General features: G+C 40.4%; 3 protein-coding genes and 1 long non-coding RNA gene across 8 annotated transcripts; 2 read left to right on the forward strand and 2 right to left on the reverse strand.

Annotated features, from left to right (window-relative positions):
* Positions 1-1,178: 1,178 nt before the first annotated feature.
* On the forward strand, positions 1,179-15,763 carry pitx1 (paired-like homeodomain 1). 2 transcript variants are annotated; one of them, XM_026911927.3, is made up of 5 exons: positions 1,179-1,320; positions 2,282-2,334; positions 11,231-11,371; positions 12,752-12,954; positions 14,689-15,763. In XM_026911927.3, the coding sequence occupies exons 2-5, from the start codon at positions 2,289-2,291 to the stop codon at positions 15,172-15,174; spliced, it is 876 nt and encodes a 291-aa protein (XP_026767728.1). In that variant the 5' UTR covers positions 1,179-1,320; positions 2,282-2,288; the 3' UTR covers positions 15,175-15,763. The 2 variants fall into 2 exon arrangements, with proteins under 2 accessions (XP_026767728.1, XP_026767729.1); XM_026911928.3 differs by lacking the exons at positions 1,179-1,320; positions 2,282-2,334 and adding an exon at positions 3,295-3,380.
* A 4,055-nt stretch (positions 15,764-19,818) lies between these two features.
* LOC113525428 (pterin-4-alpha-carbinolamine dehydratase 2) lies at positions 19,819-27,852 on the reverse strand. 2 transcript variants are annotated; one of them, XM_034311467.2, is made up of 4 exons: positions 27,603-27,848; positions 24,643-24,774; positions 20,684-20,764; positions 19,819-20,077 (listed from the first exon to the last, which is right to left on the reverse strand). In XM_034311467.2, exons 1-4 carry the CDS (start codon positions 27,828-27,830, stop codon positions 19,982-19,984), a joined length of 537 nt encoding a protein of 178 aa, XP_034167358.2. In that variant the 5' UTR covers positions 27,831-27,848; the 3' UTR covers positions 19,819-19,981. The 2 variants fall into 2 exon arrangements, with proteins under 2 accessions (XP_034167358.2, XP_053096108.1); XM_053240133.1 differs by lacking the exon at positions 24,643-24,774 and having other exon boundaries at positions 27,603-27,852.
* Positions 27,853-29,137: 1,285 nt separating this feature from the next.
* Positions 29,138-34,127, reverse strand: txndc15 (thioredoxin domain containing 15). The gene is made up of 5 exons (XM_026911931.3): positions 33,495-34,127; positions 31,997-32,430; positions 30,525-30,688; positions 30,298-30,428; positions 29,138-29,471 (listed from the first exon to the last, which is right to left on the reverse strand). The coding sequence occupies exons 1-5, from the start codon at positions 33,583-33,585 to the stop codon at positions 29,275-29,277; spliced, it is 1,017 nt and encodes a 338-aa protein (XP_026767732.1). The 5' UTR covers positions 33,586-34,127; the 3' UTR covers positions 29,138-29,274.
* An 18,157-nt stretch (positions 34,128-52,284) lies between these two features.
* LOC128320452 (uncharacterized) lies at positions 52,285-57,452 on the forward strand. 3 transcript variants are annotated; one of them, XR_008303970.1, is made up of 16 exons: positions 52,285-52,354; positions 52,531-52,584; positions 52,766-52,828; positions 52,911-52,973; positions 53,202-53,261; positions 53,331-53,424; positions 53,542-53,683; positions 53,786-53,952; positions 54,061-54,151; positions 54,395-54,789; positions 54,877-55,333; positions 55,429-55,500; positions 55,579-55,742; positions 55,980-56,416; positions 56,847-57,144; positions 57,303-57,452. It is a non-coding gene; the product is annotated as an uncharacterized LOC128320452 (long non-coding RNA). The 3 variants fall into 3 exon arrangements; XR_008303968.1 differs by having other exon boundaries at positions 53,542-53,662; XR_008303971.1 differs by having other exon boundaries at positions 53,542-53,662; positions 55,639-55,742.
* The last annotated feature ends 13,905 nt before the right edge of the window (positions 57,453-71,357 follow it).

Here is a 71,357-nt window from a genome sequence, read left to right on the forward strand (position 1 = left end):
TGTCTCTCTCTCTCTCTCACTCTCTCACTCTCTCACTCTCTGTCTCTCACTCTCTCTCTCTCTGTCTCTCTCTCTCTCTCTCTCTCTCTCTCTCACTCTCTCTCTCTGTCTCTCTCTCTCTCTCTCTCTCTCACACACACACACACACACACACACACAAAAACACACATAGCAGTGCATGCGCACACACACACACACACACACACACACACACACACGTACATATACATATATAGGTTCACCTACCCACAAAGACACACACACACACAGAGGTTCACACACAGGTACACACAGATATATATATATATACATATATATATATATATATATATATATATATATATATATATATATACACACTCACACACACTCACACACACACAGCGGCACAGTGTTCCACAGTGATGATCATTAATTCTGTTCTTCTTTCAGATTTAATTCAGTAAAATAAAATAAAACTGTATGAAGTGTGAGGCTTTAGTCAAAATCCTACAATAAACTCATAAAGTGTTTTTATGGGGAGGATTTCACACACACACACACACACACACACACACACACAAAGTTCACTATTAAACTAAACATAAACTCCACTGTGACTGTCCAGGATAAAGGGAGAACTGATGAAACTAATTAAATTATTAAATCAAAGAAAATGAAGGAAAATCTAAAGCCAGTAAAGACAACAGCTCAATACTGCAGCTTGTACAGCGAGTCCCGAGACACGCAGGGGAAATGAACACTTTTTAGCAAAATGACTTTAAAGTCTTTCATAATTAGTTTATTTACTTCGTAATACTTTTCGTACTTAGAACACAGTGAAATCAGTCTCATGGCTGGATCGTGAAGCTGCCACACCACTGTGCTGGAGATGCAGGTACATGTATAACACCAGATGTGTTAGCCACTTCATCCTGAGTGGGAGAGAGACTCCGTGTGTTTACCAAGAAATAGCAATCATGTAGAGGATGAAGTTACAGTTTGCTAAAAAAAAGTGTTAATTTCTCCTCTATATGGAGACTTTTGGGACACCCTATATTATTATTATTATTATTATTGTTATTGTTATTGTTATTAATATGTGTATCAGTTGGTCGCGTGAGGGGAGGGGGTGAAAGGGTCGCCTGAGTGACGTCAGATCAGCAGAAAAAGGTTGCTCTCGCACTCAGCGCGGCTTTTCAAACCGATCACGCGCTCGCGCACACCTGGCTGGAGCTGTGATTTACCTGCACATGGACACACTCTGATACCGCGGAAACTTCACACACACACGCACACACACACACACTACAGCATTACACTGCTCTGCGGGACTGACAGGTGAGAGACGGGGTTTTAATGGAAACGTCACGCGCTGCTTTAATCAAGAACGTGCATTAATTATTAATGTGAAACTCATAAGCGATTATAGTGACGTCACTGCTGCATCTGAGTCTGTGAATTTCGTGTGCTATTGTTTTTAATGCTGTTAATATTGCATCTAGTGTGTGTGTGTGTGTGTGTGTGTGTGTGTGTGTGTGTGTGTATGTGTGACTGTGAATTAGCATATATATTTATACAAATCCTAAGTTCATATACAAATTACTAATTCAGTTTATTCGTGCAGAATGTTCCGCTGCTGTTCTGCAGTTTCAAACATTTCAGCAACCTACAGGAGCGCGCACACGGTGTGTGTGTGTGTGTGTGTGTGTGTGTGTGTGTCTGAGTGGTTTTTAGACCGGAGATTTATTAAGGGTATAAAACTCGAGGTCAGTGTAGATAAGAGAGGTCAGCAGACACGCAGTCTTTATGGACAACATTTCAGAGTGTTTTGATGTTTAAACCTTCTGTTCTGTCACTTTCTGCAAAATATATATTTGTGTGTGAGAGAGAGAGTGTGTGTGTGTGAGAGTGTGTGTGTGTGTGTATGAAGTGTGCATGGTAGGGAAAAGAGCTTTAATCCTTGTTCACACATACAGATTATTTCTGGAACACTTTAGGGAGAAAGGTTCCTGCATGGGTACCTTGGATGAGTTTGGGTTCTAGAGTTTAAAAGCTCTTTACTAGCAGAGAAACTCTGTGTTTGAGTTCTGTATAGAACATTACAGGTTCTCCCAGAGAGACAAGAGGGAAACCTACCTTTCTGTAAATGAAAAAACTCAGGCTCTGTGATTGACACTAACAGTTGTGTGACTGTAATTCTGTAATAATTATTATGTAATAGTTTTGTAAATTTTTTTAAATAAAATTATTCTATAATCATTCTGTAATTGTAAAAAGGACTTTTTTTTTTACTTTCCAGATTAGGAATGGAATTAAACTTGTCCAAAAATGTGATGTCATGTGAAGATGCAGGTACTGAACACCTCAGTTTCTCTCTCTCTCTCTCTCTCTCTCTCTGTGTCACACACACACACACACACACACACACACACGCACACGCACACACACACACACACACACACTGCTGATCAATTGCAAGAGTACTCTTTAACTCTACAGACAAGATACAGACCATAAATGCACAATCCACACACAGAACACATTATTATTGTTATTGTTGTATTGTTACTGAGCCGTTGTATTTACTGGCTTTTTGTTTTTACTGGATTTTCATTTTATTTTTATGTTTTTTGGTAAAAATGTAACTGCACGTGCATGAGAGTGATCTGCAGTTTACATGACAAACGATGATATTAGTATTTATATTACGTGTGATTAAGTATAAATCAATCAATCAATCAATAAATAAACCGTTCATACTGTTTAAAATCTTTGAAACTTTTTAAATAAAGTTTTATGTCAATTTTACGTCATCGACAAAAGCTTCGAGAAAACTTTGCGCTTTTAATTAAAGCAAACAGATAAATTATATTAAATATTCATATAATCATTAAATAAAATATGTAAAAGGTTTTTAGTGAGAAATAATAAATAACATGCAGTGTCTATAAACTCAGCTGATTCTACACTGAACCGGTCTGAAGGCCTGAAAGAAAAAAAAAGGAAAGAGTTTAATTTATGTTTCTTATAAGGCTTGTGTAGAATAACATAAAAAAAGAATCACTAATACGTGAAAAGAGACTTTATTTACTTCAGTTTTTTCCCATTTACAGTCTCTGTCTAATTTAAAAAAATATGTATTCAGACAGAGTGAATTTCCACCACAAACCAAAAGTGTTTAATATCTCACTACTCTGCTTCCATGTTAATTAATACAAAGTTAATTAATTATGTTAGTCGGTGACACTATTAATTATTTATTCTGCATTAATGCATTAAGAAGCACGTGATCACCTGTAGCGCGCGCGTGGACTGAGAGCAGGTGAGACAGATCAGGAGCTAAAATAACCACCGAGTTAAAATCACTTCCGGTCACAGGAACACGCCATTTGACATGTGTAAGCTCTTTTACAATTAACACAGGCTTCTCTTTCTGCTTCTGCTCCGATTAGAATTTAAATATACTTTAATATAATTTCTTTACAGCGTATTAGTTGCGTTTCATCCGTTCTGCTTTCACAAAAATAAAATAAACTGTGAAATATTAAAATAATTTAAAATTGTGAAGCACTTTGGTTTAACAGTCTGATAAATAAAATACAGCGTCAGGTTTAACCATTTAATTTCATACTTTCTCTGATCAGCTCCAGAGAAGAAAAGGATTTTCAAAACATATTATGAAATTCATGGCTTTATACTGAACACTGGAAAGTTCCCTTTACAACTGTAACATTTTTATTCAAACTTTCAGACCTGATTTATATTTCTACTATTTAATTCTATTTTAATTCATGAAGGCTAACCCTAAAAATATCCTGTAATGTAAGACTCATTTCAGCTTTACTAAACATGCCCAAAAAACACATTTTTGAAAATTAAACACCAGCAAGAATTTTTTAATCTGCATATTTTGCTGTTATATTTACAACTCCTCCTTTATTCTCTGTTAATATGTAAAAAGTTCTTATGAGGACGTGAATTTTACGTTTAAACTTTTACTCTGCCTTATTATTATTATTATTATTGATGTTATTTATTAATTTCTTCATTTTAAGGGATTATTTTATAGCATATTTGGTCAAAAGCATGTGCTTATTTACATGTTAAGTGTTTGTATTTATGTGTTTGAACATTGTTTAGAATTTTATTGTACTTTATTTGATGCCAGGCCAGGTGCTCTGAGGAATATTCAGGTTTATATTCTTATTTTACTGAATGTAAACAGGTGACAATCAAATACCGAAATTAGACTAAACTGTAGACGAGTTAAAGTGAATTAAACATTTTTAAACAAGCAGAAAAAGGAGTCACACTCAAGCCGAATAATACATATTTTTACATAATAGAAAGTATCGGAGTCATCTGAGCGCGGAGAGAGAGCGCGTGACCTCTGACCTCCCGGAATTAAAACGGAATCAGGGCGAGAGATGCGGAAGTGAAGAGCGGGATGGAGTGTGAGGTTTTAATGGAGGATGATGAGGAATACTTTAGAGCCCTGAAAAGGCAGCTCTCACCGACTCTCTGTCACTAAACCTCATCAAATGGCCTCAAATCCTTAAAGTCTGGCGCCTGTAAAATCACACACACACACACACACACACACACACACACACACACACACGCTATCTGATAATCTCATTCTGTTTATCACCGAATTAACCCGATCCGGTCATTTTCGCATTTACGGGCCTTTTAGCTGCAGTTTCATAATCCGGTTTAAAAATTATAATTATCCTACAATTAATATCGCGTTCATTCGGTAATATAAAAGCTTTTATAAACCCTTTTCAGTGCTGAATATTAAAGTTGCTAACATCATTAATTACAGTGTGTAATAATAAGAGTACGGGATTAGAGAATTAAAGCAGAATTTTTATTGTTGACGTTGCTTTACAGAGGTAGTGACGTCACAAAAACGTTAGAAATGTCTCATTACACGTAGCTATAATTCTGTCCGCTGGTCCGCGTGCGCGTGAGAACACTGCGATATTGTTTTAACCTTCACACTCTCGTCTTTCAGCATCTCACACTTCAAACATCATTGGCTTTAATATTATCAGTAACAATATGTTATTAATAATACATACGACACACATATGATATTAAATAAAAATACCTAATAATAATAACTGTGTGTAAAAGGAAATAAAATTAAAAAAGAATAAAATAAACGCATTAGGCACAAATCAGTTTAAAACCTGCAGAGAACTGTTTGGCTTTAAACATCTTCAGACACTCTAAAGAGCTGTACCTATCCTCTTAATAATACATTTCCTCAAATTATTACATTTCCTCAAACGTTTAAAAATTTCTCATAATATTCAGTTTATATTTGCATTCACTTTGCAGTGATGTTCATGTAGTTACTGGATCAGAACTTTAGGGTTTGGAAATGAAAAGGAGAATAAAAGATTAAACCTCAACACATTTCCTCTTTTACAGGCTGCTGGTGTGTTTTTAAGATTGAACTCTGTGATGGATTACAGCCTGAACCGTGGATTTAATTATCTATAGTTATATAATGATTTATAAACTCAGTATAAAATATTTTACAGATTAACGCTCATACTGACACTGTTCAGGAGAATATATTACACTAAAATGCGATAAAGACCTTCAGGTTAAACACGAAGCTTTTAATTTGTAATAATAAAAAAATCAATAATTCAATTTAGCAATAGCTTTTATTAGCCTGCATGTTGTACTGATTTCTGTTTTGTCCTTGTCCTTGTGCACTATGTTCTGAAACCCGGCCATCACACCGGCATCACTCTGCATTAGACTCATGAACAATGCGACAACATTTCTCATATTAAAATGCGGATTCGCGGTGTTTACAGTGTGTAAGATTAACACAGCCCTAACCCAGAAACAGCACTGTTAAACACACACTTGTTATGGTAGAGCTGTAGATAATCTTGAATAACTGTGTCCAGTTAAGGGAGACAGAACCGCGACCTGTCTGTCTCTCTCCCACAACAATACGCTATAAATAGTCCGTTTTATTTGTGTGCGCGTGCACGGTTAGACGCCTGCGCGATCCCGTCTATTAAAAAAAGATTTAAATGAAACCCGGAATATTTCCATATTTTAATATTGAATCCATATAATACTGAATCCGAATTCCTCAAAACTCTAAACTCAGACAGTGTTTTTTACCCACTGGGTTTATGGCGTAATAAAGTGTGTGTGTGTTTCCTTTTCCACTGACAGACCCTGTGTAACTATGTTAATGTTTAATATCTAGAAAGAACTCTAAAAACTGTAATATGTAGAACTCTGTTGTGAGTAGTGTACACTCTGTTGTGAGTAGTGTACACTCTGTTGTGAGTAGTGTACAGTCTGTTGTGAGTAGTGTGCACTCTGTTGTGAGTAGCGTACAGTCTGTTGTGAGTAGTGTACAGTCTGTTGTGAGTAGTGTGCACTCTGTTGTGAGTAGTGTACACTGTTGTGAGTAGCGTACAGTCTGTTGTGAGTAGTGTACACTGTTGTGAGTAGCGTACAGTCTGTTGTGAGTAGTGTGCACTCTGTTGTGAGTAGTGTGCACTCTGTTGTGAGTAGTGTACAGTCTGTTGTGAGTAGTGTGCACTCTGTTGTGAGTAGTGTGCACTCTGTTGTGAGTAGTGTGCACTCTTTTGTGAGTAGTGTACAGTCTGTTGTGAGTAGTGTGCACTCTGTTGTGAGTAGTGTACAGTCTGTTGTGAGTAGTGTGCACTCTGTTGTGAGTAGCGTACACTCTGTTGTGAGTAGTGTACAGTCTGTTGTGAGTAGTGTGCACTCTGTTGTGAGTAGTGTACACTCTGTTGTGAGTAGCGTACAGTCTGTTGTGAGTAGTGTACACTGTTGTGAGTAGTGTACAGTCTGTTGTGAGTAGTGTGCACTCTGTTGTGAGTAGTGTGCACTCTGTTGTGAGTAGTGTGCACTCTGTTGTGAGTAGTGTACAGTCTGTTGTGAGTAGTGTACACTGTTGTGAGTAGTGTACAGTCTGTTGTGAGTAGTGTACAGTCTGTTGTGAGTAGTGTGCACTCTGTTGTGAGTAGTGTGCACTCTGTTGTGAGTAGTGTACAGTCTGTTGTGAGTAGTGTGCACTCTGTTGTGAGTAGTGTGCACTCTGTTGTGAGTAGTGTGCACTCTTTTGTGAGTAGTGTACAGTCTGTTGTGAGTAGTGTGCACTCTGTTGTGAGTAGTGTACAGTCTGTTGTGAGTAGTGTGCACTCTGTTGTGAGTAGCGTACACTCTGTTGTGAGTAGTGTACAGTCTGTTGTGAGTAGTGTGCACTCTGTTGTGAGTAGTGTACACTCTGTTGTGAGTAGTGTACAGTCTGTTGTGAGTAGCGTACAGTCTGTTGTGAGTAGTGTGCACTCTTTTGTGAGTAGTGTACAGTCTGTTGTGAGTAGTGTACAGTCTGTTGTGAGTAGCGTACAGTCTGTTGTGAGTAGTGTACACTCTGTTGTGAGTAGCGTACAGTCTGTTGTGAGTAGTGTGCACTCTTTTGTGAGTAGTGTACAGTCTGTTGTGAGTAGTGTGCACTCTGTTGTGAGTAGTGTACAGTCTGTTGTGAGTAGTGTACACTCTGTTGTGAGTAGTGTACAGTCTGTTGTGAGTAGTGTGCACTCTGTTGTGAGTAGTGTACAGTCTGTTGTGAGTAGTGTACAGTCTGTTGTGAGTAGTGTGAACTCTGTTGTGAGTAGTGTACACTGTTGTGAGTAGTGTACACTCTGTTGTGAGTAGTGTGAACTCTGTTGTGAGTAGTGTTCAGTCTGTTGTGAGTAGTGTGAACTCTGTTGTGAGTAGTGTACAGTCTGTTGTGAGTAGTGTACACTCTGTTGTGAGTAGTGTGCACTCTGTTGTGAGTAGTGTGCACTCTGTTGTGAGTAGTGTACACTCTGTTGTGAGTAGTGTGCACTCTGTTGTGAGTAGTGTACACTCTGTTGTGAGTAGTGTGCAATCTATTGTGAGTAGTGTACACTCTGTTGTGAGTAGTGTACAGTCTGTTGTGAGTAGTGTACAGTCTGTTGTGAGTAGTGTGTACTCTGTTGTGAGTAGTGTGCACTCTGTTGTGAGTAGTGTACAGTCTGTTGTGAGTAGTGTACAGTCTGTTGTGAGTAGTGTGAACTCTGTTGTGAGTAGTGTGCACTCTGTTGTGAGTAGTGTGCACACTGTTGTGAGTAGTGTGCACTCTGTTGTGAGTAGTGTGCACACTGTTGTGAGTAGCGTACAGTCTGTTGTGAGTAGTGTACACTCTGTTGTGAGTAGTGTGCACTCTGTTGTGAGTAGTGTACAGTCTGTTGTGAGTAGTGTGAACTCTGTTGTGAGTAGTGTACACTCTGTTGTGAGTAGTGTGCAGTCTGTTGTGAGTAGCGTACACTGTTGTGAGTAGCGTACAGTCTGTTGTGAGTAGCGTGTACACTGTTGTGAGTAGTGTACAGTCTGTTGTGAGTAGTGTACACTCTGTTGTGAGTAGTGTGCACTCTGTTGTGAGTAGCGTGCACTCTGTTGTGAGTAGTGTACAGTCTGTTGTGAGTAGTGTACAGTCTGTTGTGAGTAGCGTGAACTCTGTTGTGAGTAGTGTGAACTCTGTTGTGAGTAGTGTGCACACTGTTGTGAGTAGTGTACACTCTGTTGTGAGTAGTGTGCAGTCTATTGTGAGTAGTGTGCAGTCTGTTGTGAGTAGTGTACACTCTGTTGTGAGTAGTGTGCACTCTGTTGTGAGTAGTGTACAGTCTGTTGTGAGTAGTGTGAACTCTGTTGTGAGTAGTGTGAACTCTGTTGTGAGTAGTGTGCACACTGTTGTGAGTAGTGTGAACTCTGTTGTGAGTAGTGTGCACACTGTTGTGAGTAGTGTGAACTCTGTTGTGAGTAGTGTGCAGTCTGTTGTGAGTAGTGTGCACTCTGTTGTGAGTAGTGTACAGTCTGTTGTGAGTAGTGTGAACTCTGTTGTGAGTAGTGTACAGTCTGTTGTGAGTAGTGTGCACTCTTGTGAGTAGTGTGAACTCTGTTGTGAGTAGTGTACAGTCTGTTGTGAGTAGTGTGCAGTCTATTGTGAGTAGTGTACACTCTGTTGTGAGTAGTGTACACTCTGTTGTGAGTAGTGTACAGTCTGTTGTGAGTAGTGTGAACTCTGTTGTGAGTAGTGTACACTCTGTTGTGAGTAGTGTACACTCTGTTGTGAGTAGTGTGAACTCTGTTGTGAGTAGTGTACACTCTGTTGTGAGTAGTGTACACTCTGCTGTGAGTAGCGTACAGTCTGTTGTGAGTAGTGTACACTCTGTTGTGAGTAGCGTACAGTCTGTTGTGAGTAGCGTACAGTCTGTTGTGAGTAGTGTGAACTCTGTTGTGAGTAGTGTGAACTCTGTTGTGAGTAGTGTACACTCTGTTGTGAGTAGTGTGCACTCTGTTGTGAGTAGTGTGAACTCTGTTGTGAGTAGTGTACAGTCTGTTGTGAGTAGTGTGAACTCTGTTGTGAGTAGTGTGAACTCTGTTGTGAGTAGTGTACACTCTGTTGTGAGTAGTGTGCACTCTGTTGTGAGTAGTGTGAACTCTGTTGTGAGTAGTGTACAGTCTGTTGTGAGTAGTGTGCACTCTGTTGTGAGTAGTGTGAACTCTGTTGTGAGTAGTGTACACTCTGTTGTGAGTAGTGTGCACTCTGTTGTGAGTAGTGTGAACTCTGTTGTGAGTAGTGTACACTCTGTTGTGAGTAGTGTGCACTCTGTTGTGAGTAGTGTGCAGTCTGTTGTGAGTAGTGTACAGTCTGTTGTGAGTAGTGTGCACTCTGTTGTGAGTAGTGTACACTGTTGTGAGTAGTGTGAACTCTGTTGTGAGTAGTGTACACTCTGTTGTGAGTAGTGTACAGTCTGTTGTGAGTAGTGTACACTCTGTTGTGAGTAGTGTGCACTCTGTTGTGAGTAGTGTACAGTCTGTTGTGAGTAGTGTGAACTCTGTTGTGAGTAGTGTACACTCTGTTGTGAGTAGTGTACAGTCTGTTGTGAGTAGTGTACACTCTGTTGTGAGTAGTGTGCACTCTGTTGTGAGTAGTGTACAGTCTGTTGTGAGTAGTGTGAACTCTGTTGTGAGTAGTGTACACTCTGTTGTGAGTAGTGTACAGTCTGTTGTGAGTAGTGTACACTCTGTTGTGAGTAGTGTGCACTCTGTTGTGAGTAGTGTACAGTCTGTTGTGAGTAGTGTGAACTCTGTTGTGAGTAGTGTACACTCTGTTGTGAGTAGTGTGCACTCTGTTGTGAGTAGTGTGAACTCTGTTGTGAGTAGTGTACAGTCTGTTGTGAGTAGTGTGCACTCTGTTGTGAGTAGTGTGAACTCTGTTGTGAGTAGTGTACACTCTGTTGTGAGTAGTGTGCACTCTGTTGTGAGTAGTGTGAACTCTGTTGTGAGTAGTGTACACTCTGTTGTGAGTAGTGTGCACTCTGTTGTGAGTAGTGTGCAGTCTGTTGTGAGTAGTGTACAGTCTGTTGTGAGTAGTGTGCACTCTGTTGTGAGTAGTGTACACTGTTGTGAGTAGTGTACAGTCTGTTGTGAGTAGTGTGAACTCTGTTGTGAGTAGTGTACACTCTGTTGTGAGTAGTGTACAGTCTGTTGTGAGTAGTGTACACTCTGTTGTGAGTAGTGTGCACTCTGTTGTGAGTAGTGTACAGTCTGTTGTGAGTAGTGTACACTCTGTTGTGAGTAGTGTACACTCTGTTGTGAGTAGTGTACAGTCTGTTGTGATAACTTAGCAACAAATAAGATTTTCTCTGAATTTGTCCTGTACAGTATTGAATGTTGACCCTCAGTGTGCACCCCCACCACCACCACCAACCCAGTGTCCCAAAACCTACACCTGTATGTGTGTGTGTGTGTGTGTGTGTGTGTGTGTGCCTCGCGGGCAGCTGTTTATTCAATTCAGATTAGCACTGTGTGTGTATGTGTCTATGTGTGTGTGTGTGTGTGTGTGTGTATGTGTCTATGTGTGTGTGTGTGTGTGTATATGTGTGTGTATGTGTGTGTGTGTGTGTGTATGGGAGGGTGGGACCGGGGAGGAGAGTACGGTGGAAAGCGAAACTCGCGCAAGCTGAAGCCGCAGTGTTAGCCTTTACCTCGGGAATACCAGACCTGCTGTTTCTCTCTCTCTCTCTCTCTCTCTCTCTCTCTCTGGTTTTCTGTTTGTCTCTCTGTCTGTCTCTCTGTCCGGGAATATGGCGGCAGCTGACTGAGACACGCACTGCTCTAACACACACACTGTCTTTTTCTGAAGGTGGGATGAATTTAGATCGAATTGCCACCGACGCCGCGAGACTCCCGCCAGCGCGCGACATGGCCTCCGCTTTCCACGCTCACGTCGCGCGCGACACGCTGGAGCACACGAGCAGCGAGTCCTCGGACACGGAGACTGCAGGTAGAGGAATTAATCACGGCAGCACGAGCGCTATTGCGAGTCGCGTGCACTGTGGCGGTATCATTATTAGATTTTAATGATTAGTAAAGTATTGAATTTCACATTTAGAATGTAGAGACTTGTGAATAAACAGCTTCTAATAAAAATAACAAATGACTGGAATCTTAAAGTATAAAGTAAAAAGGCCTGCAGTCAGCGGCCAGATGTTCGGCTTCTCTTATTTCTTCTTATTACTAATTATTTTTAGTTTTAAATTCAGAATATGTTTTAGTTTTAGGTTTTTATCGTCGGTTCATGTTTAGTTTTAGTTAATTTTATGTTTATTGTTATGTTTAATGGTAACTTTAATAGGCTTGATGTTTAGATGCACGCGGAGCAGCACACTGACCCTGAACTGCGTCCTGAACCGTACCGACGCTTTCGGTGGAGCGGAACTCGGAGAACCTCTTTAGTGGAACTTAGAGAACCTTTAAAACTCATTCCATTTCACAGCCTGACCTTTAGGGCCACCATTTTACTTCGAGGAACAAAAATAGAATTGCACAGAAGCTTTAAGTCTGACTGAGTAACTTTAGATTGTGTTGCCGAAATTCTGTGTTCAGTGTTCAATCCGCTAAAATGTGCAGAAATAGACAGCAGGCTCACATTTACATTTATTTATGCATTATTTTTACTGGAACTCGCACAACGCAGCAGTGTTCAGTTTAACACGAATCCTGCAGGCCACTGAAAACCGTCGGCCTGCTCGCTCCAGATTGATGTTTAATGAGCCTCAGATTTAGATGAAGATTGAAGATTAGATTATCTTTAGGCTCTGATTCAGCCGCCTGCAGACTGTAGAAATCTGTAGAAATTTCACCTGCAAAAAAATCTACTTCGAATTATAAAGCGTGTTTTTTTTGGCCCTTTTAATTGTCTGAAGGCTTGCATGAGAACTTTTTTTTTTATTTTAATTAAACATTAGTCAGAATTTCTATCGTAATATTCTCTTGGACAAAAGTATAACTGTAAATACATTTTAAATCTGATTCTGACCGAATGATGCAATCACGTATACAAAAAAAAAAAAAAAAAGAAAAGAAAACATTAATAAACTGTGAATACCAATTGTAAATTAAAATAAGTAATTGCTTATGATTTTTTCAGTCTGCCAAACAAATTAAATGTCGATTTATAAATACACATTTATATGTATATATAATTATCGTCATTGTAAATGAGAACTGGTTCTCAGTTGACTTACCTGGTTAAATAAAGGTTATTATTAATTATATTCACAGTTGTAGTTATAAATACATTAATTGTAAACATTAAATAAGGCGTTAATTACTGTTTAAGAGCTAAAAATAAATGTAAATGAATTCTGAATTAATTCTGCAGAGAAGGAGCGGATTGTAGAGCAGCGCGCTGAGGACGGAAACCCGGACGATCCGAAGAAGAAGAAGCAGCGGCGGCAGCGGACGCACTTCACGAGCCAGCAGCTGCAGGAGCTCGAGGCCACGTTTCAGCGGAACCGGTACCCGGACATGAGCACGCGCGAGGAGATCGCCGTGTGGACCAACCTGACAGAGGCGCGAGTCCGGGTGAGAGAAGCGTTTACAAACAATATAATAAATATAAATAAAAAATAAAATTAGCAAATATAACTTTAAAACGCGCACATTTACGTGTCCAATTATAGCGATTAAATGTCTGAACTTTACGCTTCAATCTTTCGACAAATTAAAATAAATAAATAAATAAAATTAGTTCTTGTGCCGAAAAAAACGAAAATATTTAGTTTAGAGTTTATATGTTTCGAATAATCTGCTATATATTTAATGCATAAAAAGTACCACCACTATTTAATTTAGTATTATTGAATTTAATACTGCTCAGATTCACTATAATACCGGATTTAACATAATAATAAAATTCCAGTAAAGCAAACAAGAGATTAAATTTCATTCTGAATTAGACACAAATATTAAATATCAGAAGTATAAGAAATAAGCTGCGATTGTTCAGTAAAAACATTAAAAAAAGCCATCTTTAACTCAGTAAAAATAAAGACAAAAATAATAAGACCTAAACTGAGACAAGAAGCTTAATAGTGAATGAAACTAAAATAAGACTACAATTAGAAGTAAAATAAACGTAGGTGGATATTTGATCAAAGACATTTTTGCACGCTTACAGAAATTCTGTTTTTGTTTCAGAATTTTAAAAACTTTATCTTTTTTTTTTTTTTTACATTTTTTTTTAATTTTTAAAATATTTGCAGCCACTGGAAATTCACTTTGACTTCTGCATTAATTTTTTACTAAATAAGTATCCCATAGCTCTGAACTCTTAACCTTCACTTTAGTGTAATAACATCACATAATTATTCATTATTATTCATAGATTTTTGTTTCAATATATTTGAATTTAATGCATAAATAAATCTAGGTCTACATAACATTCCAAAAATATTTTTTCCGCACTGTGAGGCTTCATCTGTCTCTGAGTTTACTACTGAACTTGAATCGAAATTTTCCCGCCTACTGGAGTTTATTTTAGAAAAAAATAAGCTACAATATCACTAATCTCCTTTTTTAAAAAAAAATTGTTTATATAGTACACACATTTATTTCTAACATGTAAAGTGAATTTTTAATCGAATCCATATATTTATACACGTGCATGTCTTTCATTTACTGTAAAATAATTATCTAAATCTAAGCTTAGTGTTGTTGTATAGTTAGATATATGTTCATTAATTTGGGTGAAAAAGCATGCAATCTCTTTCTTTTCTGTGGAATGTAATGTCAAATTTATAAATAATTAAATATCTAATTCTCCGGTTTTATAATATTATTATTATAATTCCAACAATTCCGCTTTAATTCTGTTTTTACATCAAAATCCCCACATTTTAAATTCATCTATTTAACAGGAATAATAACTTTGCTCTTTTTTACTGCTGTTTTATGTTTATATGCCTGATCAGTGTTTTATTTCTGTTATATTATTGTTGTATGATTGTTTTAGTCCCCGAACTGTTGCATGTTTGTGTTATAATGTAAAATTAAGCCGATGAAGACAATCCATTTTTTTACACTCATGGAGAAGACAATACTGTAGCCTAAATGTTTATTATAATTTCCCGGAGCGGAAGTGACGGAGCTGCTGTATAAATATACGTGATTTTGGTTTATTATTTGGTGACAGAATCTTGTTTTCATGAATGTTATATTACTATTTATGGTATAAATGTATTCTCCTTCTTCTTCTTCTTATTATTATTATTGAATTAATTATTTAATATAATTTTTATTTATTTATTTTTGGCTCAGGTGTGGTTTAAGAACCGGCGGGCGAAGTGGCGGAAGCGCGAGCGGAATCAGCAGATGGACTTGTGTAAAAACGGCTATCTGCCGCAGTTCGGGGGCCTCGTGCAGCCCTATGAGGACATGTACCCCGCCTACGGCTACAACAACTGGACCAACAAGGGGCTCGCGCCCAAAAACTTCCCGTTCTTTAACTCCATGAGCCCACTGACGTCACAGCCCGTGCTCTCGTCCCCGAGTTCCATTTCCTCCATGAGCATGAGCATGAGCATGGCCTCGAGCATGAACAGCATCAGCAACCTGAACGGCCTCGGCGGCTCCTCTATCAATTCTGCCATGAGTTCCTCCGCGTGCCCGTACGGAGCCCCGCCCCCCGCGCCGTACGGGGTCTACCGGGACACGTGCAGCTCCGGCCTCGCGACCCTCAGACTCAAACCCAAGCAGCATCCCGGTTTCGGATACGGAGGATCCGCGTGCCAGTACAACAGCTAACGGATTAACGGAGACGTAAAGAATAGAAAAGGGAAAAAATCGCCCGCGCGACCAAAACTGGATCCGCTGTAACTGATGATTTTTTTGTTTGTATTATTCGGTTGGATTTTGCAACTCGCCTGTTTACCTGAACTTGCACAATGACTTAATCAAATCCACGCGCTTGGATTTCAAAGTGAAGATGCTACATTGCAACTCTGTAAATAGTTTAATGTATTTGAACAAAAACAAAAAGAACTTTTTCGTGTTTAATAAAAAATCCTGCCGTTTCCGGGCCATTTAATCAGACTGCTTTAGTGGAGTGTATATAAACTCTAATCTCTTTCTCTCTCCGTTATGTAGCTTCGCCTGCTTTTTAAAGCTCAGTCTGTTTTTATTTGATTTTATTTTTTAATTTTTGTGCCATCGTTGTTTATTTGACTGAACCGATATAAACCGCATGTTTGTGAATGAAAAAAAAAAAACCTAAATGTTTTGTACAGAAATGTAAAGAAGAAATGTAGGTTAAACAACTCTGTATTCAGATGTGGATTGGAATTTGTCCTCACGTGTTTATGGAAAATAAAACAGAAATAATGGTTAAAATGAATTTTAAACTAATTGTCGCTATGAAATATGCTCTTTAGCTAAAGATTTAAAAATAATTCCGTAATAATTAAACCCTATAAGTAGTGATCTTAAACAGTGTTTTTCACTCATAGCACATTCACAACACAATTTCTACACAACGTCGCACAACCTCCGCGGGTTAATGATAAACTACTCATACCAAAATAACCACATGAATTAAAATGTGTGTGTGTACAGAATTTAGATTTCCATTTTATACAATAACCCGAAACATCACTGACTGGATTTCCGACACAGCTGTGTATGAATCATACGAGACATAAAAAAAACTTAGAAGTTACTGAGATTTTCAGATTTCAGTTTCCCGAATTTACAGATTTTCAGATTTCTCTGTAACTGTATTGATGCATTAGATTTTTATTTTGAGATCTGGTTTATCCTAAATTCATTACAAATCATTAATCATCTGTTTTTTTGTTTGTTTGTTTAAATGTCATAATATAAAACTCAGTGTTTACTGAAATAATGAATATTACTTAACATAAAAACGGAGAGGTTTTAATGGTGGACTATAAATCCGTAGTTTAATTTGTTCTTGTGATTCATTAAAAGAGCGCGCGAGCTGCAGCTCCTTCACTTTATCACCTTATCGCGGTTTTATTCACTTCATATCAGCATTAATGACTCAGGAGATGGTGTAAAGCTAATAACGCCTCGTACTAAACTGTTTATTTAACCTGAACTACAATAACCTGCGTGTCCTCCCGAAACGGAAAATCTATTTACAATATTTCCTTACATACAAATTTCTCCTGAAATAAATGTGTGCAATAATACAATATAATATCATTAATATAGTTTCAATTTAAAATTCACCTGCATGTCTCTATCAACAGTACATGTAAATATATTTTAAAAATTATATATATATATATATATATATATATTCCATTTTTTAATATGAAATTGACTTTAGGTCGCAAAAGCTTCATTCAGATTTAAAACAAATTTAGATTAAACTGATTTGGTTAAAACACAGAAGACAATTAAATCCCCGCTTTACTGATGCACTCAATTCTGAGCTTCAGAACATCAGCGGCTCTTTGTTTTCCCCCGTTTTCATCCCGGGTTACTGAGTGAAACAGGGTCACGTGTTAAAATCCTTACAACCCTTGTTTCTGTAGGAAATCATACACCAGCGCACAAAATAACACACACACACACACACACACACACACACACACACACACACACGCACGGCAGACTGAAATAAGCACACTGTAAATGGAGCTGTAAAAATAACAGCGGTTCCACACACACGGTGTGTGTGTGTGTGTGTGTGTGTGTGTGTGTGTAGCTGTAGGAGGTGAATCCAGCGCATATTAATATATTTATAAAATTGTGTGTGTTTGCATTCTGATCCTAAGTTAAATTTCAATATGAATATATTCACTGTGAGCAGCTGAATGACTGAGTGTGTAAATGAGTTTTAGGATAAATATGGAGCCAATGCAACAGCTAGCAATGCTAACACTGATGTTAATAAGGCATGATGGCCATTGATTCATTCTGATGGAAACCAATTCATCAGCCAATCAGCTTTTAGTATTGTATCTCGTGCAGGAGGATAGAAAAACAACTGGAGTGATGGCTGATGAAAATAAATTTGCATTTAGCACATCTCCATTATTTTCATACAACAGTCACAACAGACAAAAACTGTGTACTATATAAGAGAAATACCTATAACGACATACATAATTATCTCTGCTTTTAATTATAATTACATAAATGTCTAAAATAATTAGAACTATATACATAACATGGCTGTGAGTTATATACAACATATACAAGTCCCAAATTCTCAGTTACTAAATTGCTATACTGTAAATTATCATTAAAGTGGAACTCAAAATAATGCCTCTGTAACATCAGGCAGGAAAACTATTAATATTTCATATTAAAATAATTATACATAAAGAATAGTAATAATGACTCTGTAGTGACTACCAACACAATTCTCTCTCTCTCTCTCTCTCTCTCACACACACACACACACACACCACTCACATGAACATAAACATAAAAGTGAACAGTGAAAATCTCTTATTGCTTCCTCCAAGTACTCAGTCTGATTCTGTAAATTAGTTTATTTAGTTCATTTAATTTGTTTCTTTAATCAAATTTGTTTATTTTACTCAGGATGTTACCTGAAGCTGAACATGTGGCATTTGTAACAGAGTACAGCACTTTCAGCTGGTTCACTGCATTTAGTTATTGATTATTATTAAACTCTATAACACTAATATATTTTGTACTTGAACTTGACCTAAATTTATAGATATACTTGAATGATTAGAGCAGAAAGTGTAGCAGTGTATCAGTGAGTCCCTACACACAGTGAGTCTGTAAGGGCCCTCAGTGTCGACGAATCACTATAGTACACACCGACGCTGCCGTCTGTCAGAATTTAGCCGTGTGTGTGGATCATATGCTGCTACTTTGCTGCTAGCATTTTTTCTTTTCTTTTCTGGTGACTCTTCTGTGTGCACTGTCTCAAAACACAAAATCTATTAAAATGAATACTGCTAAAATACTTCTAATAAACACAGCCTTTCTCTCTCTCAATATTTTCCACCTGATTCTGGATCAGCTGTTTCATCTTAGCATTAAGGCCTCTTAGCATTAGCACTGACATCACTTGCTTTCTCTCAAGTCAAGAAGAGTCCTGGATCGATTGCTGTTTGTCATTAGATTAAAAAAGTCCATAAATGAAAGCAGAGACAAATGGTACTTTAATCAGAACACACTGTTCACATTTGGTCTTTTTCCAATTATGTCTAAGATGAAAATAAGCATGTGCTGTCAGACAGAATATTCTCTCACGACAGCGAGCGTTTATATTTATGCGCGTTTCATTTTCCGCTGTGATGAGCTCATTGTGGCTGAGTTTGCCTTTAAGGTTTCTGCCACAATTTAGACATTTAAGACATAAATAATTAGATTGGTGCTCACATTACACACACACAAACACACACACACCCATTCTCCCCAACACACACACACACACAGACAGAAGTTCTTATAAACTGTCATTATCATCAACACCATCATCAACACTGTTGTTCCTGAGCTACACCACAGCAACCTGATCCAGCTGAACATACCCTCCGTCACCTGTCAGACAGGAAGGAAACGTTATGTGAAGTTCTCAGAGCCCATGACCGTCAGCACAGGAGTACCACAGGGCTGTGTTCTCTCACCACTCCTGTACTCTCTCTACACCAATGCCTGCACCACCACAGACAGATCCATCAATATACTCAGGTTTGCAGACGACACGACTGTAGTGATGAGGTTACCTGTAGTAGTGAAATCTTACAGCATCGTGTGTCTATGACAACACTGAGCTAAACATCCCTCTGCCTGCCAAGCTGCGACAATCTACACCTCAGCTGTGTCCGAGGTTGAGTCTTTCAGGTTCCTGGAGACCACCATCACCACCTCACTGAAATGGGCCAACATCATAACCACCAAGAAATCACAGCAGTTCAGGAAGCTCAGCATTTCTCATCCCGTCCTGAAAAGGTTCTACTGAGCCATTATAGAGAGTGTGCTCACCTCCTCCATCACAGTGTGCTTCTCCTCTGCCTCTTCCATCTGCAGGACCAGACTGCAGCGCGCGGTCCACTCGGCTGAGAAGGTCATCGGCTGTGAACTCACCAAAATCAAGAGGAGATCGATGAAAATCGAGGCTGACCGCAAACATCCTGTCCACCAGCTCTCTGTCAAACTGCCATCGCAGAGGCGCTACGGGTCCATCACCTTCCGAACCACACGACGCCGGCACAGCTTCTCTCCAGACGCTATCCGGTTACTAAACCACTCCGGACCATAGCAGCTCACACCCAACTACCTCACACACAGATAAGTCCCACATCATCACACTATCTGCCATCTTGTTGCATTGTTGCACTGTCTGTTACCTCATGTCCTGTTCACTGGCTAATTGTGGCGTTATTGCATTATTTTTATGCTGTTCAGCCTCGTGTAATAATGTAATAACGACAATAATGCTGATATTCACGTTCTTTATTTAAAATTTGTTTACAGTAACAGGAGGATTTTTTAAGCCTCTATGTTTACAGCAGATCCCAGATCAGTCCAGCACTTAGTCAGAGTCTAAGCTCAGCCCAAAACACACACTCATCTAAAGACATGACACCGTTTTACAGCACTACATCGTCAGAGCGACTTTATCAATGAATTTGGCAAGACGGATGTCTTTCTTCGACAGGCCTCCGCAGTCGTGTGTCGTTAACGTGACCTGGACCTGAAAAACAACAAGAGATTCAACTGTGAGGGAAAACACACACACATACACATACACACACATACACACACACATACACACACACATACACACACATACACACACATACACACACACAAAGACACACACATACACACACACATACACACACACATACACACACACATACACACACACATACACACACACATACACACACACAGTGGAAAGTAGTAGAGTGAGAGCCCGGAGCCTTTCATAAAGAGAGGATTAATGGTGGAATTCCTCACAGTGCAGCAGAAGCACTGTCGCTAACACAGAGGCTTCAGCTGGATTTCAGGCCTGTTTGTCCAAAACCACAGCTACTTTCTTCACACACGAAAAAAAAACAAAAAAAACAGATTTCACCATAAAACACAGGATCTTCTCAGTTTCTCATTGTTCTGGTGTGAAATGTGAGCTAGCAGCGCTAGCATGAGCCGTTTCAGTGCGGACATATTGAAAGCTTGGCAGCGGTGCGTGGGGCCTCTCGGCTCAGCTCAACGCGGCGCTCATGTTAAACACTGACTGAGGCTTTATAAACGCCTGCCGCGGGGTGACAGAGCGGCGTTCAGTGGAAGTTATTACCTTATTATAAACATTGAACCACTCCGGATGATGGTTCATCTTCTCCGCCTGTAGAGCCACTCGAGACATGAATCCAAACGCCTGCAAAAGACAAACAGTGCACACGTCCCAGTGAATTATTACTGTGAGAGCATTACTACTTTTAGTACATTATTACAGTACATTATTACTCTAGGCACATTATTACTCTGGGCACACTGTTACTCTATTCACATTATTACCTTGAGAACATTATTACTCTTAGTACATTATTATTTTTAGGACATTACTACACTGAACACATTATTACTCTCAGTACATCATTACTCTATTTACATTAATACTATCCCCTTTATTACTCTATTCATTATTAATATATTTCCTTTATTACTTTTTCCAAACCTCTTTAATACTGCATTCATATTATTACTGTTTCCCATTATTACACAGCTTTACTCGAATCCCATCCTCTTTAATACCCCATAATTACACTGTTCACATCATTACACTCTGATCTGAATTTTATCTTTACTCCCACCCTGATCAAGCCACTATATCGTCACAAGCACCAATTCAGGCAGACATTTTCAGTGACACTGCTATCACACTTTACAGCACATCTAATTTACCATGACACGATGGCCTGTAGCATGCTAAATTTTGTACTATTCAGGAACAGCCCTAAGTGGGTGGAGGTATGATCCAAATACCAACTTCGTTTATCCAAAAATACTATTTGATTGTAGGTCTCATGGTTCAGGAAATATTGGCCAAATCATAAAACACTGGACTACAGTGGCCCCTATATGATCAGGCTCATTTTGCTTGTGTGTATGATTTACACTCAGGGCTGTAACATTCTTTAACACAGATTAATATTAGTAAAAAATCCTACCAAAAATCCTGTGATTCCAGCTTGAAGCCCTAAACCTAGTACAGATAATACAGAACAAAGTGCACTTAACTGATAGTGCACATACAGCAGGTGATGTAGTGGGCGAGACACACGCGCACACACACACACACACACACACACACACACACCAGTCAGAGGTCATTCTGAGTGATTATGTGAATTCTAATTACCTCAGAGAGGCCGGGATCCTCGGTGTGCAGTGTTCACTGCGCCGGCTATTTCAGAGCAATTTCCCTCTGCAATCTCAATTAAGCCCCTAAATGCTTCCGCAGATAATTAGACCACTGAAAGGCCATTGTACACCGCATGCCGCCGTGGCCGCACTGACACACAAACGCACAGCCACTCGTGGCAGGAAATTGCTTCAAGTCTTTAGTGTGTTGTAACCAATTTTCCAACACATGATGTAACACGATCGGTGGCTCGGCGATCAGGTTGGGTATCAGAGTACAAACCGCCTTGCAATCAGTTTAACGTAATTGTCAGATTCCTGCAACGTGAGCCGTGGGCGCGACGGCCTGCTCTTTCTCAGCTCTCATTAGGAACATTGGGCCATTATTAAATCACTGCAGCGGCTGATTGTTGTCCAAAATGTTTCCTTCATTCATTCACATCAAATCTGGAGGATAAAGTGTGAAATGAACTGGTGCAGTGGAGCGTGACTTTAACCCTGTAATGCATGGAGCTTCAATTTAACTCAACTTAATAACTTCTTACATTTAGTTTAACTTTAAAATCCCTGGCTGTTTCACAGGAACTCGAACTGAAGTGAACTCAAAACACTCAGACATTCCAAATGACAAAATGCTACGATCTGTCTCCATGTTCTTACTAAAAAAAATCTGCTACTTCACGGCTCTGTAATAAACCAAAAAAATTATTATTAGAAAACTCTCATTATATTCATTAATGTTTTTAAGTTTTGGCCAAACACTTACTTACTCGCATGCGCTCTCTCTCTCTCTCTCTCTCTCACACACACACACACACACACACACACACACACACACACACACGCACGGTGGATGGACAGAGCACTAAGACCGTTTCCTCCGACACCGAGTCTGAGAGGTCAAGGAGCTTTTGGTTACGCGGCTCTTTGTTTCCTCTCGCTGTGTGTCATTATGTGCACTCCCCCTGCACACTCTGTCTGTCACACAGCCGCTAATTTAATGTGACACACTGCAGGGCCTCCAATAATCAGGACCACTGGCAACTGGACCGAGCCATTACAATCCCCCCCACTTCCCCACAAACTTGCCACTCTGAGGGGCATTTAGGAAGATTACAGAATGACTGTCATGAAGCGCAAGCTGGAACACAACCACACTCACACACACCCACCCAATCCACCCCAAAACACCCCCCAACTCCCCCACCCCAACACACACACACACACACACACACACACACACAAGCTAAGAGTGTGAAGTCCATCAAGGATGTAATTTATCTTGTACCCTCTTTAACATATATATCAATAAATTCGCTATTATCCTTCAACATTCTTCAACCCCAGAAGTACCAATACAGAAAAGAAATAAAACTTAACAAATTTATTATATACAGTCAACTTCTGCTCTGGTTCTGCTCTGTTCCATAGCACACACCCTGCAACAGAACATTGTCCTTATAAAGGAAAACTTTACAGATTTGACATTAATGTTAATAAAATCAAAATCATGATCTTCTAGAAAAAAAAAGTCAGATTACACAAATCAAAATTCCACTTTGGAAAACTTTGGGGTGCTCAGACTAAAACCACTACATCTACATCTGTTAATGAATGCATCTGGAATGAGGCCATGATTACATTAGTGAACAAAGCAAGAAAATTAATTTATACTATTTAAAAAAATCACACTACACATTTAAATACTAATTAAAATTTGTATTTTCCATGGTATAATATACCCATCATTTTATATAGTAGTGAGTTGTGGAATGCCATAATCCAGCAAAATCATTTTGGGCACAAACTTCATAGAAAAGTGTCACCTGAATTTCTGCAAAGATGCAAAGAAACACGCTGAAGCTCCACTCCCACTTACAACCAGCTGATTCACAGATCTACCATCACCAAGCTTACATCAATAACTGCTCACAAGCAGAAACACACCTCCTCAAACATTAACACTTACAGCCTCAAATGCACAAGTTCAACTGACCACAGAGGCCAATTAGTATAAATAAACAACTGGACAAATGAAATCTCTTCTATTAATAAACTAAAATGTTATTAAAAACACAACACAACCTAACAGATTAACTGTCTCAAATAAAAACCCCAAAAACATGACACACTTTAACATTATACACACCCCAAGAGAAAGAATCTGTAATCACTACAGCATGGAGCAGAGAGAAACTCAACAACAGACAGAGAGACAGACAGAGAAATGGACTGAGAGACAGATAGACAGAGACCTACAGAGAGACAGCGACAAACAGAGACAGACAGAAAGAGATGAGGAACACATGGATAACTGGATAGTTTGCGGTTTTCGGCGACAGATGAAACGTTTTAACCAATTCGATTGTTTGTGAAAGAAATGATTCTGATGGAAACCTCAGCTGCAGCTGAACTAGGCTCTGCTCCCTGTCACACTGATGAGGACTGACACACACACACACACACACACACACAGAAGGGGGTGCAGGTTTTTTTTTTTTTTTAGTTAATCCATACACACAGCAGTAGGAGGAAGTGTAGTAACAAAGATTGAGCTCAAAACTCATATCTGGATTAGCAATACAGGTAAGTGACTCCACCCACTTTGGAACTCAACAGTGACTCTGCCTGCTCTTTTAGTAGCCTTGTTTCCAGAAGTTTCCCTTATAATCTCAATACATTCTTCAAAAAAATGAAACTTTTAAAGAAAAAAAATGTATTAATGAGGCAGTATGTTAATGAGATGGTGGTAATGACAGTGTTAACAAGACAGTGTTAGACACAGTGTGTTAATGAAATGTGCTAAAGACACAGTGTTAATGACACAGTGTGTTGATGAAATGTGCTAAAGACACAGTGTTAATGACACAGTGTGTTGATGAAATCCTGAACCTGATTAAAGGTTTTGAAGTGCAGCTCTTTATACAGTGCATCTCGCTCCTCCAGCTCCACCCATCCCGTCGCCTTCAACTCCATCAGCGCATGCTCCCTTTCTGCTGCACTCAGCCAGTGTGAATCTGTGGCCTACACACACACACACACACACACACACACACACACACACACACATTCAGTCAATTAAAACCCCTGAGACAGAAGTCTAACAGCCTTTTCAACTGATGTACATGTCAGTGTTTTGGCGCCATCTCTTGGTCAAACACAGAAACTACAGGACAATATTACAGCAAATCAAGTATGAAAGGAATTTCACCTGATGCCATTGATTCTAATAAATTCTAAAATTCTAAAATTAAAATTTAAAAAAAAAAAAAAAAAAAAAAAAAAAAATATATATATATATATATATATATATATATATATATATATATATACATACTTAGATTGATGTATAGTCTATAACTATTAATAAAGCTCATATTTAATACTGACAATATAAAATACCGTCAGTGACATCCACCAGATGGCGCTCCAAAGCTTCAAATAGTTTTATTCAGGAAAACGCTTCAAAACCTCACTGACTGATAACTTGCATGGTCACCCAGGAAGTTTTTAAAATATAGTTGTCATCATTCAAAAGCATTACACAAATACAGCAATGAAAGACACATTGATTCTTTAAAAAAAAAAGTCACCTCAGTCACCTCTCTCCAGCTACAGACATCAATGCTAGCCTGCTCCACATCTCTGATCATAACCTGGTATCCTTCACCATCACTCTCCCTGTCTTGCCTGCTGTTGATACCTCCCTGTTCTCTGTTCTCTAAACCCAGGAAGATTTCATACCCTGTTCCTTGGCTGTTGGATGTGTTGCACAGCAGTCGGAGATCATTTAGAGCAGCAGAAGGAACGTGGAGGAAATTACAACTCGATACTGATCTCATGTCATACTGCTCTCTCTTTTCCAAGTTCTCATCTGATATGACAGCTGCTAAGACCTACTTCTACAAGGGAAAGCCCGAAGCTTCTGCACAAGATCCTTGTAAGCTCCACAACAGCTTGTCTTCACTTTGTATTTCGTAATGGGGCATGGCAATGGTTTGCTTCCTACATGGAGGGTCAGTCGTATCAGGCGACATGGAGGGGATCCATCAAGCATCAAAGCTCTTCTCTGTTCTGGCACCTAGGTTGTGGAATGAACTTCCCCTAGATGTTCGAACTGCGGAGTCACAGGCTTTATTCACACTATGACTACAGATCTACTTCTTCATGAAGTACTTACATTAGCACTTTATTTAAAAAAAAAAGAAATACTTGTCTTGTGTGTTTTTTTTCATATCATACTAACCTCCCCAGCAGGGTATTTATACTGATAGTACTCATAGTCTCTGACTTAGTGAACCAGTACAAGGATGTATTTTTTGAGGGAGACTTCAAAACACTTTGGTACGTTGCTCTGGATAAGGGAATCTGCCAAATGCCATAAATGTAAATTGCATGGTTCACACTCTTGCCTGCATATATTTTGTACACCTGGAGGATTAAAAACGATATTCATCAGATGACACATCAGAGCCAAAACATCCCTGTTTGTCAGGTTTCTAAATCAAACTGTAAAATGTTTCACGATTTCATGCACAGCAATGTTAACCACACTGATGAGCTCTGTCATCAGGATTATTGTCATTAGCTGTGTCTAAAAGAATCTGACAATGCACTTAAAAATATTTACTAATCTAAAGCATCCATAAGACTGGTACAAGACCGTTTAGTAAGTTTGAAGACTACTTGAGAGGTTTTTAAAATTCAAACACTAAACGTAATAAGAAAACTGGTTAGTGTTAGTATTCAATAACTGCCTACAATTGTACATAAGGATGTAGTTTGTCACACAACTCTAGTTCGTTTAGTCAGTTACAGTGTCACATGGTGCTATCCTGCCTCCATTGGTTGCGTTGGTATTGCATGGCACAGATGCGTAGTGTTAATTTCTGAGGATGTGCAAAAGTGATGCTCCTAATGACCGCAGGATACATGCTGCAACCTTCTTGCATACACGTAGTTAAAAGCATGCATAAGCCAGCTTTTAGGAGACCAAGGGTCTTAACTAAGGGAAAGCGAGAGTGGGAAGTTTTTAAAGCGTATTAGAACTGACTCTTGGGCCACATTTCACCTGAAGGTTGCAAAACAGCCTGAGTTTCACCCCATAAAGTGGTTATGACATAATGAAGCTTTCTTCCCGACCGTTTGGAAAAGAGTTCCCTACTGGAAGCTTTTCAACACAGTGAACGCTAGTGCCATCTGCTGGTGAAAAAAGGATGAAGTACAGTAATGTAATGCATACTAGTGGAGGCTGCAGTGGGTTTTGGGGTTATGTAGCAACAGATAAATAATAATAATAAAAAAACCTATATGATGCTTATGTTACAGATTATTTCATGAGAAATTTGACAAACACATTGTATATTTAACCCAACAATAATCCAACAACAGGGTTTCACTGGTCTTGCTGATTTTGCCTGGGAGATTTTTTAATACAATTAGCATACAGAGACATCCTTATGAGATTTTTTAAATGAAATTCAGAATGCACACAGATTTTCTCTTTAACGCTAATTCACAGCAACGAGCCCCGAAACGCGCGCGCGAGAGTTTGGGTTTCTATCGAATCAGGCTTCAGAACAGTCACGTGGTTATGTTCAACGTCATTGGCCACGTGTTTATGGCAGACTGACTCAAGCAACAATAGTGTTTCGAAGCAGTGTGTATTTCTTGACAGCGTTTGTGCTAACGGTAACAGCAGGACCGCAAAGTCCGTTAAATATCAGACCTCCGATCGCTTTAAACCCGTGCTGAGGGAATTTCGCTTTAACTCCGGGTTACAGGTGATTTTTGCTTCGGTTTGTTAGATAATAACACTAATAATCACTCACAGAGGAAACAAGAAGTCTTACCATTTTAGCTGCGGACAGAAGAAAGTGTCTGCGTTTGGATAAAACACTCCGACTTTCAGTGCAGAACCTCATAAACATTAACCAGCTCATAGCACACACACACACACACACACACACACACACACACACACAGGCTGTCTGCTGTTCTGCCTGCGCAAAAAATATAAACACAAGACTGTTAATAGTTTCCACAAAACCTCTCAAGTTATGACTGAAAATCACAGTCATATAAATAAAGTGATAAAACAGTACTCAGTACCCGGATGTTCCCGGGGTGGGCGTGGCTCCGGAGGCTGCCGCAAGGGTTTCTGGGCCCTCTGGCTCATTCGGACTCCAGGCCCCAGGGCCCAATTATCTTACCTTCTTGCCACATGATCTTCTTCACTCGAGGCATGAGTGGTTACAGTGTTTGTTTCTGACACAGAAGGGAGAGTTTATAGGTAAAGGAATAGCTTATACAAGAACAAGGAAATGTATAATTATTATTATTATTATTATTATTCACCGAGTGAATTATAAGTCACACACCAGCACACACAAACAGCGACAGGATCACTGAACTCGAGAAAAATCAGTTCTATTCGTGAAGGAATCATTCAGACTAGTTTTACCAATGGGTTTCTCCAATTCATTGAAACGAACCAACTTAAACGATTCACTCACAAATCGGACGTTATTACAACACTTATTTCATAAACTCACCCGTGATAATTAAAGCAGATTTACATGACTACAGTGTAATTTTCGATCGATTCCTCACAGAAAACTGTTCCAATGCTGCTGAAACCTTGAATATACATCACTAGAGCAGTTTTATTGTTGCTTGGTGATTTTTCATCTTTTTATGAATGCTGCTCCATTACTATTGTTCGATTGCATGGAACTGTTGTTACAGCTTCCAGTGGATAAACATCGGGGTGAGTAACTGAGAGAATTTCTATCTTATGTTACTTGAAACAGCTTCATAAAGACTAGCTTCAGAATCATAACATAAAACGGGGAACAATAAATCACCTTTTTTTTTTTTTGAAAAACTGGGTGGCTAGCTGTCTTCCCCGTCTCGCTCTCTCCTCTTTTGGTACCCTGATCCTGTGCCATCTCTTGAGTCTTGCCATCTACCTGAATGATGCGCGAAGTTCAGAACCGGTCTGTGAATAACCTGCGAACGTTTTAAGGGGACACACACGTTCTTGGCACAGAGGGCTGCTTTCATTATAGCGTATGTCCTAATAGATTACTGTGCGAAGAGGCAATTTAAATACCAAAATCATATGCCAAAGTATGGGGTTCTGCTGGGCCCCCTGGTTGACCAGGGCCCTTAGAATCGTCCTAATCCTCCCCCCGTTACGGCGCCCCTGTGTACAGCTTCCAGCCCTGATCCGGAACCTGTCCTGTGTGTTACTGAATACAGCAGCAGTGTGAACGGGATTTAGTTCACTTTCACTCTCAGGCTGTCACGTGATGAGAAACAGCAACAACAAACGGATTAACAACACGTAAAGAAAAAATAAAAATACAAAAATAACACAATGCACTTAAGCTATTATTGTCATTTTTATTGTTTATTTATTACGTGATTATGTTTATTCTAAAACATCCATTTGACCCAAATTCACAGATTTAGAAATGGTTTGTACATACAACACTGTAATAATGATAATAATAATAACAGTCAGTCCTGGTGGTCATGTTCGTGGCCGGGGATGAGCAGCCGGATGCTGTCGGTCCGCAGGATGGCATACAAACTGAACACAGATAAAAACATGACACTGAACACAAAAAGCCAGTCGATGCTCCTCACTGGGACGCTGAGTAAAGGACCAACATGATCATCCTCCATCACCATCTGACCCACAACTGCCTCAAACCCTGAAACGCAAACACAATCTATATGAGTGTGTATAGTGTGTGTGTAGATTATTCACAGCCCTTCTGTTTTTGCACACTTTATTGTGTTATAGATGAAATTAAAGTGGATTAATTGACTTTTTTGTCCATTTATCTGTACACAGTAATGCACAATGAGAGCTGAAGAGCAGTTCTCAGGTGCTCCCCATCCAGTCTGATTGATCTTGAGAGGATCTGCCAGGAATGATAGGAGAAACTGCCCAAATCAAGGTGTGTAAAGCTTGTAGAGCCTTACTCAAGAAGACTCAAAGCTGGAACTGCTGCTAAAGGAGCTTCTATAAAGTACTGAATGAAGTCATTCTGAATACTCTAAATAACATATTTCAGTTTTTGATTTTTAATAAATTTGCAAAAATGTCTATAAACTTGTTAATAACAGCATAAAAATGTTTTCACGTTGTTATTATGGATTACTGTGTGTAGTTTAATGGCCAAAAATTTAGTCCATTATAAATATCTAAATATAAATCTAAATAATCTATAATACGATAAAGTGCACAAAAGTGAAGAAGTCAGACTCCTATAGGAGAGTTGGAGGAGAAACGCACACACATGATCTCAGAACATTCCAGAACTGTTAACATTTACCTCTTTCACTTCTCACTGATAGCAGACAACTAGATACCGTGCTAGTAAATTAGCAATCCTGCTGAAACGATTGTGTGCCACCCAATCCCACACAGACTGCATATACACTCTCGAGTGGTGTTGGTGATACACACTGCTCACTTCTGAGGGGAAGTGGACGAGAATGTGTTCAACACCCTTGTGAGTGTGAGGTGGTTACCTGTTTGATTAGTGATGAAGGCTGTTAGTGTCTCGAGCGTTCTCTCTGTTTGGTTAAAACGTGCCATTGGTTTCGCACCCTGAAACAGCAAAATGTTGGGAACAGCAACAGTCCCGAAGCGCGTTGACAAACTGCACACACACAAAAATACAGTTACAGATTCTAACAACAAAAAAATCTATTCACCTTAACACATGAACACGCATGAAACACACAGACACCCATACCTGCTATGTTGTGAGGCATCGAGAGCGAGGAAATGCATGATGGGAAAAACTCTTGGCAGAGCGTTAAAGTGAGGAGCGAGGTGGGCGGAGAACTGACACCAGGAAGTGTAGAAGAGAACCAAAGAGCATTCAGAGCTGTTCGAGTTCAGGAAGTCCATCAGGTCCTTCAGGAAACAGAAATACAAATACATTAAACTCATTAGAATATACAGTAATTAAACAGAAAAGAATGTACAGTGGTTTCATGATTGTTTAATGAGTTAATTGTTCAAGATGTGTTTTACAAAACCATAATTAAATACGCTCATGGGCCACTTCAATAGGAACACCTGTACACATGCTCATTCAAGCAGTTCTCTAATCAGCCAAATCATGTGGCAGCAGCACAATGCATAAAATCATGCAGATGCAGGTCAAGAGCTTCAATTAATGTTCACATCAAACCTCAGAATGGGGAAAATGTAATCTCATTGACATGGAAAAATGGTGCCTGGTCTTTTTCTGATCTTTATCTGTCCAGTGTGTGTGAGTCTGTGCAGCCTCAGACTCCTGTTCCTGGCTGACAGGAGAGGACCCCGATGTGGTCTTCTGCTGTTGTAGCCCATCCACCTCGAGGTCCGACGTGTTGCCTGTTCTGAGATGCTTTTCTGCTCACCACAGTTGTAATTAGTGGGTATTTGAGGTACTGTAACCTTCCTGTCAGCTGTAACCAGTCTGGCCAGTCTCCTCTGACCTCTCTCACATCAGCAAGGTGTTTCCTCCTGCAGAGCTGCAGCTCACTGGATTTTTTATTTATTTTTTATTTTTAGCACCACTCTGTGTAAACTCTTTGATGTGAACGTTAAGTGAAGCTCTTAACCTGTATCTGTGTGATTTTATACATTTCGTTCTTATGCAAATAACATTCTGCTCTTCTCCATTTTTGACACAAATGTTACAGGATTAAAAGTTTGATGTACTGAAACAGAACAGTGAAAACAATGTCACTGTTTCAAGGTTACAGCAGCAAAGGAAGTTTCACGAACTACGAGTAAGAACCAACATGTGGAACCAAAAACATGGAAAATGTTTTGCAGTTTGGGGAAAACAGAAACACACCACCGTCCCTCGCTCCTATTGGTCACTGCCTAATCCCTTTGCTTCTTATTGCATAAAGTTAAATTTTGTTGCACCACTTGCCCCACATCACTGCAGATCACCAGCTCTGATTTAAAATAAACAGCTTCCAGTTCAGTTGCTGTGTCGCGTCGCTGCTGGTCTGAGCGCAGAATCTGAGATTTTGTAACTACTGAAATGTAATGAGAATCTGAAAATCACAAGGAACCGTGTCATGCATTTTTACTGAGAATTTTTACATTAACTTTCTCCATAGTGAAGCAGTTTAATGATGAGGGAAAGTTTAGCAGCACTCTCTGTCTGTTTCTGACTAAGTCTCTCTCTCTCTCTCTCTCTCTCTCTCCGGTGTAGAGTACCTGTGATGCGTTGAGAACCTGCACTGTGAAGGTATCAAGTCCAGTGATGCTCCTTTTATCACAGCTCACTTTGTATGTCTTTGCAGTTTCTGTGGAGTTCTGCTCGTCACCTCCTGATGGACTTTCCTGCTTCATCTCAACCTCCTCCTCCATCACTGCCACCTCCTCCATCACCTCTTCCTCCTCCTTCACCTCCTCCTCCATTACCACATCCTCCTCTGTCACTTCCTTCTCACATGGTGTAGAGATCAGGCTTTTAGGAATAAGAGCTTCAATCCCAGCTGTGTTTTCAGACAGCTCCGTCCCCAGAACAGCGTCTGCGATTTCTGCTGTCTTAAACTGTCTCTGAGACAGAGACTCTGAGTCCTCTGCAGTCTGTCCGTAATAGGAATCTAATCCATCAGGAATTTCAGATCCAGGAGTCACACCTTCACCTGTGAACAGAGATCAGATAAAGAGTATTGTTTGGTTTGAACTAACATGTACAAAAGTAAACTACATATGTTTCTCTTTTGCATATTCAGCCAGAAGTAGAGTTCTAGCATTTTAAATATCTAGTTGAAGCACAAGGTGAAAAGGGAGAACATCTCATTTATTTGATTCATCACGATTTCATTCCAATTCCACTGAAAGACACTGCACCTACCTAAACATTTATAGTCTAATGTACTGATGAAAAAACATTACTAACAAATCTAAGAATTATAAGTTTATTTATAGATCCTATTATAACATACAATAAGAGATATGTTGATTAGCATGTTAACTGTCAGCATCCTCTACATCAGTCTCTGTGTGATGGACGCGTCTCAGTAATTGTTCAGTGGACTGATCTCTGTGCTCACGTCAGGGAAATAATCACTGATTTAATCAGTCAGTTTTCTTCTGTTGCCCATTTTTCCTGCTATCACTGTCTTTTATTATGCCATTTACACATTATATAACTTTGTGTGATCTGTATAGAGTTAACGCAACAAAAAACCCATTTTCCAAAGTGACTTTTGATTATTTATTTAAAAAACACATCACATATGCTACCGCTGGGTATATTTATTCATAAACATGGTATTAATTCAATATATTTATATATATAAATATTAACAATGGACAAAACAGCTTTACAGAAACCCGAATATAGATTTAAAATTTATCCCTAATGAGCAAACCAGAGGCGGAAGGTGAGGAAATATAAGGAAGGAACCTTGAGAGGAACCAGACTCAGAAGGAAACCCTCCTCACCGGACAGTGTTTATAAATCATTAGTGTGATTATAACGCGTCATACTGCAGTCACACAGCGTTACAGGGTCCCAGCTTCAGTCTGTTATTTCTGCAGATTTTTTACTTTAACATCTAACAGCTAACTCCATCCAGAAAACCTACAATGGGCAGTGCAGACCGCAAACACACACACACACACACACACACACACACACTGGAGTGTTTTGGCAGGAGTTTACATGAACTGTTAGCTTACTGGCTACATTATATTAGCTTACCTGATGGAGTTGCTAATGAAATATGAATCATACCAAAAATAAAAACCAACGCAAGTAAAATTCCTCTTAGTGTTTCTGTGATAGAGGTCATGTTCAGCTGCACATTAATCTCCTCATCTGCACAAGTGGAGCAATAAAACTGCGCGTTTGCACCTGTCCATCATTCACCTGATGCTAATGCTAACGCTAATGTCTCACTGTAGTCCGCAACAGTGAAGTGTCGTTCACCGGCGAATCGGCTCTTTGAATCGGCTCTTTTAGGTGAACGTTGAGAGCCGACTTCATATACGAGTCATTTGATTTGCATTTGAAAGCAATGAGGTTACACTCACGGTGTAATGAAAACCTCTACACATCTGCGCTGCTCGTTAGTGTGAACAGTGAGATGTGTGTTTGACTCTCAGATGCATGAGGCATCATAACGGAGATGATTTGAAAAGTAATCGATATGTTATTAATTATAAAGTAAAGTAAGATTTCATTAAATAATGTCAGCCGTAGTCAAGAAGAGGCGAATAATCACTGGTCAAAATAAAATTTTGTGTGGTTTAGGAAAATATATAGGAATGAGCCGTTTGGAGCCGAAAGATTCACTCTTATTAGTGAGTTGAACCTATTCCTATCGCTGGTCCGCAACGAGCAACAGTACTACTTCCGGGTTAGGGTTAGGAACAGTCGGTTACAAAATTTCAAAATAAAAGTCTCTAACGCTTTAATGACATTTTACTCAACGTAAAATAAATACATAAACATACGTATGATATAAATAATTAAATGAGTAAATGCAGCAACAAATCTACTGATAAAAACAATGAGTCAATATATTGTAAAATAATTTTTGGGATAGATTTTTTATTGCTTTTTAACAGATAGGGTCACATACAATACATATTGTCCAAAAGATTCTTCACAATGAACAAAAACAAAAAGTTGACCCTCTGAACCCCTCTAACCCCCCAGCGGTCCCCCAGGTCCAGGCCACTAATTGTTGTAATAAAACTGCAACCAAAATAATTACCTGAAAAAAAATAAAAATAAAATAACATAAAATACATGAATAAAAAAAAAAAAAAAACAGACTGCATTATGAGACACTTAGGTAGAACATCATACAAATAATCAGCGTTCCAAAAGTCTAAACTAAACCCCTAATTAAATTCTTCCATCTTGAAGCTTTTCAATCAGTGCCTCTGCAGCAGCTTTCCATGCTTCAAGTGTTGAGGCTCTCGCTTTATTTATTCTAGCTGTTGAAAATTCTAACATTACTATATCATGAAACTGAAATAGCCACTGTCGCACAGATAAAGTATTGGGAGAGAGCCATCTTTGCGCGATTATCTTTTTGGCAGATGTTAGACCTGCCAGCCAGATCTTTCTTTGTATCTCAGTGAAACCTAAATTGGAATCATCATTTAGAAGGAGCACAACTGGATGCACTGGTATATCTTTTCCTATGATATCAGACAATACTGATGAAATCTTTCCCCAAAACTCATAAACCTTCTCACATTCCCACACCATATGCATAAATGTTATGTTAATAAATGTTCCCACTTGTTGATAAGGCAAAAACTACAGTGGGGATTTGGAGATAATTTAATGAGGAAGCATTTCTTTGGTGTCCAGTACAATCTGTGACAAAATTTGAAATGAATTAATTGATGGTTTGGATTTTTTGATGCGTTGGAAAAAATATATTTTTCCATACCATCACCCAGTCAATCTGATCTACAGACAGCTCCCTTACCCAAATTATTTGCAGTGGTAATTGTTTTTGCTTAACTTCAAGAAGATGAGCATAAACAGATGACACTATCCTTTGCTGAGAGGGGTTAAAAAACCAGCTGTAAAATGGATGTGCTTTGAGAGCTTTTCCCCACGGGACTCCATATGCTCTAAGGGCTGAACATAGTTGCAAGAACAAAAAAAAGGATGATGAAGGTACGTAAAAAGATGCAACTATATTTTGGAAGCTAAGCATACCATTATCATCCCATATATCAGCAAGAGACCTTATTCCCTGCTTTGACCACTGCTCTGACGTGAATGGTTCAAAACCACATTTGATGTTCCTATTACGCCATAAAGGAGTATGTAGGTGCCATTTGTTATTGTAACTTAATAATTTCTCAACTTCTCTAAAAGTGTTAATGGTGTTTGTCACAATAGGACCGAATGATTGCTTACAATACTTCAAAGAAAGTCCAGAAAAAAAGTATATCTTCAAGTCTCATTAGTCTGACGATTGCTGCTTCTTTTTCTCTACAGGGTATATAAACCAAAGAGTCAAACCATGTCTTGACTGCATGCAATTGGAATGCTTTATGATATAACTCAAAGTTAGAAAGAGAGAGACCTCCCTCCATTTTAGTGCATTGCAGTGTAGTCATTTTTAGCTTTGGTTGTTTGCCATTCCAAAGAAAAGTACGAATTAAAGAATCAAGTCTTTTCCACCATTTTACCAGAGGGGGCAAAGGAATCATTGCAATAAGAAAGTTGACCCTAGGTAATATATTCATCTTCACAGTCGAGACTCTAGATTGCAGTGATGCTGGGAGTGTCCTCCATCTGTCAACAACTCTTTTAAGCTTTTGAAAGACTTTCTCATAATTTATAAGTACAATTTCTTTTAGAGAAGAATCTATAACAATCCCTAAGTAAATGATCTGATTTGTGATTGGAATAGCTGAAAATATTCTTAGCTTTATTATTTAATGGCAAAAGAGATGATTTGGACCAGTTGATCCTGTACCCCGAAAATTTCCCAAAACTGTTAAATGTTTCTAGTATATTTGGGATTGCACCGAAATCTGTAAAATACAGTAAAATGTCATCTGCACAGAGATATTGCGTGATGGGTGCCCTTAATTGAAATTGAACAAATTTGTTCTTGTCTTATTTTTTGCGCTAAAGGTTCAAGGGACAATGCAAATAACATTGGTGAGAGGGGGCATCCTTGCCTTGTTCCTCTCAAGATATCAAAAGGTTGAGAGTGTAAACCGTTTGTTGCTATAATTGCTGATGGATTATCATAAATTATGCGGACCATATTAATAAATTTCTTATCAAACCCAAATTTATCTAGCACCCGCCATAAATAATCCCAATTTAATCTGTCAAAAGCTTTGTCCGTGTCTAAAGATAAGACTGCACAAGGGGAACTTTTATCTTTACTTTCATTAATTACATGTAGCAACCGACGTATATTTTCTGCAGCCGAACGATGTGGAATAAAACCAGACTGATCACTGTGTACTAATTTGCAGATATATTTTTCAAGACGTCCTGATGCCCTACTTTTGTTTGGAGTTCATCACCTGAAAATCACTTTCTGCTGCTGAGGATGGCCCCACATGGACAGCCTGAAAATCACCATAAGATTATTGTGGATGGTACCACATAGAAACCATGAAGATGGCGGTGGATGTTCTTCCTTGAATAGCCTTAGGACTGCAATTGCTGAGAAGAATTTGCACTCAAGTGTCCATTACTGTACAGTCAGTAACTTCAGTTCAATACAAGACTATGGCCTAGCAGATAAGCAGTCTAAAACCTGCCTGTGGCCCTATAGGCCTTAACCAACTGTAACTGTAGGTGTAGCTAAATCTCAACTGGAGTTTAAGTTAGAACTATTTACCTTTTTTCAGCACTGATGAAGAAGAGCAGAGTGGGACCGAGCAACTAGACTGAGCAGATCAACCCCTATGCCTGTATGTGCATATTTCTGCTCACCTACCCATCCTTCCTACCATCATTTGATGAGTCTAGGTTTAGGGTTAATTATTTATTATGAATTATTTATTAATCTCTTTTATTTTTTCTTTTGTTAAGACTTGTTTTTTCTGGAAAAGGAATGAAACAGAAAATGAAGGAAACAAAATTTATTGTAGGAGCCAGATTTGAATTTAAAACCTTGTTTTCTTTGGGAATCTTATTTTTGGTTATGATTCTTTGGCCTTTGGCTTGAGACTTTTATTTTGATATTTGACCAAGGTCACCTGATGAGTTAATATCGTGTCTTCCATATGCTTAGGTAGACTCTCTTAGTTAGACAATGGAAGATGCTGGTGAACAAACAGATTTGTACTGCTTCTATTCTACCGCTTCTTTTTCTCTTAAATTTGTTACTTGAAAGCTTACTACATTGGAACCTGCTTTTTTGGAATTTTGATCCTTTGAGCAATTTGATTTTGATTCTGGTGTGTGTTGCGTGCCTGTCAGCCGTGCGTCATACGTCATTACGTGATTTGTACGTCATTGCACATGCGCAGAACTATCTGAAGTGTTTATATGTCCTCTCCATCGGATTAGAAAAGGTTTAAACCACCACTTACGATCCGAATGAAATTTTAATCGGTTTTGGCCAATTCATTCCGATTGACGTGTTTACATGTGACTTTTTAAATCTGATTGTGCTTCTAGTCCAATTACGATCGGATTATTAGTGTCCATGTAAAAGCAGCTAGTGTCTCACTCAAAATTCAATTCAATTCAATTCATTTTTATTTGTATAGCGCTTTTTTACAAAGGTCATTGTCTCAAAGCAGCTTTACACAAACAAAAGTAAAGTGAAGTGTGTGTGTGTGACGTCTCTGATGAGCAAGCAGGGCGACGGTGGCAAGGAAAAACTCCCTGAGATGGTGATAGGAAGAAACCTTGAGAGGAACCAGACTCAACAGAGAACCCATCCTCATATGGGTTTACACTGTAGTGTGCGTGTGTGTGAGTACAATGTGTGTTGGTGTAGTCCATGGAAAACAGCTGAAGCGTTTTCGTGGCAGTATGAAGCATTGCCGGTGGACAGGTCCAGAGTGAAGGGGGGGGAGGTCTGGATTACCAGCAGCTCAGGAGTGATGCTCATCTGGTCCAGAGCATAGGGGGGTCTGGATCACCGGCAGCTCAGGAGTGTAGCTCGGCAAAACCACCTGAAGATAGCACGAATACTTACTTTGTAACAGAAGGTAAAGGAAACTACTCTGGATCCAGAACCATCAGAAGAATATACCAATATACATTCAGTTCCGAAAACTCCACTTCAAATGTTTATGGTTTAAAGACAGCCACGCCCCATTCAAACACCAGTAACACAGCAAATCTCTCACCAAGCAGAAGCTACTTCTACCCCAACAACACAACCAAATTTCACAGACGCAGCTAACAACTTGAGTTACACTGCAGATCTCGTTGTTCAACAGCAGAAGCTGCTCTACTTCCCAGTAGGGAAGCCCTGTTTTTGAAGGGGATCCTCTGAAATTTAGATCTTTCTTGCAGGCATTTACACATGGGATTGAAGGTAAGACCAGTAATAGCCAGGACCGGTTGTATTACTTGGAGCAGTACACTTCTGGCAAATCAAAAGAACTGGTCAGGAGTTGTCTACACATGGAGGCACATAAGCAATATACTGAGGCAAACAGGCTGTTGGAGTATCATTTTGGGTGATGAAATAAAGCTCACTAGTGCATACATGGAGAAGGCCATAAAACTGGAGTGACATTAAAGATAGAATGTCTTGAATGAACATTGATGATAGAAAGGCATTATCCAATTACACACTCTTTCTTTGAAGAGGCTGCAGTCTGTCACAGAACTTGCAATACATGGAAGAACTCAACCTACCCTCTAACCTAAGGCTTAATTGTTTCAACACTCCCTCACAGATTAAGGGAGAGATGGAGGTCTGCAGCATTCGATATTCTGGAACAAAGGCTACAGTACCTTCTGTGACCTTGTTATGTCATGTCATGGAGTGGCAGGCTAGAACTATGCAAGATTCTCTCTTTGGTGATATACATCAACAATTCTCCAGCAAGAGGGTGAAGAATGGTGCACATGTCAGATTCATGTGAAGGGTTGCTATTCAAGTCTCATAATGAGTGTGTGGAATTACTGAGGATGAAGGTATTTGCTTTGGATGCTTGGTTAAAGGGCATATGAGTAAAGATTGTAAAAGATGCTGTACATGCTCAGCGTGTTCAAAAAGACACCCAAGCATTCTGCACATCGCCTGCCTGCATACCTGTCTGCTTGACTGCCTACCTGCCAGCACCTTTGCCTGTCTGTCTGCTTGCTTGCCTGCATGCTTGCTTGCCACCACACTGAACCTCTACACACCTCACCACACTGCTCATCCCCTCTACACACCTCACCACACCTCTCGACCCCTGTACGCCCCCCTACACAATTCACCACTTGTCTACACACTTCACCACTCCTCTACAAACTCCTCTACACACCTTTACACTCCCCTCTACACACCTCACCAACCCTCTACCTACCACTGCACGCACTTCTACACACCTCACCACACCCCTCTACACACCTCACCACACCACTGCATACCCTCTACCCACCTCACCAGACCTCTACATACCTCACCACACCTCTATATACCCCTCTACCCACCTCACCAGACCTCTACATACCTCACCACACCTCTATATACTCCTCTACCCACCTCACCAGACTTCGGCATACCCTCTACCCACCTCACCAGACCTCTACATACCTCACCACACCTCTATATACCCCTCTACCCACCTCACCTGACCTCTACCTACTCCTCTACATACCTCACCACACCTCTATATACCCCTCTACCCACCTCACCAGACCTCTACCTACTCCTCTACATACCTCACCACACCTCTATATACCCCTCTACCCACATCACCCGACCTCTACACACCTCACCACAGCTCTATATACCCCTCTACCCACCTCACCAGACCTCTACACACCTCACCACACCTCTATATACCCCTCTACCCACCTCACCTGACCTCTACCTACTCCTCTACATACCTCACCACACCTCTCGACCCCTGTACGCCCCCCCCTACACAATTCACCACCTGTCTACACACTTCACCACTCCTCTACAAACTCCTCTACACAACTTTACACTCCCCTCTACACACCTCACCAACCCTCTACCTACCACTGCACGCACTTCTACACACCTCACCACACCTCTGCATACCCTCTACCCACCTCACCAGACCTCTATATACCCCTCTACCCACCTCACCTGACCTCTACCTACTCCTCTACATATCTCACCACACCTCTATATACCCCTCTACCCACCTCACCAGACCTCTACACACCTCACCAGACCTCTATATACCCCTCTACCCACCTCACCAGACCTCTACCTACTCCTCTACATACCTCACCACACCTCTATATACCCCTCTACACACCTCACCACAGCTCTATATACCCCTCTACACACCTCACCAGACCTCTATATACCCCTCTACCCACCTCACCTGACCTCTACCTACTCCTCTACGCACCTCACCAGACCACTACAAACCCCTCTACACACCCCTATCTCTACAGGATTAGGGTCAGGGGTTTAGGATAGGGATTAGAAGTTGGTCTTTGGGTTAGGGATTAGGGATTAAATTTTGAGTAGGGTTAGGGTACAGGGTTTGGGCCAAGGATTTGGGTTAGGGATTAAGGTAAGGGGTTAGGATTAGGGTTGGGGTTGGGGTTAGGGTTAGAGTTGGGGTTAGGGTTGGGGTTAGATTTAGTGAATTTACAATGACCCCCCCCATCACAGTCCGAAAACTGCGTGGTTAGGGGGGTTAGGGTTAGGGTTAGGGTTAGTGAATTTACAATGACCCCCCCCTCCCATCACAGTCCAAAAACTGCGTGGTTGTATAGGGAGCCAAGGGAAGTGCACGGGCCGGCGCCTGTTAAGCACTGCTATAGCTCTGTTAACTACTGGGCATTTCAATTGTCACTGTTGACTTTCAGTTGGATTTTGATTAGTTTCAGGTGTTATGGGAGGGAGAGCAGAGTGAGGGCGAGCCACTAGACTAAGCTGGGCAGGTGTGAGAAAAAGGAGTGTAAGTGGTAAGTGTTAGGATTAGGTTTACGTTTAAGGCTGACATTAGGGTTATGGTTAGGGTTAGGTGTTAGGTTTAAGGCTGATGTTAGGGTTAGGTGTTAGGTTTAGGTGTAAGGCTGATATTAGGGTTATGGTTAGGGTTAGGATTAGGTGTTAGGTTTAAGGCTAATATTAGGGTTAGAGTTAGGGTTAAGGTTAGGGTTAGGTGTTAGGTTTAGATGTAAGGCTGATATTAGGGTTATAATTAGGGTTAGGATTAGGTGTTAGGTTTAGGTTTAAGGATGACATTAGGGTTAGGGTTAGGTATTGGTTGAAGTACAATGATTCCCCCCATCGCAAGATTATTACGTGGTTGAATAGGGAACCAAGGGTTAGGGTTAGGGTTAGGGGTTAGGGTTAGGGAAAGATCAAGTCCTCATGTGTTGAGTGTATGCTCTTTGGTGCACAGGCTCACTTTATTCTATTCTAGAGTTAAAAAGAACAAGGCCAGACCTGTTTTCTTAAACTGTAAGTTCAAATACAAAAAAAATATATTAATAATAATTTGGATCCCTGGGTAAGGGTGATCCTAAAACAGTGCAAATTTAAAATCCTAAAGTGGTAAATGAGTAAAATAAAAAATATATAAAAAAATAAATATATATATATATATATATATATATATATATATATATATATAATATATATAAATATATAAAATAAAAAGAAAAAATGTGTTTTAAAATATGGTTAAGAAAATAAAATCAATAAAGTTAAAATGAGAGAGCTGAATAATAATACCCACTAAGTTCAGAAGGAACAGTGAACTGGAAAGGGACTAGGAGTCCCCATAAAGAAAGTAAAAATAATAAAAATAGTAAAAAAGGAAAGACTAAGTACATATAGCATATATTTTTTTCCAAAAAAAGGGGGGGGGGACAACATTATTTAAATAAAAAAGGAACCTAAGGGACCGGATAGGGCGTGCAGTTTTTCCCAAGTCAGATCCGCACCCTATATCCGGCTGAATAATCATAGCACAGGATCCCGGGTGAAAGCTTTATTCCATGTATGCACACTCACGTGTCCACCTACAGCTCCCATTTACCTGTTTATGTACAATCTCATGGGACAGATTTGGGAGTTAAGTTTATATCCTTGGAGCCATGGTACCCACTCCAGTAGAAGAGCAGGGAAATGAAAGAGGGTCAAGATAAGGAAGGGGGAAGATTAGAGTTAGCGTAGGAATAAGGCTTAGGGTTAGGATAGGGGGTTAGCAGTTAGGTTTAGGTATTAGAATTGGGGTTCAGGATGGGAGATTGAGGTTGGGGTAGGGAGGGGGAAGGGAAAAAGGTTAGAATTGGGGTTAAAGTGAAGATCATGGTTAGGGTTAGGATTAGGGTTCAGGGTGGGAGGTAGAGATTAGGGTTAGGGTTGGGTTTAGGGTTAAGTAAGGTTATGGGGTTGGAGTTAGGGTTAGGGTTGGGGTTCGGGTTAGGGTCAGGGTAGGAGATTGAGGTTAGGGTTAGGGGGTTAGGGGTTAGGGGGTTAGGGTTAGGGTGAGGGGTTAGGGTTAGGGTTAGGGTTTAGGGTTAGGGGTTGGGGTAGGTTTAGTGAATTTACAATGACCCCCCCCCATCACAGTCCGAAAACTGCGTGGTTGTATAGGGAGCCAAGGAAAATGCACGGGCCGGCGCCTGTTAAGCACTGTTATAGCTCTGGTAATTACTGGGCTTTTCAATTGTCACTGTTCACTTTCAGTCGGATTTTGATTAGTTTCAGGTGTTATGGGAGGGAGAGCAGAGTGAGGGTGAGCCACTAGACTGAGCAGGTCAACCCCCTATGTCTGTATGGACATATTTCTGCTCACCTACCCATCCTTTTTACCATCATTTGACAAATCTAAGGCTGGGCAGGTGTGAGAAAAAGGAGTGTAAGTGGTAAGTGTTATGGTTAGGTGTTAGGTTTAGGGCTGAGATTCAAGGTTTAGGGTTAGGGGGTTAGGGTTAGGGTTAGGGGGTTAGGGTTAGGGACCATACCTTTAACTTGGAAATTTTAACATGGGCCGGAATAGGCAATCTGGATTTTTTCCAAGAAATCATTTAGCAGTCAATTTGCCCATTCAAAAGAATAAGTACCTTGGAACCAAAAATTTGATCTGGATCAAACTTTTGTCCGGCCACCAGATGGCGCTATGGAGCACATTATTGGATCGTTTTCTTGGAATTACCAGAAATCATCTTTTTGGAAAGGTTATGAAAAACACTTCTATGATGTCAGAAGCTCATTTGCATATTCCAAGTTAATGATTTTTTCCCTAACTTTTAAATTTTCTGATTTTTTAAAATCTTTTATTCATTGATTTTGATTTTTCCTTTTGATTTTATCTTATCTGATTTAATTTTTTTGTATTTGTTGAATGCTTCCTTGTACATTCTTGCTCTAAGGTAAATCTATTAATTTAAAATAAAAAAAAGAAACACTTCCTGTGATGTGGCAGCGGTTAAAAAACTAACTTCCTGTCATGTGGCAGCTCATTTTCATAATCCAAAATTATGATTCTTTTCTCTAATTTTTTCAAATATTTTCGCTTTGTCTTTTTTACTTTGACTTACCCCTCAAATGCTTGATTGTATGAATGAGATAAATATAAGTCACTCTGGATAAGGGCGTCTGCCAAATTCCATAAATGTACATTAAAAATCAAAGAATCTTTTGATAATCATCTGATATATTTGTATGTACTTTATAAGCTGATGATTGATTGGTCATGTACATTCCAAATCAATGAACATTTTTCCCTATTCACCTAGATTTTTTGTTTTGATTTTGTAATTTGATGGAACTTGTTCATGTACATTGTTCATTGATTGGCTTTGGGTTACTGATCAGAAGGTCGGGAGTTCAAGCCCCAGCACTGCCAAGCTGCCACTGTTGGGCCCTTGAGCAATGCCCTTGACCCTATCTGCTCCAAGGGTGCTGTATCATGGCTGATCATGCACTCTGACCTCAGCTTCCTAAGAAGCTGCAAAATGTATATGTGACAAATAAAGGCTTCTACTTAATGATCTGATACATTTGCTTTCACTTTGGAATTTGATGATGAACTTCTTGTACCTTCCAAATAAAAGAATCTTTTGATAATCATCTGATATTATTTGTATTGATGTTATAAATGTGATGATTGATTGTTTATGTACATTCCAAATCAAAGAATGTTTTCCCCTATTCAGCTATACTTTTCTTTTGACTTTGTAATTTGATGAGAAATGTTCATATGATTTCCCTATCAAATAATATTTTCATAATCATCTGATACTTTTGCTCTGACTTTGGAATTTGATGATAACTTCTTGTACATCTCAAATAAAAGAATCTTTTGATAATTATCTGTTATTATTTGTATTGACATTATAAATGTGATGATTGATTGGTAATGTACATTCCAAATCAAAGAACATTTTCCCCTATTCATCTATACTTTTGTTTTGACTTTGTAATTTGATGAGAATTGTTCATATACTTTCTATATCAAATAATATTTTCATAATCATCTGATATCTTTGCTTTGACTTTGGAAATTGATGATAACTGTTCTTGTACATTACAAATTAAAGAATCTTTTGATAATCATCTGATATATGGGTATTGACTTTATATGAATCACCGGTCATGTAGATTCCAAATCAAAGAGTAGTTTCCCCTATTCATCTATACTTTTGTTTTGACTTTGCAATTTGATGAGAATTGTTCATATAATTTCCATATCAAATAATATTTTAATAATCATCTGATACTTTTGCTTTAACTTTGGAATTTGATGATAATTTCTTGTACATTCCAAATAAAAGAATCTTTTGATAATTATCTGATACCTTTGCTTTGGCTATGGAATTTGATGATAACTGTTCTTGTACATTCCAAATCAAAAATATTTTCATAATCATCTAATATATTTGTACTGACTTTATATGATCGATCATGTAGGTTCCAAATCAAAGAGCATTTTCCCCTATTCATCTATACTTTTGTTTTGACTTTGTAATTTGATGAGAATTGTTCATATACTTTCTATATCAAATAATATTTTCATAATCATCTGATACATTTGCTTTGACTTTGGAATTTTGGGATCATTTTTCCAACAAAGCCAAGACATGCCTCCAACATTAGGGCCTTATTTGGATGTCCCAAATCAATGAAACTTACAGCTATGTTTGGAATTAGAATCATTATTTGCACAAGTGTTATATAGGGTATTGGGACAACTATTGGCTTTTGAAATGAAGGCCATGAATATGGAATGAAGATTAATATTTTTAGAAGAATTGAGAGCTCTTATATGCATAAAGATTAGTATATTGGAATGTTTAGGAGCCAGATTACGTCTTTGGTAGGGCTGGGCTTATGTTCCTCCAAAAAAAAGGAACATTTCTCCTAAGTAACAGTTTTTCATTGAATTTAGGGATTTAGGGGCAAATATTGTCTTTTTGGAACTGGAATTCAAAACTTGAAATCTGAATTTACAGTTGTTTATTTATTCTGACAGATTTCATTTTTGGAATTCAGGATCTAAATTTTGGATTCTTCAAATCATGATTTTGGAATATTTAAGGGCAAATATCAAATATTTGGAATTCTAGAGCTTTAAAATGGAAATCGGGATCAAAATCTTGGAATAATTAGGGACAAATGTCATCTTTTGGGAATTGGGATCATATTCTTGGATTTTGGGATCGGAATCTTGGAATTGCACAACAGATCTCCTTTTTGGAATTCTGTATCAAGAACTTGGATTTTTTTTAAGATCATAGTCTTGGAATTATTAGGGGCAAATATCCCTTTTTGGAATTTTGAGATCATAAATTTGGAAAAAAAGAGATCAAGATCTTGGAATATTTAAGGACTGAAATATCATATTTTTGGAATTTTAAGATCAAAAACTTGGAAACAATCTATATATTTAGGGGCAAATATCCCTTTTTTGGAATTTGAGTTCCAAAATTTAGAACGAAGAACTCAAGTTTTTGAGATGAAAAACTTGGAATGAAGATATTGTGAAAGGCATAAATATCCCTTTGAAAACAACAGACCATACATTTGGAATCAACTCATCAGAGCAAAATGCAGAATGCAAAACTCTGTAACCATTTACACTTTTAAGTAGCACAGACCCATCTTTTTGTTTTTTAGGGATTTCTATTTATTTTTTGGAATTTCCAACATTAACTAAAGAAAATGCAATTTATTGTGCAAATTCTGAATTGTGCGGTCTGTTTCACCAATATACTCCGTGTGCTCTAGAATTAGTTCATGTGTTCACGGTTCTGTGAAGGGCCCCCAAATTGTCACTCGATCCTTTCAAAGGTATTTGGGCCTAAAATAACTTAATGAAAGAGTCGTAAAATGCCAAGGGTGCGACATAGTTCTCCCGAACTTACCTCTTGTCCTAACATGCAGTAAGTCCAGTGCTAAGAATGTTGCACAATTATTCCACAGCTTATTTGTCAGCAACGGATAGACCTAGAGACACCAGGTCGCTTGAGGCAGGAAGCCTGGGTCTCCCTCCGAAGCTCTCTGTCGGCGCCTGCTGGGGGCAGGCCTCCGGGGAGTTAGAACCAGTGTTTGGGTTGATTTCTGACATCCTACATAAAATCTGACCGCAGAATTGAACTCCTGGTCTTGGAGAAAGCTGTGACCAGTATGAAAACTTTTGTTGTTAGGAATTTAGGGATTTATATTTACTTTTGTGGAATTTCCGACATTAATTAAGGGAAATGAATCAACCCTAGGCCTAGTTCATATTTTGACAGTTCTGTGAAGGGCCCCCAAATTGTCACTTTATAACTTCAAAGGTATTTGGGCCTAAAATAACTAAACGAAAGGGTCATAAAATGCCAATGGTGCTGCGTACTTGCCCCAAACTCGGCATGCCACGTCACCTTGTGGCCTACTTTGGGTATGTCAGGTTTGGGGCCTTCAGGTCCCACAGTTATCTAGCTGGTCCCAGAAACACTTGGCAGGTGTTTCATTGTGTTGTCTGGCTCTATACTAGCTACAGCCTCATGCTGTAAGTCCAGGGCTGAGAACAGAGCACAATTTTTCTACAGCTTCTTTCTCAGCAACGGGAAAAAAAAGGTCTAGAGACACCAGGTCGCTTGAGGCAGGAAGCCCGGGTCTCCCTCCGATGCCATCTGTCTGTGCCGAAAGGGGGCCGGCCTCTGGCAGGGTTCGAACCCTCGTTCAGGGTGCTTCCCTACAGCCTACATAAAATCCGACCCCAGAATCGAACTGCTGGCCTTGGAGAATACTGTGACCCCTTCGAAAACTTTTGTTGTTTGGGATTTAGGGATTTTTATTTATTTTTTGGAATCCATGACGTTAACTTAGGAAACGAATTTTATTTTACAAATTATGAATTTGCACCCTGTTTCACCAGTGTACTCTGTGTACTCAAGGCCTAGTTCACGTCTGCCAGGTTTGGGGTCTTCTGGAGCCACGGTTCTGTGAAGGGCCCCCTAAATGTCACTTGATCCCTTCAAAAGTATTTGAGCCTAAGATAACTTGATTAAAGGATCATAAAATGCCAACGGTGCGACGTACCTCCACAAAACTCAGCAGCCCACATCATCTCTTGGCCTAGATCATGGGTCACAGGGGTGGGGTCTCCAGAAGCCAAGGTATTTGGGCCTAAAATAACTAAACGAAAGGGTCGTAAAATGCCAATGGTACTGCGTACTTCCCCCAAACTCGGCATGCCACGTCACCGTGTGGCCTACTTTGGGTATGTCAGGTTTGGGGCCTTCGAGTGCCACAGTTATCTAGCTGGTCCCAGAAACACTTGGCAGGTGTTTCAATGTGTTGTGTTTCTGGCTCTAAACTAGCTACTGCCTCATGCTGTAAGTCCAGGGCTGAGAAGAGAACACAATTTTTACACAGCTTCTTTCTCAGCAACGGGAAAAAAAAGGCATAGAGACACCACGTTGCTTGAGGCAGGAAGCCCGGGGCTCCCTCTTATGCCGTATGTCGGCGCCCGTAGGGGGCCGACCTCTGTCAGGGTTCTAACCTGCTTTCGAGGGTTTTCCTGAAATGCTACATAAAATCCGATCCCAGAATTGAGCTCCTAGCCTCGGAGAACCCTGTGACCTGTCCGAAAACTTTTGTTGTTAAGGAATTAGGGATTTCTATTTATTTTTTGGAATTCCCAATGTTAACTAAAAGAAATACATTTTATTGTGCAAACTATGAATTGTGCAGCCTGTTTCACCAGTGTTCTCCGTGTACTCAAGGCCTAGTTCACGTGGAGTGGGTTTGGGGCCTTCTGGAGACACGGTTCTGTGAAGGGTGCCCAAAATGTCTCTCGATCCCTTCAAAGGAATTTGGGCCTAAAATCACTTAACCAAAGGGTTGTAAATTGCCAATGGTGCAACATAGTTCCCCCGAACTCAGCAGGCCACATCACCGCATGGCCTACTTCACGTGTGTGGGGTTTGGTGCCTCCAGGAGCCACAGTTCTGTGAAAGACCCCTAAAAATGTCACTTGATCTCTTCACGGTATTTGAGCCTAAAATAACATAATGAAAGAGTCGTAATTTCCCAAGAGTGAGACGTAGCGCCACAAAACTCGGCATGCCACAGCATCTTGTGGGCTACTTCAGGTATGCCAGTTTAGGGGCTTCCAGGTGCCACAGTTATCTAACTGGTCCCAGAAACACATGGCAGGCATTTCAACCTGTTGTGTGGCTCTATATAGCATGATGCAGTAGCTAGTAATTCCAGGGCTGAGAACAGAGCACAATTTTCCCACAGCTTGTTTCTCAAAAAAGGCCTAGAGACACCAGGTCGCTTGAGGCAGGAAGCCGGGGGCTACCTCTGATGCCGTCTGTCGGTGCCCGTCGGGGGCCGGCCTCTGTCACGGTTCTAACCCGCTTTCGAGGTGTTTCCTGAAATGCTACATAAAATCTGATCCCAGAATCGAGATCCTGGCCTCTGGAAACCCTGTGACCTGTCTGAAAACTTTTGTTGTTAAGGATTTAGAGATTTCTATTTATTTTTTGGAATTCCCGACGTGAACTAAAGGAAATGCATTTTATTGTGCAAATTATGAACTGTGCGGCCTGTTTCACCAGTGTTCTCCATGTACTTGAGATCTAGTTGACATGTGGCGAGTTTGGGCCATGGTTCTGTGAAGGGCCCCCAAAATGTCACTCGATCCTTTCAAAGGTATTTGGGCCTAAAATAACTTAATTAAAGGATCATAAAATGTCAACGGTGCAACATAGCTCCACCAAACTCAGCAGCCTGTGTCAACTCATTGTCTATTTTATGTAGGCTGGGTTTGCTGCCTCCAGGAGCCACAGTTCTGTGAAGGACCCCTAAAATGTCACTTCATCCCTTCACGGTATTTGAGCCTAAAATAACGTAATGAAAGGGTCATAAATTCCCAAGGGTGCAATGTAGCTCCACTCGGCATGCCACAGCATCTTGTGGGCTACTTCAGGTATGCCAGGTTAGGGGCTTCCAGGTGCCACAGTTATCTAACTAGTCCCAGAAACACATGGCGGGTGTTTCAATGTGTTGTGTGACTCTATACTAGCTACTGCATCATGCTGAAAGTCCAGGGCTGAGAACAGAGCACAATTTTTCCAATCCAATTATTTCTCAGCAATGGACAAAAAGGCCTAGAGACACCAGGTCGCTTGAGGCAGGAAGACTGGGTCTTCCTCTGATGCCATCTGTCGATGACCATCGGGGGCCAGCCTCTACCGGGGTTCGAACCCGCGTTCGGGGTGCTTCCTGACATCCTACAGAAAATCTGACCCCAGTATTGAACTTCTGGCCTAGGAGAACCCTGTGACCTATCTAAAAACTGTGTTGCTAGGGATTTAGGGATTTCTATTTATTTTTTGGAATTCCTGACACTAACCAAAGGAAATGCATTTTATTGTGCAAATTATGAATTTGCCTGAATTGGCCTTCTGGAGACACGGTTCTGTGAAGGGCCCCCAAAATGTCACTCGATCCCTTCAAAGGTATTTGGGCCTAAAATAACTTAACCAAAGAGTTGTAAAATGCCAACGGTGCGACAAAGTTCCCCCAACCTCAGCAAGCCGCGTCACCTTGTGGCCTATTTCACGTGTGTTGTTTGGGGGCTCCAGGTGCCACAGTTCTGTGAAGGGCCCCTAAAATGTCACTCGGCCTAGTTCACTTAGGGCCCCTTCAAGGTATTTGAGCTTAAAATAACAATGAAAGGGTCATAAAATTCCAAGGGTGAGACCTAGCTCCACCAAACTCGGCAGCCCGCATCATCCAATGGCCTAGTCCATGTTTGCCAAGTTTGGAGCCTCCAGGATCCACGGTTCTGTGAAGAATCCACAAAATGTCACTCGATCCCTTCGTTTGGGCCTAAAATAATGTGAATTAAAGGGTCATAAAATGCCAACAGTGCAACGTAGCGCCACCAAACGTGGCATGCCATGTCATCTCATAGCCTAGTTCACATATGCCAGGTTTGGGGCCTCCAGGTGCCACAATAATCTAACTGGTCCCAGAACAACTTGTCAGGTGTTTCAATGTGCTGTGTGGCTCTGTATTAGCTACTGCTTCAAGTCCAGGGCTGAGAAAGGAGCACATTTTTTCCACAGCTTATTTCTCAGCAATGGAAAAGCCTAGAGACACTACGTCTTATGTAAAATCAGGTTGCTTGCGGCAGGAAGCCTGGGTCTCCTGCTGATGCTGTCTGTTGGTGCCGGTTGGGGGCCAGCCTCCGGTGGGTCAAACTCGTGTTCAGGGTGCTTCTCGGCATCCTGCATAAAATCTGACCACAGAATTGAGTCCCTCGCCTCAAAGAACTTGCCTGAAAACTTTCAGTGGTGAGCTTCTGGTTTGACTCCAAAATACCCAAATTTTAGAGATTAATATTTTAAATGTACAATGTTATCCCTAGGGTTTAGTCTTATTCTTCAATTATAAATAATTCCCTTATATAACTGTGTACTAATTTATATATTTCTGTAAAGCAGCTTTGTGAAAATGACCATTGTTAAAATCGCTATACAAATAAAATTTAATTGAATTTAATATTTCTCTCTGGGAATGTCATAATTCTAAATAGTTTTTAAGATATCACTCCATAACACCAGCCAGAGTAAAGACTTTGAAAGCCACCAGAATTAATTAACTCCTAATTCCCTTACGAACATCTTGGTGCATCTTTGACTGTGCAGGATGAAGTATATTTGCACATATACTTGCAATATAATAAATTACTAAGGACTAAGTCCTGTCTCTGTGTAATATTAATAATTATTAATATTGATCACATTTGATACACACTACCCATACTACTACATCTTGTGTAAAATCTGACCCCAGAATTGAGGTCCTCACCTCAGAGAACTTGACTGAAAATCTTTGATGGTGAGCTTCCAGTTTGAACCCACTACCTGATTTTTAGAGATTAAATGTTAAATAGTTTAATTGTATAAATTTATCCCTGATGAGCAAGCCAGAGGAGACTGTGGCAATGAAAGACTCCCTGAGACCTTGAGAGGAACTGACTCGAAAGGCAAGCCATCCTCATCTAGGTGACACCAGATAATGCAATTATAAATAATTCCCTTTTATAACAGTGCACTATATGGTCATATGGTCAGTGCAAAAATTTATATATTTCTGTAAAGCTGCTTTGTGTCCATTGTTAAAAGCGCTATATACAAATAAAATTGAATAATTCTAATTAGGTTTAAGATATCACTCCATGCTGCAATGAGCCAATTTGCAGTTTTAATTGTAATTCTGGTGGCTTCCACAGTTTTTAGTGTGCCTGGAATGAGTAGGTAAGGGGATTAGATGTAAGTACTAAGTTTGTGAACTTTGCTTCCAATTAAAGCTTCTTGCTCTTATTGGCTGGTCAATGATAAATGCTAATTTTAGGGAGCGCGTTAATTGGTGCAAACTCCCGCTCTGCTCTGCTTTGCTCCACTCTCCTAATTAGCTCCGTTTTCCCTGCAGGCTGAAGGTAGGCTCCAGGTTATTGCTTTTAGTTTCCAAAAATCTGATATTTACCACTAATCATTCCACAAAATGTATATCAATCCCTAATCCAATCTAGATTTATGCAGTCGTTTTCATTTCTCTTTTCATTATGCGCGATTATTGGAACATAATTTTGAGGCCTTAACTTTGCTGTTACAGTATTTAATGGCGTCACCACCCGAACCGGATAGCACCACTGATCATTTCAATTCTGTAAGTAAAAAATAATTCATACACACAGTCTCTCTCTCTCTCACACACACACGCACGCACGCACTAAAGGAATCGCTGTTTTTTTATTTGTTTAGGTGTCTTTAGTCTCTCACGCACACACACGCGCACACACACGCGCACACACCCTAATTAAATGAATCGTTCTCTTTAATTTGTTTAGGTAACTTCAGACAGTGAAACAGGAACTGTTGCCTTTACAGAAGAGCCAGAGGAACCATTGCTTGTGAGTTAAAATACTATCTAATATATAATAACTGTAGCACACACACACTGATTAAAGGAATAATTGTTTTTGATTTGTTTAGGTGTTTGTAGACCGTGCCACACACACTGTTGTATTTAAACAAGAGCCAGCGGAACCATTGTCTGTGAGTAACATTATATATATATATAATGCAAATGCACAGGCATTTTTTTGTCTATTACATTAATTGTTCTGAAAAAACTGGACAGTTTCCAGAAAAATATCATTCTTTATATGAAGACAGTAATTCCACCAATGATTAATGTAGGGAATACTGTTTTTATTGTGGAAAGGCAATTCTAATTTTTTTTTGAAAATCACACATACTAAGAAAATATTTTGAATGATTAAGGTTGATACAGACTCATCAGGCTCAGAGTTTGAGGGGCTCCCACGATATGCTCCACGCCCTGTAAGTGAAACTACAGTGGAACTGATCAATTCTTGCACATGTACATGCTAATAAGAATATTCTGCATAGGGCCAACGCAGGAGACTCTTTTATTCAAGAGAGTTTATTCCCTGTTGAGACACCACTTTCAAAGAGATTTGAAAGAAAAATTCATAACATACAGGTGAGTAAGTTGAGTTCCTTATGACTGTGCATCCTTGTGGTCGTAACAGAAATATTACTGTATGCTTGCAGTCCTAAACTTTAGTTATTGGCTTCTACACATTTCTTTTTGTTTCAGTTAATACATGTTCTGAAAAAAAACCCAGAGCTAGTGGAGGAGGCCAGACATCCCCATCTGACAACAGAGAATATAAGAAGTCGGCTGAGGAAGCTGGCTTTCCGTTACGAAGAAGTTATTCGTAAGGATGCCTGGGTTTGAGGTTTAAGTTTTCCAACATTTTGGTGTTATAAATAAAGGTTTCTGTGTTTAGCATTTTGTACAGGTTTTGGGGGAAAATAATTAGTCCACACTGTTTTCACAGAATATGTATCGGGCCTCCACCTCCAGTTTGCAAAGAAAGCCAAAAAAAAGTGCACCGTGCCCTCTCTGTGGCGTCTCATTCCGAAATGTCCGCCAACATCTTATAAACCTCCATAAAGTACTCAACAAAATGGAGCTCAGGATCTTGCTGCAGTACACATCTGGCACGTAAGTTGTCTTCTTATAAAATCAGACCTGAATCCTCAACATTTTCAAATGGTATAGATTAACAGAACTGCAAATAATAATAAATGTCTTTTTGTCTGTGATTTTAAGGTATAATGGCCTCAATGATTGCCCTATCTGCAAAAGGTCTAACTTTGTGCGTTTAGATAAACACATGAAACTATGCCATTCAGATATGACAGTAAGTATTGTCATTTATAACTTAAGTGCACTAATGCCCTGGGATGATGTGTTCTTTGTTTTGAACAATGTGCACTTTTTAAAAAAAAAAATAAAATAAATTTTTATACCTTGTATTAATGTTGGTTGTGTGTCTGAATATCAGTGACTGATTTAATATCATTCTGGTACTAAATCTGGGGGGAGCTTGTTTCCAATTGTGAAAGGTCAGCTTTCATTATGGTTGTTTTATTCTTCGCTTCAGGAAGTGCAGCAGAAGGAACTTCTTACGAAAGCTAAAAAACAGACAAATCTTTTGGAACTGAAAACATTACGGGCCAAAAATCCATCCCCTCCCTTGGTTAGTACCCTCGATGTGGAGATGTTGGCCGAGTCAGATGATGAAACAAGCTCCCCTCAGCAATCGATTATGGTACAGAAGGACGTCATTACACACCAGGTTGCTCCCCACCAAGGACCAGAGGAAGGAGACACCAGAGAGAGGGAGGACACTGCTCCAACCACACAACCAAACTGCAAGGGCTGCAAGGTAACTGAACAACTGAAAGAAGAGAAACACATTAAAAAATAAAAACCCATTCCCCCTGTGGAGAAAATATGAGAGAAGGAATACTGTACAGACGGAACTTCCAGTTTTTGGTAAGTTTGTCATGGACTCCCTCTCTGTCTCTCTCTTTCACCTTGTGATGTCAAGCTTATAATCGTGTGAATTTTCTTTCGGTGCAGAAAAAGTCCTTCAGACCTGGCTTAATCATATTGAAGGCGTCGCGTATCGCCAGAACGAGAACGCACGCCAGAGAGTCACACGTGTGCGATCCTGGTTGGCTTACATGAGTGGTGGAGGGGTGCCAACCATGGATTTTGCTTTCTTATCAGACCCCATCAAGCTTATAAAGTAAGTATAGATTTCACAGGTCAACATTTTTAATTAAGAATTAATGTGCCTTTCTCACTTTCCTTACAGCTGGGCGCACTCTTTGAGGAATTTTGCTGTAACAACACAAAGAATATACATAAGCAATGTGAGGTCTTTCCTGAAATTTCTCCTTGAAGCACGACTGGACACTGTGAGAGCCTCTAAAAAGAAATTGAAGGGGGCAATTTTCAGCCTAGACAGGCTTCGGAGGAAAATAACAAGCAGGCTTGTTGTACACAAACAAGCTGTTAAGGCCAAAAAAATCAAGTAATTGCTTTTTGTGTTTCTTCACTTTTTTATATTTCATGGTATGTCACTTGTAATGTAGAATGCTTTTTCATGATGTTTTAATTACATTTCAGAAAACATTCTGGATGCAGTACACATACAGACCTTCCTGGAAAAGGCTAGACGAGCAATACCGAATGCTTTAGGTAAGGACACATTGGTTATGAAAACATTTCCTCTTTTAGAAGTTCCTGTACATTCATACCCTTTGTTTCATCTTCCAGTCACTCTGGAGCAAAATCCCCTGCCACAAAACCTTTACCACCTATTTGACCTGTTGTCAGGGTTCACAATTTGCCTGACAGGACACCGTAGGAGAGTCTTGTTGGGAATGGAGGCAGAAGTCCACGCTGCACCTAAAGACAAAAATGGACGTCGAGTTACTATGGTAAGCTTTCATCTTTTACTGAATTGTCTGTTTTCCTACATATAACTTTTATGGGTCTAAAAAGGTAATATTAGTGTGAGATGAAAACATCGGTGTTCATTCCAAAGTATAAAAAAGAAAAAGTAGTTAAAGTAAATTTAGGGAGTAACATTTTTCATTTGGAATTGCATTTCCAAAATATAAATAGTATCCCCTAAACTGAGGAATTGATGGAATTATTCCTTTTTAAATGATCAGATGAACAGCAACATGCTGATGCAGACATGCCAAGCGAAGGAAATGAGACGGGGCACAGGAAAGACACAGCTGATGGAGACAAAGATGAAGAACAGCAGCACATTGATGCAGACATGCCTAGTGAAGGAAATAATGAGACGGGGTACAGGACAGACACAGCTGATGGAGATGAAGACAAAGAACATGTCGATGCAGACATGCCTAGTGAAGGAAAGGACAAGATCAAATTTACAAACGAGACTGATGGACTTAATGAAATGGATATGGGATGCAGCACAGAGAAGACCGACAATCACATAAACATAGACTTGCCAAAAGATAATGAGAATTTACTCAATTTTTACAAAATTTCAGTAGTGTGCTAATTGGGGCAAACTCCAGCTCAGCTCAACTCTGCTCTGCTATCCTTATAGCAGTATTTTCTCTGCAGGCTGAAGGTAGGCTCTCATTTTATTGCTTTTAGATTCCAAGAATCTGATATTTACCACTAATCATTCCAAGAAATATATATCAACCCCTAATTCTATAATAGGGGTGTCTGATCCACAAAGGGCCGGTGTGGCTGCAGCTTTTCTTTCCAAACAAGCAGGAGCACACCTCATTCTACTCGTTTAATCAGTTGGTCTCAATTATCAAACAATTCATGTGTGATCCTGTTTGTATGGAACAAAAACCTACAACCACACCGGCACTTTGCAGCTAAGCTTGGACACCTCTGCTCAATACACTTTTAAACATCCTGTGTAATCCTGAAAATACAAAAATAATGCAGGCACAGTCATATGACAATGAAAAATGCATGTTGTTTTACTTGATTACTTGTTTTTTCCTTGTGTATTTTATTTTTACTTTGATGTACACATACAGATGTTTGCAAACAACCGTCCACCAGCACCAGACCAACGCTTGTACACTTTGGCGGTCCGGGGGAGGAAGATGTATGAGCTACTCAGTGGCATCAATGATGCTATGGAGACCCTCGACAAGATTCAAGCTTCCCTTAACAATGTTAATGAAGCCCTCATCCGGAGCATCAATCCTTTTAAGGAGGCCCCTGATGATGATCAAGTGTCCCCTGACGATGTTTGTGGAGCCACTGGCCACAGTCCGAGTATTTTTATGGAGGCTGGGACTGCTGAGGAGGATGGTAACCCAGTCCATGAAGGTGAGTGTGTTTCTGTTTGAAACATTTGAAACATCAGCTGATACTTTGTCCCCAACATTGTGTTTACATTTGTAATAGAACTATCTCTTTTCTATACCAACCAGTGTGGTGTGAAGATTTACTGAGATTAATTTATTCTTTTGATATTTTTTCTGCAGAGGAAGCCATGGTAAAGAGTGCATGTTCAGGGTGAGATTCATAAACATGCACATACATGTGATCATACACACATCATCCACATGTACACCACACAACACTCTCTATAGATAGAGACACACACAATATTGACTTTAAATAAAATCCCAGTAAAGAAATTTTGGTCTCAATGTGTTTATTTAAAAGGTTTCAGCACTGAAAGATGTTCTAAGAGTTTCCATCAAATCAAAAAAGGGATCATACAGCCTAGGATATATCCAGATGTTCATAGGTAGAGAGTGAGGTGGTTAACATAAGTTATATAGGCCTCAAATGAAGACATTTAGAGAACAATCAGCATTCACTCCACAACCAGCAGGCTGAAGAACAGTTTCTACCTGCAGGCCATCAGGATGAATAAGGTGAATAAACTCTAATCCAGTGATTACTCCTTCTTCCACCCTTTTGCTCATGCCTCCATTACCTCCCACACACTGATCCCCTCACTGACAGCTCACAGACACTCATGCACAACCTCTTCGCCTGCTTCTGTCAATATTCCTAAGGGCACTATTACCACTTAACTGCTGCTAAGGACTAAGTCCTGTCTCTGCAATATATTGATCGTATTTAATACACACTATGCATACTACTGTATTACCCTGTCCTTATAAATATTTATTATATATGTGGGCAATTTCAATCCTTTAATGCCTACATTGTTTTTATCTTTTTTTAAAAAAAAATACTTTCTCTTTTTTCTATGTAAATTCTATTTTATGTCACGAACAGTCATAAAAAGCGTTTCACTACATGTTGCAGTGTGTGTGGTTGTGTGTGTGAGACAAAAAAAAAATTGAATTTGAATTTTATGAGAAACTGTCCCAATGAATTTCAATGGATTATATTAGGGGTTTTTATTTAATTTTTGGCAATGCATGAAATTAATTTTATTGTGCAAATTCTGAATTGTGTGGCCTGTTTCACTAGTGTACTCTGTCTTCTCGAGGCCTATTTCATGTGTGCCATGTTTGGGGCCTTCTTGAGCCACAGTTCTGTGAAGGGACCCCAAAATGTCCCTCTATCCCTTCAATGGTTTTTGGGCCTAAAATAACTTCTTGAAAGGGTTGTAAAATGCTGCCAGTGTGATGTAGTTTCCCCAAACTCAGCATGCCACATCATCTCGTGGCCTACTTCACATGTACCAAGTTTGGGGCCTCCAGGAGCCACGATTCTGTGAAAGGCCCCCAAAATGTCACTCGATCCCTTAAAGGTATTTGGGTCTAAATTAATGTAATGAAAGGGTCGTAAAATGCCATCTGTACTACGTAGCTCCACCAAATTCAGCAGCCCATGTCATCCCGTGGTCTACATCATGTTTGCTGGATTTGGGGCCTCTAGGAGCCACGGTTTTGTGAAGGGCAACCAAAATGTCACTCAATCCCTTCAAAGGATCTTGGGGCTAAAATAACTTGATGAAAGGGTTGTAAAATGCCAACTGTGCAACATATGTCCACCAAACCTGGCATGCTACATCAGCTCATAGCCTACTTCACATATGCTGGGTTTGGGGCCTCCATGAGCCACGGTTCTGTGAAGGGCCCCAAAATTTTTACTCGATCCCTTTAAGGTATTTGGGCCTAAAATAACTTAACCAAAGGGTTGTGAAATGCCAACGGTGTGACATAACTCAGCATACTGCATCATCTTGTGGCCTAGTTTGTGTGCCAGGTTTGGGTCCTCCAGGTGCCACTTTGTTGTTGGTCCCAGAACAACTTGTCAGGTGTTTCACTCTGCTGTGTGGCTCTATACTAGCTACTGCATCAAGTCCAGGGCTGAGAAAGGAGCACATTTTTTCCATAGCTTATTTCTCAGTAATGGAAATGCAACAGGTCACTTGCGGCAGGAAGCCCAGGTCTCCTGCTGATGCTGACTACCGGTGCCCATCGGAGCCAGCCTCCGGTGGGGTCGAACTTGCGTTCGGGTGCTTCCCGACATCATATGTAAAATTGGACTCCAGAATCGAGTTCTTCGCCTCAGAGAACTTGTCTGACATCTTTCGGTGGTGAGCTTCTGGTTTGACTCCACAATACCTGATTTTTAGAAATATCCCTAGGGTTTCTTCTTCAATTATAAATAATTCCCTTGTATAATTGTGTATTATATGGTCAGAAAAGTGCAAAAATGTATATATTTCTTTAAAGCAGCTTTGTGACAATGTCCATTGTTAAAAGAACATATATAAGAAGATACAAATAAAATTTAATTGAATTGAATATTTCCCTCTTGGAATGTTTAATCCATAATTCTAGTTAGTTTTTAAGATATTGTTCCATGCTGCACAGCCAATGATAATTTACATTTTTAATTGTAATTCTGGTGGCTTTCACAGTTTTTACTGTGCCTGGAATGAGTAGGGTAGGAGATTAGGTATAAGTATTACATTTTTGAACTTTGCTTCCAATTTATCGCTCCTTGCTTTTATTGGATGGCCAATTGTATATGCTAATTTTAGGGAGCATGCTAGCTGGTGCAAACTCCCACTCAGCTCTGCTCTCCTATAGCACCATTTTCCCTGCAGGCTGAAGGTAGGCTCTAATTTATTGTTTTAGATGCCAAGAATCTGATATTTACCACTAATCATTCCAAGAAATATACATCAACCCCTAATTCTATAATAGGGGTGTCTGATCCACAAAGGGCCGGTGTGGCTGCAGCTTTTCTTTCCAAACAAGCAGGAGCACACCTCATTCTACTTGTTTAATCAGTTGGTCTCAATTATCAAACAATTCATGTGTGATCCTGTTTGTATGGAACAAAAACCTACAACCACACCGGCACTCCGTGGCTAAGATTGGACACCACTGCTCAATACATACAAATGCACACACTTTTAAAGGGTTAAGGTTGGGGTTACGTGTTACAGTTGGGTCCGGGGTTAGGGTGAGGCTGAGTGCTAGGGCTAGGAGTCGGGGCCAAGGACAGGGCTAGGTTAGAGCTAAGTCTAGGTGCTGGTATCAGGGTTAGCTTTTAGGGCTAGGGCTATTTTGTGTACTTTCTATTAGAGTTAGGATTATGGGGGGTTCTCAGATCAGAGGAGACTCTGGGTAGGTTCCCTTATGAGTTTTCTTCATGTCATCACTCACCCCCAGGTTTTTTTTTTTTTTTTTTACTCTCATAACAGTTTGGGGTTGGGTTGGGTTAAGATTAAGAGAGAGGGTGAAGTTAAAACTTTGGATTGGATAGTCCCCAACCTAGTATGTGTTTAGTATTTTTCATTGAGTCCATATGGAAATTGTGTATTAAGTCTTCTAATCCATTGTTTTTCTCTCTCTTGTCTGTCTTTTGTAGACCAGTTTGGGTTATGTTCCACTGCTAGGATTCGCAATAATTGATCCCCATGTCTTAGAAAATGAGAAACCAGGTGAGTATTTTTCTTTTTCTTTCTTCTAATGTTGTAGAGGTGTGTCGTTAGTCTACTCTGAATTGATGTTCTTGTTTCACCTACATACTGTTTGTTGCATTTTTTGCATCTGATCAGGTAAATGCAGTTTTTGCTCTTTAAGGGGACCTTATGTGGTAATCGGTATGTGTCCCCCGTAGTGGGGTTTTTTGCCGCTCTGCAAATTGGTTGTGACCTCAGAGTAGGGTTGGGGGGATACTGCGGACCAAGAGATTTTTAAGATTTCGGTTCCTTTGGAAAGCTGTTATTACTTGAATTCCAGATATCTCTGGAACGTCTTTACACAAATTTTGAAAGTTAAGTTTCAATGCTCTGCTCAGTTTCAGGGTGGGATTGGAAAATTTTAGTGTCAATGGGATGATTGTCTTGCTACCCCTATCATTGTTATTCTTGTGTGTGCCTGAGGGGTTTTTTCTCCAATCCCTGTGGACTGAGCGGAGGAAACTTCTAGTGTATCCCCTCTTTCGAAGTGCCTTAAAGAGGATTTGTATGGCATTTCAGAGGTCATCGATTTGCGTACAAATCCTTTGGAATCTAATAAGTTGTGCTTTTACAATCCCCCTGAATGTGTGTTTAGGATGGTAGCTTTCCTTGTGCAACAATGCATGGCTATCTGTTTCTTTCAAAAACACCTTTATGTCTAATTTTTTGTTGGTCAAGAATTTTGCGCCTTTGTATGTTGTGTCCAGGAAGTCAATCTGTGTGTTGAGTGTGTATTTTAATTTGATTGTTTTGTGGTGATTATTGAGTGTGGTGATGAATTCCAAAAAGTGTTCTTCTGTATGGGCCCATGTTCCCCAGATGTCATCCAAATACCTAAAGTAGTGGGATGGTCATCTAGAACATTTTGGAAATGCTGTTTGTTCCCAGTGTGCCATATAGATGTTTGCATAGGCTGGTTTGCTATTTGTTGCTCTGGGTTTTGTTCAATTATATTTAAAAGCTGTTCAAAAGCCTGTTGGATAGTGGAATTTTGTACCTTCTTGAGATTTCTTTTAGCCCATCTAGTTGCTACTTCCCATGCCTCTTTCCATTGGGTCAGGTTTATGGTTTTGATCTTGTCTATTGAGGTCTGAATTGTTGACCTGTAGTGATGCTCCAGAATCTGTAAGCTATTGTGGAGCCAATTTCTGGCATTTCCATATAGCATTGTTTCTGTGGTTGAAGTGGGGATTGCAGGTTTAATTAAGGATTCCAGCCATTTTGTGGCCCTGGTAAGGGATGCTGGCCCATGGGTGTTACCCTCTGAGATCTTGACATTTTGTAGGTGGTGGTAAGCTTTAATGTACTGGTGAAGGGCTCGGACGAGTGTCCTGATGTCCTCACCCGCTGTACTTGCCATTCTGTAGAAGCATAAGGATAGAGAAGGTTTTTTTTTTTTTTTTTTTTTTTTTTTAAAATAATGGGTGTCGCTTCCAACCATTCTGCACTATTTTGACTCTAATAGCGTGCTTGGTCCGAAGGCTCTGGCTAGGGTTAGGTTTTTTGAATTTACAATGACCCCCCCATTACAGTCTGAAAACTGCATGGTTGTATAGGGAGTCAAGGGAAGTGCACGGGCCGGCGCCTGTTAAGCACTGCTATAGTTCTGAGAGATATTGTGTCTTGGGTTTTTGGTTGGAGCACAGCTTATTGTTTTAATTGTTAAGTCCTCTCTCTCTACCTAATGAGTTCAGGGTGGCATTCTAAGGAAGGCAGAGTGGAGGTGAGCCACTGGAATGAGCAGGTCAACCCCATGCGACCAAACAGTCACATTACTATCTTCCTAGCCATCCTCCTTACTGTCATTTTACAAGCCAAGGGGAGGTATAAATAAGAGTGCATTCTCCAACCATTATTTACTACTTTGAGTCTGATAACGTGCTTGGTCTGAAGGCTCTGGCTAGGGTTAGGTTTAGTGAATTTACAATGACCCTCCCCATCACAGTCCGAAAACTGTGTGGTTGTATAGGGGGCCAAGGGAAGTGCACGGGCTGGCGCCTGTTAAGCACTGTTATAGCTCTGGTAGATATTGCGTTTTATTTATTTGCTTACATTGGGCTTTGGTTGGAGCTGTTAGATCCTTCCAAATGCCGGCTAGTGATTTCAGGGCGGCGTAAAATGGAAATGGAAGCGGAATGGAGGTGAGCCACTAGTATGAGCAGGTCAACCTCCTGCGACCACATGGTCACATTACCACCCTCCAAAAAAAGAAAGAAAGAAAGAACCGCCCCACCATCACCCCGCAAATGGAAGGGTAGGTATTAGTTCATATCAGTATTAGTCCTAACCTTTTTTTTTTTTTTTTTTTTTTTTTTTTTTTCTTTTCCCTCCCCTTCATTTTAGGGTGCTACGAGTAGAAGCGCGGAGTGGGGGTGAGTCACTAGGCTGAGCAGGTCATCCCCCTATGCCTATATGGGCATATTTCCGCTCACCTACCCATCCCTGTTTCCATCACTCGATGAGTCTAAGGCTGGGCAGGTGTGAGAGAGGTAAGGTGGCGATAAGCTGAGAGATGATAAGGTAAGGGCTTATCAAATTTATTATTTCTTTTATTATTATTTACTAGAAGAAAACTTGCCATTCAACTAAACAGGAAAAGACCCATCATTTATTTATTTAACTAACTATGGGAAAACTATTTATGGTTAAAGAATGGAAAAGTAAGAGCTATTTATTATTATTATATTATTATTATTATTATTATTATTATTATTATTATTATTATGTAGTATTCAATTTTTATTTTTTTTTTTTAAAGACAAACCTTGTTATTTACTAAAAAGACTTCTTTATTTATCTAACTAGTTTAGGGAAACTAAGTTTTATTTATTTATTTATGTTTTGTAGGACACATCAGTAGTGTACCTCAGAGTCATCACGTGTTTTGGCCTTTGAACACTATACACCTTCATCTGAGGCGGCCAGCCTTAGGTCGATCAGTCCTCGGCTTGTGTCCCATGTCCAATTAGATTAGTTTTAGTTAATCAATTAATTAATTTCAACTTGCTTAATTATTTATATCCCTATAATATTTATTCTGATTTGCATACGCTAACGCTAAGTTATGTTACTATGCATTTACCCTATAACGGCACTTCCAAGCCCTATAATCCCTAAATTCAAAACGTCCATCTGTCTATCCAAGGTATTGGACTAAGACTAGAGTAAAATATGTGGGAGACATATAGGGACTAGAGAGGTTTGATAGGGTCTGTAGAGGCTTGTAGAGGTTTGATAGGGCCTGTAGAGGTTTGTAGAGGTTTGATAGGGTGTGTAGAGGTTTGATAGGGTGTGTAGAGGTTTGATAGGGTGTGTAGAGGTTTGATAGGGTGTGTAGAGGTTTGTAGAGGCTTAATAGGGTCTGTAGAGGTCTCTACAGGTTTGAAAGGGTCTGTAGAGGTTTGTAGAGTTTTGATAGGGTCTGTAGAGGTTTGTCGTGGTTTGATAGGTGCTGTAGAGGTTTGATAGGGGCTGTAGAGGTTTGATAGGGTCTGTAGAGGTCTGTAGAGGTTTGATATGGTTTGATAGGGGCTGTAGAGGTTTGATAGGGGCTGTAGAGGTTTGTAGAGGTTTCATAGGGTCTGTAGATGTTTGATAGGGTCTGTAGAGGTTTGGAGAGGTTTGAAAGGCTCTGTATAGGTCTGTAGAGGTTTGATAGGGTCTGTAGAGGTTTGATAGGGTCTGTAGAGGTTTGGAGAGGTTTGAAAGGCTCTGTATAGGTCTGTAGAGGTTTGATAGGGTGTGTAGAGGTTTGATAGGGTGTGTAGAGGTTTGATAGGGTGTGTAGAGGTTTGATAGGGTGTGTAGAGGTTTGATAGGGTGTGTAGAGGTTTGATAGGGTGTGTAGAGGTTTGATAGGGTCTGTAGAGGTTTCATAGGGTCTGTCGAGGCTTGTAGTGGTTTGATAGCGCTTGTAGAGGTTTGATAGGGTCTGTAGAGGTTTGATAGGGTCTGTAGAAGTCTGTAGAGGTTTGATAGGGGCTGTAGAGGTTTGATAGGGGCTGTAGAGGTTTGATAGGGGCTGTAGAGGTTTGATAGGGGCTGTAGAGGTTTGATAGGGGCTGTAGAGGTTTTATAGGGTCTGTAGACGTTTTCATAGGGTTATGGAGGTTTGTAGAGGTTTGATGGGGTCTGTAGAGGTTTGTAGAGGTTTGATGGGGTCTGTAGAGGTTTGTAGAGGTTTGATGGGGTCTGTAGAGGTTTGTAGAGGTTTGATGGGGTCTGTAGAGGTTTGTAGAGGTTTGATGGGGTCTGTAGAGGTTTGTAGAGGTTTGATGGGGTCTGTAGAGGTTTGTAGAGGTTTGATAGGGTCTGTAGAGGTTTGTAGAGGTTTGATAGGGTCTGTAGAGGCTTGATAGGGTGTTTAGAGGCTTGATAGGGTGTGTAGGGGGCTGTAGAGGTTTGATAGGGGCTGTAGAGGTTTGATAGGGGCTGTAGAGGTTTGATAGGGGCTGTAGAGGTTTGATAGGGTCTGTAGAAGTCTGTAGAGGTTTGATAGGGGCTGTAGAGGTTTGATAGGGGCTGTAGAGGTTTGATAGGGGCTGTAGAGGTTTGATAGGGGCTGTAGAGGTTTTATAGGGTCTGTAGACGTTTTCATAGGGTTTATGGAGGTTTGTAGAGGTTTGATGGGGTCTGTAGAGGTTTGTAGAGGTTTGATAGGGTCTGTAGAGGCTTGATAGGGTCTGTAGAGGCTTGATAGGGTGTTTAGAGGCTTGATAGGGTGTGTAGGGGGCTGTAGAGGTTTGATAGGGGCTGTAGAGGTTTGATAGGGGCTGTAGAGGTTTGATAGGGGCTGTAGAGGTTTGATAGGGGCTGTAGAGGTTTGATAGCGGCTGTAGAGGTTTGATAGGGGCTGTAGAGGTTTGGAGAGGTTTCATAGGGTCTGTAGATGTTTGATAGGGTCTGTAGAGGTTTGTAGAGGTTTGATAGGGTCTGTAGAGGTTTGTAGAGGTTTGATAGGGTCTGTAGAGGCTTGATAGGGTCTGTAGAGGCTTGATAGGGTGTTTAGAGGCTTGATAGGGTGTGTAGGGGGCTGTAGAGGTTTGATAGGGGCTGTAGAGGTTTGATAGGGGCTGTAGAGGTTTGATAGGGGCTGTAGAGGTTTGATAGGGGCTGTAGAGGTTTGGAGAGGTTTCATAGGGTCTGTAGATGTTTGATAGGGTCTGTAGAGGTTTGTAGAGGTTTGATAGGGTCTGTAGAGGTTTGTAGAGGTTTGATAGGGTCTGTAGAGGCTTGATAGGGTCTGTAGAGGCTTGATAGGGTGTTTAGAGGCTTGATAGGGTGTGTAGGGGGCTGTAGAGGTTTGATAGGGTCTGTAGAGGTTTGATAGGGTCTGTAGAGGTTTGATAGGGTCTGTAGAGGTTTGATAGGGTCTGTAGAGGTTTGATAGGGTCTGTAGAGGTTTGATAGGGTCTGTAGAGGTTTGTAGACTTTTGATAGGGTCTGTAGAGGTTTAATAGGGTTTGTAGAGGTTTCATATGGTCTGTCGAGGCTTGTAGTGGTTTGATAGCACTTGTAGAGGTCTGTAGAGGTTTGATAGGGTGTGTAGAGGTTTGATAGGGTGTGTAGAGGTTTGATAGGGTGTGTAGAGGTTTGATAGGGTGTGTAGAGGTTTGTAGAGGTTTTATAGGGTCTGTTTAGGTTTGATAGGGTCTGTAGAGGTTTGAAATGCTCTGTATAGGTTTGTAGAGGTTTGATAGGGGCTGTAGAGGTTTGATAGGGGCTGTAGAGGTTTGATAGGGTCTGTAGAGGTCTGTAGAGGTTTGATAGGGTCTGTAGAGGTCTGTAGAGGTTTGATACGGTCTGTAGAGGTTTGATACGGTCTGTGGAGGTCTGTAGAGGTTTGATACGGTCTGTGGAGGTCTGTAGAGGTTTGATACGGTCTGTGGAGGTCTGTAGAGGTTTGATACGGTCTGTGGAGGTCTGTAGAGGTTTGATACGGTCTGTGGAGGTCTGTAGGGGTTTGATAGGGTGTGTAGGGGTTTGATAGGGTGTGTAGGGGTTTGATAGGGTGTGTAGAGGTTTGATAGGGTGTGTAGAGGTTTGATAGGGTGTGTAGAGGTTTGATAGGGTCTGTAGAGGTTTGTAGAGGTTTTATAGGGTTGGATAGGTTTTATAGGGTTGGATAGGTTTTATAGGGTTGGATAGGGGCTGTAGAGGTTGGATAGGGGCTGTAGAGGTTGGATAGGGGCTGTAGAGGTTGGATAGGGGCTGTAGAGGTTGGATAGGGGCTGTAGAGGTTGGATAGGGGCTGTAGAGGTTGGATAGGGGCTGTAGAGGTTGGATAGGGGCTGTAGAGGTTGGATAGGGGCTGTAGAGGTTTGGAGAGGTTTCATAGGGTCTGTAGATGTTTGCTAGGGTCTGTAGAGGTTTGATAGGGTCTGTAGAGGTTTGTAGAGGTTTGATAGGGTCTGTAGAGGCTTGATAGGGTCTGTAGAGGCTTGATAGGGTCTGTAGAGGCTTGATAGGGTCTGTAGAGGCTTGATAGGGTGTGTAGGGGGCTGTAGAGGTTTGATAGGGGCTGTAGAGGTTTGATAGGGGCTGTAGAGGTTTGATAGGGGCTGTAGAGGTTTGGAGAGGTTTCATAGGGTCTGTAGATGTTTGGAGAGGTTTGAAAGGCTCTGTATAGGTCTGTAGAGGTTTGATAGGGTCTGTAGAGGTTTGATAGGGTCTGTAGAGGTTTGATAGGGTCTGTAGAGGTTTGTAGACTTTTGATAGGGTCTGTAGAGGTTTAATAGGGTTTGTAGAGGTTTCATATGGTCTGTCGAGGCTTGTAGTGGTTTGATAGCGCTTGTAGAGGTTTGATAGGGTCTGTAGAGGTTTGATAGGGTGTGTAGAGGTTTGATAGGGTGTGTAGAGGTTTGATAGGGTGTGTAGAGGTTTGATAGGGTGTGTAGAGGTTTGATAGGGTGTGTAGAGGTTTGTAGAGGTTTTATAGGGTCTGTTTAGGTTTGATAGGGTCTGTAGAGGTTTGAAATGCTCTGTATAGGTTTGTAGAGGTTTGATAGGGGCTGTAGAGGTTTGATAGGGGCTGTAGAGGTTTGATAGGGGCTGTAGAGGTTTGATAGGGGCTGTAGAGGTTTGATAGGGGCTGTAGAGGTTTGATAGGGGCTGTAGAGGTTTGATAGGGTCTGTAGAGGTCTGTAGAGGTCTGTAGAGGTTTGATACGGTCTGTGGAGGTCTGTAGAGGTTTGATACGGTCTGTGGAGGTCTGTAGAGGTTTGATACTGTCTGTGGAGGTCTGTAGAGGTTTGATAGGGTGTGTAGAGGTCTGTAGAGGTTTGATAGGGTGTGTAGAGGTTTGATAGGGTGTGTAGAGGTTTGATAGGGTGTGTAGAGGTTTGATAGGGTGTGTAGAGGTTTGATAGGGTGTGTAGAGGTTTGATAGGGTCTGTAGAGGTTTGATAGGGTCTGTAGAGGTTTGATAGGGTCTGTAGAAGTTTGTAGAGGTTTTATAGGGTTGGATAGGGGCTGTAGAGGTTGGATAGGGGCTGTAGAGGTTGGATAGGGGCTGTAGAGGTTGGATAGGGGCTGTAGAGGTTTGATAGGGGCTGTAGAGGTTTGGAGAGGTTTGATAGGGTCTGTAGAGGTTTGATAGGGTCTGTAGAGGTTTGTAGAGGTTTTATAGGGTTGGATAGGTTTTATAGGGTTGGATAGGGGCTGTAGAGGTTGGATAGGGGCTGTAGAGGTTGGATAGGGGCTGTAGAGGTTGGATAGGGGCTGTAGAGGTTGGATAGGGGCTGTAGAGGTTGGATAGGGGCTGTAGAGGTTTGATAGGGGCTGTAGAGGTTTGGAGAGGTTTCATAGGGTCTGTAGATGTTTGATAGGGTCTGTAGAGGTTTGATAGGGTCTGTAGAGGTTTGATAGGGTCTGTAGAGGATTGTAGAGGTTTGAAATGCTCTGTATAGGTTTGATAGGGTGTGTAGAGGTCTGTACAGGTTTGATAGGGTCTGTAGAGGTCTGTAGAGTTTTGATAGGGTCTTTAGAGGTTTGTAGTGGTTTGATAGGTGCTGTAGAGGTTTGATAGGGTCTGTAGAGGTTTGATAGGGTGTGTAGAGTTTTGATAGGTTCTGTAGAAGTCTGTAGAGATTTGATAGGGTCTGTAGAGGCTTGATAGGGTCTGTAGAGGCTTGATAGGGTCTGTAGAGGCTTGATATGGTCTGCAGAGGCTTGATAGGGTGTTTAGAGGCTTGATAGGGTGTTTAGAGGCTTGATAGGGTGTTTAGAGGCTTGATAGGGTGTGTAGAGGCTTGATACGGTGTGTAGAGGTTTGATAGGGTCTGTAGAGGTTTGATAGGGTCTGTAGAGGTTTGATAGGGTCTGTAGAGGTTTGATAGGGTCTGTAGAGGTTTGATAGGGGCTGTAGAGGTTTGATAGGGGCTGTAGAGGTTTGGAGAGGTTTCATAGGGTCTGTAGATGTTTGATAGGGTCTGTAGAGGTTTGGAGAGGTTTGAAAGGCTCTGTATAGGTCTGTAGAGGTTTGATAGGGTGTGTAGAGGTTTGATAGGGTCTGTAGAGGTTTGATAGGGTCTGTAGAGGTTTGATAGGGTCTGTAGAGGTTTGATAGGGTCTGTAGAGGTTTGATAGGGTCTGTAGAGGTTTGGAGAGGTTTGAAAGGCTCTGTATAGGTCTGTAGAGGTTTGATAGGGTGTGTAGAGGTTTGATAGGGTCTGTAGAGGTTTGATAGGGTCTGTAGAGGTTTGATAGGGTCTGTAGACGTTTTATAGGGTCTGTAGACGTTTTATAGGGTCTGTAGAGGTTTGTAGACTTTTGATAGGGTCTGTAGAGGTTTAATAGGGTTTGTAGAGGTTTCATATGGTCTGTCGAGGCTTGTAGTGGTTTGATAGCGTTTGTAGAGGTCTGTAGAGGTTTGATAGGGTGTGTAGAGGTTTGATAGGGTGTGTAGAGGTTTGATAGGGTGTGTAGAGGTTTGATGGGGTGTGTAGAGGTTTGATGGGGTGTGTAGAGGTTTCATAGGTTGTGTAGAGGTTTCCTAGGGTGTGTAGAGGTTTTATAGGGTCTGTTTAGGTTTGATAGGGTCTGTAGAGGTTTGATAGGGTCTGTAGAGGCTTGATAGGGTCTGTAGAGGTTTGATAGGGTCTGTAGAGGTTTGATAGGGTTTGTAGAGGTTTGAAATGCTCTGTATAGGTTTGATAGGGTGTGTAGAGGTCTGTACAGGTTTGATAGGGTCTGTAGAGGTCTGTAGAGTTTTGATAGGGTGTGTAGAGGTTTAATAGGGTGTGTAGAGGTTTGATAGGGTGTGTAGAGGTTTGATAGGGTCTGTAGACGTTTTATAGGGTCTGTAGAGGTTTGTAGACTTTTGATAGGGTCTGTAGAGGTTTGATAGGGTCTGTAGAGGTTTGATAGGGTCTGTAGAGGTTTGTAGACTTTTGATAGGGTCTGTAGAGGTTTAATAGGGTTTGTAGAGGTTTCATATGGTCTGTCGAGGCTTGTAGTGGTTTGATAGCGCTTGTAGAGGTGTGTAGAGGTTTGATAGGGTGTGTAGAGGTTTGATAGGGTGTGTAGAGGTTTGTAGAGGTTTTATAGGGTCTGTTTAGGTTTGATATGGTCTGTAGAGGTTTGTAGAGGTTTGATAGGGTCTGTAGAGGTTTGTAGAGGTTTGATAGGGGCTGTAGAGGTTTGACAGGGTCTGTAGAGGTCTGTAGAGGTTTGATAGGGTCTGTAGAGGTTTGATAGGGTCTGTAGAGGTTTGATAGGGTCTGTAGAGGTTTGATAGGGTCTGTAGAGGTTTGATAGGGTCTGTAGAGGTCTGTAGAGGTTTGATAGGGTCTGTAGAGGTCTGTAGAGGTTTGATAGGGTCTGTAGAGGTCTGTAGAGGTTTGATAGGGTGTGTAGAGGTTTGATAGGGTGTGTAGAGGTTTGATAGGGTGTGTAGAGGTTTGATAGGGTGTGTAGAGGTTTGATACGGTGTGTAGAGGTTTTATAGGTTCTGTAGAAGTTTGATACGGTGTGTAGAGGTTTTATAGGTTCTGTAGAAGTTTGTAGAGGTTTTATAGGGTTTTATAGGTTTTATAGGGTTTGATAGGGGCTGTAGAGGTTGGATAGGGGCTGTAGAGGTTGGATAGGGGGCTGTAGAGGTTGGATAGGGGCTGTAGAGGTTTGTAGAGGTTTTATAGGGTCTGTAGAAGTCTGTAGAGGTTGGATAGGGGCTGTAGAGGTTGGATAGGGGCTGTAGAGGTTGGATAGGGGCTGTAGAGGTTTGTAGAGGTTTTATAGGGTCTGTAGAGTTTTCATGGGGTGTGTAGAGGTTTGATGGGGTGTGTAGAGGTTTGATGGGGTGTGTAGAGGTTTGATGGGGTGTGTAGAGGTTGGATAGGGGCTGTAGAGGTTGGATAGGGGCTGTAGAGGTTGGATAGGGGCTGTAGAGGTTGGATAGGGGCTGTAGAGGTTGGATAGGGGCTGTAGAGGTTGGATAGGGGCTGTAGAGGTTGGATAGGGGCTGTAGAGGTTGGATAGGGTCTGTAGAGTTTTCATAGGGTCTGTAGAGGTTTGATGGGGTGTGTAGAGGTTTGATGGGGTGTGTAGAGGTTTGATGGGGTGTGTAGAGGTTTGATGGGGTGTGTAGAGGTTGGATAGGGGCTGTAGAGGTTGGATAGGGGCTGTAGAGGTTGGA

Source organism: Pangasianodon hypophthalmus, chromosome 15 (assembly GCF_027358585.1).
Source record: "Pangasianodon hypophthalmus isolate fPanHyp1 chromosome 15, fPanHyp1.pri, whole genome shotgun sequence".
NCBI classification, from domain to species: Eukaryota; Metazoa; Chordata; class Actinopteri; order Siluriformes; family Pangasiidae; genus Pangasianodon; species Pangasianodon hypophthalmus.

Bases quoted from the DNA above. Each gene is read 5' to 3' on its own strand.
- pitx1 (XM_026911927.3), top strand. From the start codon at position 2,289: ATGGAATTAAACTTGTCCAAAAATGTGATGTCATGTGAAGATGCAG. The intron at 2,335-11,230 runs GTACTGAACACC...CTTTTTCTGAAG, and splicing joins GATGTCATGTGAAGATGCAG to GTGGGATGAATTTAGATCGA. The intron at 12,955-14,688 runs GTGAGAGAAGCG...TTTTTGGCTCAG, and splicing joins TGACAGAGGCGCGAGTCCGG to GTGTGGTTTAAGAACCGGCG.
- LOC113525428 (XM_034311467.2), bottom strand. From the start codon at position 27,830: ATGACTGTGATTTTCAGTCATAACTTGAGAGGTTTTGTGGAAACTATT. The intron at 24,775-27,602 runs GTAAGACTTCTT...GTGTGTGTGTAG, and splicing joins TTCTGTCCGCAGCTAAAATG to GCCACAGATTCACACTGGCT. The intron at 20,078-20,683 runs GTAATAACTTCC...GTTGTTTTTCAG, and splicing joins GGTTCAATGTTTATAATAAG to GTCCAGGTCACGTTAACGAC.
- txndc15 (XM_026911931.3), bottom strand. From the start codon at position 33,585: ATGACCTCTATCACAGAAACACTAAGAGGAATTTTACTTGCGTTGGTT. The intron at 30,689-31,996 runs GTACTCTACACC...TGTTTCCTGAAG, and splicing joins AGGTTCTCAACGCATCACAG to GACCTGATGGACTTCCTGAA. The intron at 30,429-30,524 runs GTATGGGTGTCT...GTGTGTGTGCAG, and splicing joins GATGCCTCACAACATAGCAG to TTTGTCAACGCGCTTCGGGA.